Genomic DNA, 53,367 nt, shown 5'->3' with positions numbered 1-53,367 from the left:
CCCATAAATGAACGCACGCAAAAAAAAAATCAAAACGAGGGACTAATGACAGGAGAATGAGCAAAAGGATTATTATTGATATCACAATGTTTCTTCTGAGTCACATGAATGAATGTTTCTCTGGGATTGACGTTTCAGGGGAATGTAGTGGGAAAAACAAACAAACAACAAGCCGCAGCTGAACGGGGTTAAAGTGAATCTATTTGTCTGAGATTGATCCATGTTTGGATTTATTGTGACCTCGGTGGCTGCAATCGTTTTGACAGGAACAAAGAATGAAGTATAGAGTGAAAGACAAAGACTCTCCGCCGGGAAAAAACTGCTTGAGTCTCATAAAAACATTCAATATGAGGAAAAGTGACTTGATCACAGTATCAGCTCACACAACACATCTTTTTCTCTTTTCTCTCAAGTCACAGTGGCTCACCGGAGCTTTTCCCTCATCCTGAAGTAATCTGTGCGTCTACACGAAAAACTCAATTTCCTAATGACGCACTCCTCATTTACCACGAACCAACTGCGGTCAAGGTAAAAGCAGAGGGGCTGCGTTAGTCCCAGCGGAGGTTCCACAAACAGCAGTATCTCGTTTTTCATCTTCATGAGGCGGACTTGTCAGCGTTCTTTTTTCACTTATCCTGTAAAGTCTGTAAGAATATCTGATAAAAGCTATAAAACATTACGGTCAGGAAAACGTGGACGTGACGAGCCCTTTTATCCATGTCACGACTTACAGTCAGCTTCTCTGCCAAAGTAATCAGGAGGCCCAGACACTTTTTTTTTACATGTGACCCACACGTGGGAAGTCTGAGAGGTCGTATTTTACTATTTTACTTTATTAGTAAGTTTACTGCAGTGTGACGACTTTTCTGCGTAAGTCAGGTGAGCGTTTCCAGAGAAGCGTGATGCGTCGGACCAGGCCCCAGTGATTCACCAGACTCTCTCTCTCTCTCTCTGGGACTGTGAGAGACTTAACGCCGAGGTGAAACGAGAGCTCGCGGCAGAGAGCGTTTACATTCCTGTGCAGTGTCACCATATCAACCAACAATTACATCAGTGGTGGAGGTCGTCCTTCACGTCCCGGTGAGGAATGTTTAAATTAACCACTGTCCACACACACACACACACACACACACACACACACACACACACACACACACACATACAAACAGGCAAGTCAAACATTACCTCAGAGGTGCAAATATGCCTGATGGTGAAGGGGTAACCAGTGGTCCACCGTCACTCTACAGACACCCAGACTTCCTCCAGAGTCTTGATCTGCTTCTATAATTACAAGTACAGCAACTCTTATATGAGGCTGTTGGACTATTTTCTTTGCATCATGTCAGACTGACAGCGTGGTGTGGTGGCGACTCCCAATGCTGATCGTCTCTGGCATTCACTGTTTCATTTGGATTGGAGCTCAGGAAAAGGTTCTCTAAATCCTAAGGGTTGGTAGTTTGATTCCCATCTCTCTCCCCTGTGTGTGTTGAAGTGCTCAAGACATTGAATCCCAGGTTCTAGTCACCATTGGTTTGATGTCCATCCATGAATACATAAAGATCAGATCCCAACAGTTTGAAGTGATATATATATATAAACATATATGCCCTCTGAAATGTCACATTGCAGTAAATCTACTCGCGTTACCTCATTCTCATGCCTCTGATGTTGGTGTTAGAGGGATCCACTGAGAGACATTGTACTCTGCCGTTTGGATGCAGAAATAAACAAGCGCAAAAATTGCTAATCGGTGTCTGAAGTTGAGCGTGAAGGCTTGTGTAGCTTCTCAGAATTAGTATCTGTCTTTATCTTTTCTTATTCAACAGTGAAAATGTTTTCATAAGCCCCTGGCGCGTTGTCCTGGCGTGTTGTCCTCACTGGATTTGTGAGCGTGTTTTTGCTGATCGTCACCAGCTGGTCCAGTAGTTTCCTTCTGTCTCTGTCATTTCCCCGTGTGCTTCCCCGAAGAGTCGTGTGATTCGCTTTAACTACACATCTCACTTCTAGGAATGGCTTCAACCGGGTTTGTCCCGCCTGCATTCGCATTTATCTCTCAGAAGACACTTTACACGCATCCCCGCCTGCCGTAAACGAGATAATATGTGGGAGTTTTTGTCACGTCGTGCTGATTTTGTGGAGGTTTTCTCACCGGAGAGTCAATGCAGTGAAAGCATCCCTGTGTTTATGTCGGCGGAGGAAAGTTTGTCTTCATTCAGCCAAACACAAGGCCGACAACGTCATCAGGGGAAAAAAAAACACTATCCTCTGTGTTTCCTCTGCGTTTTCTCACCCACTGCCCAACACCCACACGCCAGGGGAACTCGGGATCGCCGCGCACACACACACACACACACACACACACACACACACACACACACACACACACACACACACACACACACACACACACACACACACACACACACACACACACACACACACGTCTGAGGCTCTTCCCACGTCATCATCTGGGAAAAGAGAATAAAATAAGAGTCTCGGCTTCCTCACTGTGTATTCTGCCATGTCTCCCACACCGAGTGGCAGCGCTGCTGCGTTCACATGCTGGTAATTAAAACACGGGGCTCACTGATGGATGGCGGTCCTATTATTAAGCTCTCCAACAATCCAGACTTTGTTGAAGTAATCTGGTGTTTCCTGGAAGAGGAGCTCTTTTTTGTCCTCTACCTGGAACTGGTGAATAAAGCTGAAAAGTGACCTTTCATCAGGGCTGTGTGCACAAGGCTCAGGGTGAACATCCCGGCAGCTACTTTCCTTAAAATTCAGGACTCCATTGTTATTCCCAAAGAACAAATATTTACAACTTGCATGTTTTCCCTGTGCTTTTCTCCCACAGTCAGAAAACACGTTTGGTGTGTGTGATCTCGCTGAGTCAGATAAAGAGACATGGAGCATGTGTATTCACTGCATGAATCAAAACATGTCATGTGATTATTATAATCTGAACATTGTACAAAACTCGTTCGATACTACAAATGAACATAATAGAAGTATGTTTAAAGCACAGTACAGACGGTTGTTAATAGACACAGACTGGTAAAAAACACATTTAGTCCCATGAAAACATCCATTTGTCCTGGGAATTCTACTAGTATAAACTGCAGTTATTTTACTGGGAATAAGGAACTATGTATAAGATATTTTGTTATGAGATTAGAAGTGAAAAGTTAACTACACTTGAAAGACCGAGAGAAAATCCTGTGCTGTGCCTCTGTGCATACATGGGTACTCCAGTTTCCTGCCACAGCCAAAGAAAACATACATGTGTGGTTGAATAATGACTCTAAATTGCCCATAAGCGTTAATGTGAGAGTGTGACTGTCTCTGTGTGTTTGCCGTGTGACTGGACTGACGGCCCGTCCAGGCTGGACGATTACTTCACCCTCAATTAGCCGGGATTCGCTCAAACGCCCTGCAGCCCTACAAAACCATACGACATAACTAAAGGATAGATGTTACCAGTGACCAATACGATGCGATCCCCAGGTCCAGTCCAGGAGTCGTTGGTTGTTGATCCAATATAAGGTAAGAAGCAGATGCTGAAAGAAATGATTTGTCCAAACCTGATGACCCCAATGAGGATGGAATAATCACGACATTTCATCATAAGCCACTGCATGAAAGAGCAGTTATAGAAAACTTCTGTGCCGTCCCTTTAAAACTGGTAGATGAAGGAGGAGACTGCATCAAAAGATGTGTGCATGTGCAACTGTGTGTGTGTGTTGGTTGGTTTGTTTGTTTGTTTGTTTGTTTGTTTGTTTGTTTATGTCCTTGGCCTGCCAAGTGTTGACCCAGTTTCATTGCTGTGGGTTGGCATCACCTGTGAGCAGCGGACCGACACACGCACACACACACTGGCTGCACAGTCTCACATCTTCACACACACACACACACACACACACACACACACACACACACACACACACGAAAGCTGAATTGTGTTTGACTCTGTATGCGGAGGAGTGTAGGGCACCAGGCAAACATGCTGCTCGCTTTTATTTCGGTCAGTGTGTGTGTGTGTGTGTGTGTGTGTGTGTGTGTGTGTGTGTGTGTGTGTGTGTGTGTGTGTGTGTGTGTGTGTGTGTGTGTGTGTGTGTGTGTGTGTGTGTGTGTGTGTGTGTGTGTGTATTGACCTTGGCGGTGTGAGGGAAAGCCTTTGCATGGCAAGCCCAGATTTTCAGGGAGGAGGTATTTTCCAGTACATTTGTCTAAGACACACACACACACACACACACACACACACACACACACACACACACACACACACACACACACACACACACACACACACACACACACACACACACACTCAAGCACTTGCCCAAAGCAAACTGAAGTCAGGAGCAGCAGATTTCTTCCTCTCAGATATTAGGTTATCACAGTTTATGTGTGTTTATGTAAATTCATGCTTGTATTTAGTCCCGTACATATTTTTGCATTAATGAGTCAGAAAACATCCAAGTTCAGACGATACCGACCGTGTGCGTGCGTGCGTGCGTGCGTGCGTGCGTGCCTGCGTGCGTGCGTGCCTGCGTGTGTGCGTGTGTTTTGCATATTCATGGTGGAAATCCTTGAGGACAAATATTCAAATGAAACAGGAAGTACAAGCAATGAAAGGTCTTTTATTCCACATTAAAATGCAGAAAGCGACTCCTCCTTCCACTGGGCCCTCTGATCAGACATTAACATGAGGAAGAAAAAGGTTAAAATGTCATACAATCAGTGACATTCACACACGGTAATATTTGATCATCTTTACATACATTTGCGGAGAATATCTTTGACTTTTTAAACTTTGACATGAATTCCAAAGTTTATCTTGATGTAATGTGTATGGAGCTCTCATGTTTACTACATTGATACGTTTTAGGTCGCTCGCTGAAGTAAATAATTGAATCTGATGATTCTGTCATTGATTATACCAAACTGCACAAAACCTGCAAATCTAACGTTTATTTCCATGAAATGTAGTTTTATTCATTAATTAGTATCATTACATAATTGACTGTGAGGATTACACTATTAAAGGCTTTTTAATGCTACTTTAGTAATGTAATGAACATTGTAGTGAAATTAGAAGTGTTTATGATTACTTACAAATTCTAATGCAAGTGGTTCAAAATGTAAATTACCTCAAAAACAAAAACAAAAAACGTTTGAATTTCTTGAAATTTCCCAATTCTTTGCACGTTCTGTGTCGAAGTTTGGACAAACAAAAAGTGCTTAAGCTTTGTGTTCACAGACATATTTAGTCAATTCTGTTTATCATTAAAGGATGAAAATAAGACAAACTACCACATCACTGCTGAGGGTGGATACTGCAGATGTGGTGAAATACTGATATTGTGAAAATAAACTCGTAACCTTTTACTGGACAAACTTCAAAAGCCTTTTCAGGCTCTCTTTCTCTCTCTCCCACGCACACACACACACACACACACACACACACACACACACACACACACACACACACACACACACACACACACACACACACACACACACACACACACACACACACACACACACATTGATCTCACCATTTTTTGGGAGTTTTTCACTCAATAAAGCCTTTCACCAAACTATGTGAGGCCACAGACACACCTGCAGGCAGAGATATGATTGTGGAAGATATTACTGAATACAAACAGTATTTCTGGTGGCTTGTACACTGTGAGTTCGTCCCCACGTGGGAGCACATGTGTGTGTGTGTTCATCTTTTCCTCTACATGCGTCCTGTAAGTGGGTACACGCGTGTGTTTGTGCCCCTTTGCCCCCCGGTTCTTGCGTGCCCTCTGATTTTCCCGGCTCACCTTTATTGTCCTTCCTTTGTCTGCGGTTGCTTTGTTTTCCTGATGACCGGCCAGTAAAGCAGCGGCGCATCTCTGTTAAACCAGCGCATCGGTTTTGTGCCTCCACTTGTCAGGACAATGCGAAGCGAGATGCAGCAGCATAACCGCCTGGAGACCCAGACAAAGAAGGACAGGGCGAACTAATCATCGGAACAAAGAGGGACGAGCGGGCCCACCGTCACTGAAACACACGCAGGAGACCAGGCTCTCCAACAGAGATGTTCTGCTGTAATCCAAACAGTTCTTTCTTTTTTTTAATCTATTTCAATCATGTCATTTTCTTTTTATCGCGTCATGTGTGCTTACATAATTTGAAAAGGAGCACAAAGAGGATAAAACGTATGGTTGGTGCCCCTTTCTTCAATAACATATTACGTGATTTCTTTCAAATATGGTCAACATGAGATTTCCAGTTTAATTTCTCATCCAGTGTCACACCCAGGAACCTGAATTCTGATGAATAATGATTTGCTTGGTTTGATATCTATGAATTATACTTTTACCGTCATCTGAACTGTTAGAGTGTAAATGACTGACTTGTTATGCATCAGTCTCCCATTTCTCATGCTTGGATCTGTCAACTCTGTCATTTTATATATAATTGATGTTACTCACTGTCGTTGTGCTGACAGGAAAAATCAGCTTTGGCCTGATCAGCCACTAAAGAAGCATCACGTTTGTCAAAATCTCCACATTGTGTTCATGTGAACTGTTTTATAAAGTTTTTCCAAAAACACTGATTTGGCTTTTGGCTTTGACTGTTTAATCTCCACATTTCCGCACTAAAACAGTTTGTTTTTGTCTCTTGTGTTGAGGGTTCTGGACGTGGATTTCACGGAGGCAGACCAAAGAGTTGCTCTCATTAACTGCTTCTATCAAACCAATAATTCAGTCGTAAATTATTAATTATACTTCTAATGCAAATTTATTGCTTATAAATCTTTTCCTAATGCTGTTTTTGCAGAAACTGCCGCATTGATGTTCTTATATCTTCAGTTAAAAAGTCTTAACATCAGACCTCACCGAGGCAGTAAGTTCTGTCTGAAAGTAGGATTCCTATAAACTACCTGTATATCTCTGTGTCTGTGGGAACAACGTTCAGAACTTTTGCACGGCGTTCCTGAAGAGCCGTACTTGTTTGTCACCATCACTTCTCCCTCATCACAGCAGCAGTGAGACTTCACGCTGATCTGCAGCTCTGAGGACGACAGCGGCCCGGTCCAACGTTTGCTGATATGAAACAGGCCTGGGCTCACCGAGCCTCGGCGGTGTGTTATGTTAGAGCTGCGTGCGTGCGTGCGTGCGTGCGTGCGTGCGTGCGTGCGTGCGTGCGTGCGTGCGTGCGTGCGTGAGTTACTGTATATGGAGTTACACTTGCAGCTCTGTCAGAGTGTCAGGGAGAGTAAATGAGCCGGGCGATCAAAAGAAAAGAAGGGGTGCTTGTTTGGGCCGAAATGGGTTTCAACCCAGCGACCCCGCCCGTCTGTTTTCATACAGGCCTCATTTTGTACGTGTCACGCCCTCGCATGCAGACATCAAATATTTCTTCTCCTGCTCCCGCTCTAAGCCTTCTCCTCTCCTCACCTGAATTCACTTCTCACGTTTCAGCTTTATTTTTGCTTGGGTTAACTACTGTTTACCCTTCTCCCGTGTGGCGGTTGAAGTACATGTTTGTGCTCAAGGTGCTGCAGTCGGACTATAATTAGAGTAGCAGGTTCGAGGTAAACAGGACAGAATTTAGGTCACGGGTTCTCGGCGGGCCCCTTTGGGTGGGGTGTTCTTACGATGGAAATGCTTTGAAGTGATAGTAAAGTGAATTTCACCTCACATTGGGAAATCTGTCTATCTTTCCAGGAATGTCAGGTGTAGTGCTGCCGCCGTGTCTCGGTGCGGCAGTAAACTGGAAATGTTTGCAGCCCTCCTGCAAACACTGCGATGGCAATCACCTCGAGGAGCCGTAAACAGCAGCTCTGGCAGTGCCTGCGTTGAGTTTGAGCAAACAAAGGGAGGGAACAGTTCAAGTCACTGCTGCTTTGCTTCGGTATTACATTTGGCTCCTGTTCTCTTCTCTGTAAGAATTCAAACTGTTTCGAACAGGTGGACATTTCCTCATCTGCACGTTCTGCTTCATAGATCTCTGTACACACCGTCCGTCCATCCATAATCTTTACCGCTTCATCCAACCGAGCCGATCACGGCTGACTGAGGACCGGCAACCACAGGAAGAACATGCAAACGGCCCACAGAAACATCCACCCATCGCAGAACAGGGACCCTGCCACCGTAGACAAGAGTGCTAACCACTACACCGCTATGTGGCCTTTGTATACACCAACAACATATTGGACATTATTCTTTGCTGAGAATATGTGATTGTTTTCTGAAATATACAAATTCCTCAAATACATCTGTTTGTTCTTTTTTTTTTTCTCATTTTCATTCTTTTTCTTTATTCTCATTCTAATATTTGAACTCTACTGTTTGGATTGCAATGTTAAAGACAGCGCTTCTAAAATGTTTGATATATTGTACACAAGTGTGACTTTATATAATAATTTCAACCGTTTTATTTGCTATATTGTCCTCTGTTACAGCCCGCTGACTGTGTGTGTGTGTGTGTGTGTGTGTGTGTGTGTGTGTGTGTGTGTGTGTGTGTGTGTGTGTGTGTGTGTGTGTGTGTGTGTGTGTGTGTGTGTGTGTGTGTGTGTGTGTGTGTGTGTGTGTGTGCGCTGATTGACAGGAGATGTCCTCACAGGCTTCCTCCTCCCTCCTCCTCCTGTCCTGATGAGGAGCACTCTGATTGGAGGATGACTGCTGATTGGCTCGGCTCCGCCCACCAGCTGAGGCTATTTAACCGCCCCAGCAGACTCCTCATGGCGGCTGATGTGGAAAGTGTCTGCTCAGTCCGCCTTGAGAAACCTTGGTGTGTGTTTGGACGAGTGTGTGATCTTCTGTACTGGGCGCCAGCCCGATCTTTGAGGGTGTGAATTTATTTAACTTTAGTCCAGCAGCTTGGCGACGGCACCAGCTGTTTCATTTTGTGTTAATTGGGTGTTTTGTTTGTTTCCATTTTCGCCGCTCTCTTGTTTAGGGAATTTGTGTTAGTTGAAACCTCAGTTCACCTCCCTCGACTGAAGAGAACTGCCCCTTTGTTTTCGTTCATGGCCTGTATAGGTATTGGGCATTTGGGGTCCTGCTGGATCATTGTGAACCTGGGAACTACCACTAAAACCCCCACTCCATCCAAACTCACCTGGTTATTGTTACTTCCTACATCCTTCTCTCAGCAGAGCCGGGTCGTAACCTCCTCTTTATGTCATTTTCTGTAGGTCCCACCGATTTCTACCATATTAGAATTTGACATTTATTTTTTACATTTTATATGGTGTTGTTCTTCACTTCCTTCTGAGAGGAAGAGTAAAGAAAGCAAAACAGTAAAAGGCCAGTGTGAAACAACACATGGTTCAGAATGTATTTTGACACTAGTTTATCTGTAAAGTTAAGAAAGGCGTCTCTGATTACTCACTCTTTTATTCATCTCTACTTTGTACTTGGTTACCGATACTCTTCCTCCCCTGAGCACCACTCCTGACACACACACACACACACAGGAAAAAGAGTCAAATCCAGGTCATGCATTGATGGCGACTCCGAACACAGGAGGACATTTGATCTGCAGCCTCAAAACTTCTTCACAACTTTTTCTGCTTTTCACACACGAGAAGATGACAATTATATCGTCGTCTTCTTTTCAGGTGGACTTTTTCCTGCAGGGTTTATTTTCTTGGCAAGGTCCTGTTGTCGGGACAATAAGGCTGACATACTTGGTCCAACTGTGTCTGAAGTAAAGACTTATAATCTAAAAAGGTCTTGCCTGTGAGAAAGTTGCAATGCAGAGATGAACCATTTCCAGGTTTGCTGTAAATGTGTATGTGGGTAATAAAGCATGTATTAACTTTTTTTTAAGCATATGCTGGCACTACTGTTTCTTAAATAATTCTGCCTTAAAGATGTAAACCTTTTACAAAATATTACAAATGAGAACCTGCACAGAAAGCTGAACATTTAGGCTACACATATCTGTCTATAATCTAAATCAGCAGCGCCTTGCCAACAATGGGATGAAGCACTATGGATGGTTTGATGATCCGAGTCTCATCATCATCATCATCAAGCAGCTGATCACAAAGCCTCTTCATGTAAAACACAAATATGGCACTTGTGTGGATTCACACTTATTTATGAGTCGGCTGTTTAGGCGGATCCGTCTGCCCTGTCTTCTCCCCGCTGGTGGGGTTTGTGTGTCCCTTCCCATGCAAACCCTTTGATTCAGTTGCTAAGCAACCCCTGCTCCGTCTCTGGCCTCCTTTCACTTCGAGCAGCTCGCTCATTTTGTCAGAGACACTGAATGATGTAAAGAAGCCGTAACAGAAACATGTGAAGGAGAGCCGTTTTATTTTCCCCACCATTTTCCTTACGTTTGTGTTGAAAAGCTGCGACGTGGTCATATGAAGATAGCGTGTCAGTGCACCATTGTGACCAACCTTTTTCAGATTCTCACTCTCTTGTATCCAAAGAGAGGAGAGAAGTAATTCAAGAAGCTTGAGAGGCTGGAGCGTCTTGACTCAGATATCTCCTCAGGCCAATTTTACTCTGAGAACTTTCTTCATGTGGTGCGTTTATGTCGTCACTATTGTTGGGATGAAAACGCTGAACCAGGCGAGCTTCCACAAAGGTTTCATTGAAAACGTACAGTATGTCAGTGAAATATCCCACGAGAGAGATTACTTTTATATATTTGACAATCTGCTGTTTTCCGCCAACTTTGTATTTCTACTTTACCATGAGTTCTCCTCCATTGAGTCATGTACTGTATATTAATTTGCTTCACATGCTTCTATTCCATGTACCTCCAGAGTAAAATGAGTGCCAGAGTTATTGATTTCACTCATAACATATGAAGGTAAAGTGTCAGGCTGAACTGTGCATTCATTGATACCTGGGAGGTGGGAATGTTCCCACTTTGCAAAGATAAAGAGAAAGTGGGAGGTTTCAGAGAGCTTATAGAAGTGCCTCTCGTATCACTCAATGTGGCAGCAGTTAAATGAATGCGCTATGTGCATGTATGATTTATCCTAATCATATTTCATCATTCACTCACGTGCACTAATAACACCACTTCAGTCAATTACGTCTCCTGTTTGATGGACAAGTTCCTCAGTCTTCTTTTCGGCACGCTGACAGCAGAAACGATGCGGCACCACTGGAGACGGCCATGTTTATTATTGTCATGTGAAAACTGGAACATGATGCCTTCCTGTATAATCATCCCAGTTCCCAGCTGCATGAATGCGGCTTCAGCATTGAGAGACTGTTTGTTTTCCAGTCAGATTGTCTGGAGCTAAATGATGTTTCATTACCGCAAACAAGCATTGTATTGTTGTTCTCATCATAACAAGGTCATATTCTTACAGTTTATTCCTTTTTTATTTTTGGGTTCTTTCTGTAATTGTTGTTGTTGTTATTCCTCGTGTGTTTGGGTCTCATGGGTTTGGACATTTTTCTCACCTTCTGTCATGACAAGATAATAATTAAACCTATCTGAGCTGCACAGAAATTCCAGACATGGAAACAAAGAGAAATGTCTGAAAAAGAGAGCTACAATCCATCAAACAAAGAGGTCTTCTATGCTCAAACATTCCAACATGTGAAATTTATTGTGAACTCGGTAACTTAGAAGTTACATAAAATTGCTCATAAGAACTGAGCCGCTCCTATCTCTTGGTGGAAACTTTTGGCCTTTATCTTTATTTCCGGGGATTTTGCATTGGGCTTACCTGCCGGAAGTCAGAATATTTCATTTCTATTCTATTTGGGTGGAATTTGAAAGATCTCCTACCTTCTTTTGTGTGTGTGTTGACCTTGGCTGTGTGAGGGGAAAGCCTTTGCATGGCAAGCCCAGATTTTCAGGGAGGGGGTATTTTCCAGTACACGCACAAAGGCCTATTTCTTCTTTCATTTATACATTTTGCACTGATACTTTAGGATAGCTGCATCCTTCATAGCTTACGAAGCACTTTCCATAAGTTAATGATTTTACAGGTAATGGTATGAAGCACTTTCAAACTAGAAATCAATTGAAATACTATAGAAGTGACTAATAAGCATGTTTTTATTGACTAAGCTGCACAGAATACTTTTTTGCAGCTTTCCAACACTTTAAGTATATTCTGTCCACAAAAGGCTGTTTTCTCTAAACTAGTGACAACATAAGATTTAGTTATTTATTTATTCTAATTTTGCAGTGAAACTCGAAAAGAGAGCAATCATTTTGATGCTGTTTTTTGATTTAGCGTGCAAAACAGGGATCAACTCCATCACAGATTTTTTATTTATTTTTGTATCATTGATTGTCAAAAGGAATATTGTAAGGCATTATAGAATTATGTTGAACAACGTCTGAAAAGCCTATCTGAATTTGGTTATTGAGAGATATTATCTTAACAAACACACTTGCATTCCTATTCATCCAGGAAATACAAGGTTAATTTATTTTTATAGCATCAATCAGGCAAGTCAGACAGCCAGCCAGTGCAGCGATTTAAGCTCAGGTGGAACGTATATTTTGAATAAACTAAAATGATAAGGCATCTTTGAGTAAACTTGAAGTATCATAAACATCTGGAGGCCAGGACAAGTGTCCTCTTCGTTCTGCGACGCAACATGCTGTCGCTTACTTTCTTAGTTTATTTCATTCGATTAAATTTCAGTTTACATGATGTCTAAAATGTTTTTCAATACATTTCCACCCTCTTTTACTGAAAGTAATCTAAATAAAAAGCAAATGAACTGTCTCCAGGTGCGTGCAGGAGCGACTGTGAAGCGCAACAACAGTAATCATACAACTTTCGGTTAAGACTTTCAAGGTAAAAAATGATTACTAACACAGGTCGCTAAAAGAATAAGAAAAGCTAACAAAGTGAGTATTATAAATAACTTATATGCCTTATTCAATGTACTTAGTTGTTTTTGGTTGTTTCTGGCGTGTTGTGGACGTGACACATCGCCTTGTGAAAACGCGCGTGCTGTTGTTTTGAAAGTCGACTGGTCGCGTTTCCGGCGCCACCGTTCTCCCAGCTCGACGCAGGTTGTGCCGTCGTCAGCCTGCAGCATCAGAAAATAAGGAGGATAAACAGGCTCGGCGCTTGAACCCGGGGATCGACCGTCGTCCTGGAAGATGGTGGCGAAGCAGAGGATCCGCATGGCCAACGAGAAACACAGCAAGAACATCACTCAGAGAGGAAACGTGGCCAAGACGCTGGTGAGGACTGCCAGATGCCAGCATGACATTAGCCCAGATAGGTGACGTTCATCCCGGGGTGAGGATGAGGAGGATGAGGGGGAGGAGGAGGAGGAGGAGGAGGAGGATGGAGAGGAGGGGACCACCTGGCAGCGAGACCCGCACAGATCCGGCTGACATATGTTCAGTGTGGATCTATGTGATCCAGATGTACTGGAGTCAGTCTGGATTCTCTCTGCTCTTCATCGCCCTCCTCATGCAGCCCAACTTCACCTCACTTCACCGAGACAGTGGCAGAAAAAAAAACAAAAAACACATGCACAAAGTGTAGATCGCCATCATGTGAGAGGAAAACCAGGGTACCTGAAGGAAAGCAAACAGAGAGAACATGCAAACCACCACCCTGGTAACAAGACTAACATGTCCAAGCCGGTCACACGTTCTCTAACTTCCACATCACCAGAGAGACTGTTAATGCACAGCTGCAATATAATTCCTTTCATTGTCATTGAGGGAAACGTCGCTCTAGCAGATGGGGGCTCTTCTCCTTCTCCAGTGTAGGAACCCCTATAGGAACTGCTGCATGTTCTCCCTGTGCCGCTGCGGTTTCCTCTCACAGCCTGGTGACTCTGGGATCACCAGTAAGGGTGAATGTGAGTGTTTGTGAGGGTCCGTCTCTCCGTGTCTGTCCTGTGGTGGACTGGACCCGGTGATGGTGGACCCTGCTGGGATCAGCTCCTGCTCCCTTTAATGGCACAAACAGTCTGGAGATGTTGAGAGGTTTTTTTCCTCCATAACAGCATCAGCAAAGATTATAAAGTATTTTATTTGTAAATAGTTTCCATTCGTCTTATAGACTCATTCCTGAAGTGTTTCTTAGTTTGTTCTGTGACTTTATGAGTTCTAAGTTTCCGAGGAGCAATCACAGGTTGAACCTTTTGAAATATGTGTTAGGCTTCATTATCATCATCTTCATCTTCAACATGAGGACAAACGGCAGCAGTAAAATTACAACATTGGTGACATTTCTATACTGAAAACATACCATAGTATACTAAACATGATTTATTTATATCATATCATAGTTATAACTGTATTTCAGCCTGGAATGTCCATTGGAAATGTAACATGGAGCTCAAAATGATCTCCTCATTGATGCAGTATGAAAAACTCCCAGTCTCATTTCAATAGTTAAAAAATTATGAACACGATTCAACAAAATGCTGATTAATATTGTTTTGACTCTGGTTTATTATTGGGGTATGATGCAGTACACACACACGGCTTGATTTTAATTCAGGTGTTTCAATCATTTGAAAGTAAAACTTAACTTAATGTTTCTTCTTTTACTTCCTTACTTGTAGATTGGTATTGTGAGGGACGCGTCTCTCTTTATCATTATGAAACATTTGAAATCAAAACAGCAGAAATATATCAAATTGAACTCTGCAAACTCTTGTGTTCTTATTGACTGATGAAATAATAATCTATCAGCTGATTGAAGCTGAAGTGTGTTGTTGGGAATACCTTCAGGTTTGATCACAGCTCATCCCTATGAACCTTTTATTGATTTATTTATTATTTTTACGACTTAAATCCGGCCGCTGACCAAACAAGGTTCCTTTTAATAGCTTGAAAAACATTTTCCACCCGTCCTCCTCAGGTATTGTCTGAATTGCACCGTCACCGACGGTGAAAGCTCACAAACATGTTGCGTATACAAACAGGTGATCTCATCCGCAAGCTGCATAAATCCTCCCGAGCTGCGGCGTGAAAGAAAGAAAGAAACCCCCTCCCCCCCCCCAACCTGCTAACTCTGCACCTGTGGGGTTATAATTACACGCCGCGGTTCACAAAGTTGTGATTGTGGACAACTTCTGATGGGAAGCGGACTCATCTGGAGTTTTCCAGCTCCGGGAAAAACAAGATTAGTGGCGAGTCGAGGTTTCAGCCGATCGGCGAAGGCAGAAGCACCTGAGCCGTGGTGAAGACCAGAAAGCTCTGGGATGATATATATATATATATATATATATATATATATATATATATATATATATAGTTTTTCCTTTTACTGCGTTAGCGTCATACATGTTTGTAAGGTTGTAATACACAGTATGTGTGTGTGTGTGTGTTTCTCCCCTCGCAGCGACCACAAGAGGAGAAGTACCCTGTGGGTCCCTGGCTGCTCGCCCTCTTTGTGTTTGTTGTGTGTGGATCAGGTACATCCTCTGTCTTTCTACCTTCATGTGAGCTTGTTATGTTGTTGTGGAAAATCTTCCTCTCAATTTTTTATTGGGATGAAAAAAAAGAGTAATGCAGAAAATTAAACCAGACAGATTCCCTCAGTACCCACCTGTACCATTTATTATTTCTTCTTTGTGTGTGTGTGTGTGTGTGTGTGTGTGTGTGTGTGTGTGTGTGTGTGTGTGTGTGTGTGTGTGTGTGTGTGTGTGTGTGTGTGTGTGTGTGTGTGTGTGTGTGTGTGTGTGTGTGTGTGTGTGTGTGTGTGTGTGTGTGTGTGTGTGTGTGTGTGTGTGTGAGAAACGCAGGACATGTAATCATGCCTTCATGTTTCCAAAGCACTTCAGACATAATTATTTAAAATTCTCGGTTTAAAGGCTCTTATAACTCCAAGAATAGGTTTGAACACTGGAAACGCACGTCTTAAAACTACATTCTTTTCACTATTAGATCAGAAAACCAACAACGTGGGGAGATTTATCAGTTCCACAAAACGCAAAGTCATTCTGTGCACCTTTCAGAAATAACGGCGACTTGAGGAGCGAGATCAAAATGGATCTTCCTATGGACCCGATTTGAATTGTGATTACTCCTAAAATACGGTCAAATCGACCTCAGATTTGGTAAAAATGTTTCAGTCCCGCAGCAGCAGAGAATATTTGGCCATGTTCCACATGTTCATCCCGCAAATGCATGTTCTTTACAAATGTGACACCATTAAAAAGTGAAGTGAGCTTGCTTTCCAGTGTGAAACATTTATTGCTGAAGACACATTACGACGACGCAGAAATAAATCAAAGCGTACGCGCAAGCTTACTTCTCATACGAAGGTCAAAGGATGAACGGATTCCTTAGTTTCATTACTTTTAATGTGAGAGCGAATGTCTTTTTGTCCCTGATAAACTGAGTTTACAGACATTGTCCTTCACTGAAGATGCTCTAAATACGTATATATATTTAACAAAAACGATGAGTCAGCGTGTGTCTCTTCATGTCTCCTCAGCCATATTTCAGATCATCCAGAGTATCCGTATGGGGATGTGATTCACGAGGAGCCTCCGGACCCCCCCGTCCCCCTCCCCATGCCCTCCCTGAGCCTGGCTGGCCCGCCGCCTTGCACACTCATGGACCCCCTCCACGCCCCCGCCCCCACCACCCCCACCCCCAGAGGACCAGAGACACAAACCAGACCTCAGAGAGAGACAATTCCCCCGAAACAGCACCGTCACCCCCCCCTCCTCCCTCCATCAACGTTTACAGTGTAACGGTCGGTGGTACTGACAGCTTTTCTATGGACAGTCTGAAACCACACCGGCTGGAGACCATGTGTGTGTCCTTATTTACTCAGCACCTGTGTGTGTGTGTGTGTGTGTGTGTGTGTGTGTGTGTGTGTGTGTGTGTGTGTGTGTGTGTGTGTGTGTGTGTGTGTGTGTGTGTGTGTGTGTGTGTGTGTGTGTGTGTGTGTGTGTGTGTGTGTGTGTGTGTGTGTGTGTGTGTGTGTGTGTGTGTGTGTGTGTGTGTGTGTGTGTGTGTGAAGATGTGAGACTGTGCAGCCAGTGATCCCTGCTAACAATGTGCCATATATACCCTGTCGGTCCCACTGTTTGGTTCGTGCTGTGTGAGAAGGATGTTTGTTTGTTTTTTTTGTTTTTTTTAAATAAATGTTGACCATTTAGCGAGCGCCCACTCTGGATCGTGCTTTCACAGACTCGCTCACATTCACTCGCTCCACGTCCTGCTGACGTGCTTCACCGGTGGGTGGGTTGGTGCAAAGAGGTCCAGTTTTATGGATCTTCAGGAGAAAATAGCAGCTGCGTTTAATAAAGTAACCCTAACTTAGTATGTCCTGTAGTTTCACGTGGGTTATGAGAGAAATCCAAAATGGCATCTTGGTGCCCAACAGAAAGCAGTGGATTCATTAAATCTAATGCTGCTCAAAACGGGGGCAAGCGGTGATGAAGTCTTGGCAGGAGGTTGCAGATTTGTTCCAGTCTGATTGTCACGCTCGGTCACGATAAGAGCTGCTGTCTTTTTTTCTTTTTTTTTTTTTGTGAGTTTTCACATCATGACACAAAAACAAAAGTAGGTCTTTCTTATAAAGCAACGTGTTTCTTTTTTTGGAACATTTCATCATGGAAACACTTAAACCTCACTTTAGGGAACCTTTTAAAGTAACCGATGTGTTTGTCTAGTGAATACAAGAAGTGGTCCGGTCCCACTGTGTACGAACACAACACAGCTCGGTGTGTGTGTGTGTGTGTGTGTGTGTGTGTGTGTGTCTGGGATCCAACGAGCCAGCAGTGAAGAAGTTGGTTAAAAGCAGGTATGGGCCAGAGAGGGATTTTACTTTTTAATTTGGTTTCCCACACGCTGAAACTGTGCTGTTTCCCAGGGACAGAGGCTATTTCCAGCACTGAGTGGGATTACTGTGGGATTCAAACAGTCGTTTGAGAATAACAAAACAGAACCAACCCGACTATATTAAGGTGTAGTTCAGCCGTCGGAGAGAAGTCTCCTAAAGAAAGCCCTCTTATAGAAGCACTGCATAGAAGCGCCTGTAAATGTGTGATTTCAAAGTAATATCCATCGACTGTGCGGTGATACGATGCCCTGCAGACATGTTTTGCTCGTGGGGTGTGCCGAATGACAAACTAATACTGAGGGAGGATTTGCAGTGTTTTTCCGTTTGTAATCAATTCATCTTTTCTGACACAGACTTGACATATTTGGAGTTTTTCTGGGTGTATGTAGCCATTTATGATCTTTTTTGTCTTTTCATGATTTTGGAGTTGTTTTATCTCTGTCATTTTGCAATTATATATTGATACTTTGCTTTTATTCTATGTGGATTTACAGTATTACATCTCTAACATAACTTTGGGGTCATTTTGTGTCGTTATTCTGTCTTAGTATTTGTATTGCATCATTCTGCAGATGTCTCATTTCGTTGATTTACAGATTTTCTAGTCCTTTTTTTTTTTTTTCTTGTGCACTTTGTTGCGTCCTTTGTTTTAGGTTTTGGTCCTTTGTATTTGCGGTGTCCGTTTTGTCACTTGAATGCTCTCTTGTCCTCTGACGGTCTTAATTAAAAGAGTAATGACTTTATATGAAACAATGAAAAATGTGGAAACTTTCAAATAAATCAAGACAGAATCTCATGTTTGCAGCGAAGGTGCATCCGCAACTGTATAGGAGGAGGAAAGACAGTGACCAGGTGGTTAATTCTTCCTTAAGCATGTTTATTGAGAGTTGTGAAGTGCAGCTGTCAAGTGCAATTGTGGGTACGTATGTTACAATATCTTGTCCGGTCTTTGCGGAAACATGCACAGAACATGAGCATACAACTGATACACAGAATGAAAAAGAAAGAACATCTCCAGAGTTTGTATATGTGTTTTTTTTTTTTTCTTCACGGTTGAGTTTTTTTCAGATATTGTTCATCTAAAAGTACTTCACTGTCAAAAAAGAAAAGTAAAAAAAAAAAAAGTGCAATACTCCAGAAATAGAAAGAGCCAGAGCGAGAAATGATTTTACAGTTTGAGTTACTGTTGCAGTAAGGAGTCTGGGACATTGTTGTTGGCTGTGTGTTGTCAGTTAAATAACCTACACTTCTACCCATCCGCAGTCCTGAAAATACAGCATTAAAAATAGATGAGACAGACTGGGCACTTTTCTTGCTCATCTGCATCAATCTGTGTGACCTAGATAGCCTCTGTTGTTCGTCCACCTCTCCTCACTATTTTACATGGTACTTACACTATACAGAAATATACATCCTCCTCTGCCCATCAAACTTTTAGAAAACAAGAAAAAAAATAAAAAATAAACAAAAAAAAACAACTGAAATGCAGCTTAGCCCAGCATCCCAACCCTGTCGAGTAAGGTTTAAAGTACATGCCACCGCAGGGTTGAGGAAAACAGCAATGATGAGCTTTGTCGAGGGCAACATGAGGCGTATGAATGTGAAATACTGAAAATAGAATATCGTCATCTCCATAAGAAACCGCGGTTTGTTCATCTTGTCAACCCACAGTTGAAGTAACATCATCATTGCTGCCAAGCGTTGTTCAAAATAACCCCCCACCACCCCCCCACCCCAGACACCCCCCATTCCAGATGGGGACTTCGTTGTGATAATAATTGCTCACATTCTTTATTTGTCACTCTGAAAAGGCTTATTTCTCTCTCATTCCCAGAGTCTCAGCCCGGGACTTTCAGGCTGTAGCCTCAAGAGAGAAACGGTTTTATTTACATCATTCAGCTAAATAAGTAACAACCGGTACAATCCTGCACATCCTACTACTCCAACATCATCGTCAGTAAAATCGACATCACTTAAAATCCAGACACAGGCACAGTGATATTTTTTTTTTTATTCTATAGGTAATTATATCATCGCCACTGGTGAACCGTTTTGTTTCTTCTTGGTAAGACATTCTAGTTGATGACCAAGGGCTTTTTTTGGCAAATGTTTGACGATTCTCTTCTCCGAAGAACCCCCCCCCCCCTCCCGTACAGAATGTCAAGATTGTCACCCTCCGGCATGGCGCCGCTCGCCCCGCTCGCTGCCTCCTTCTGAGATAAATATGTGCAAATTCTTGTCTTAACAGCGAAACCTCCCGTTGGAGAAGGCAAAATTTGGCTCTGCCCCTTCAGCAGAACTCAGAAACTGTCAGTCAGCCTCTTCTGCGCAGGCCGGGCTACGCCGAGGGTCCAGAGCTATGCGAGGGGGGCTGGGGGAGAGTGGCGTTGCTGGGGGGTCCCGGCGTGGCCGCCGTCGGGGCAGCAGGGGGAGACCCGGTCTGAACCTGGGCCTGGAACTGGGCCATTTGTTCTGGGCTGGCCAGTGTCTTCAGCAGCGTGTTCTCCTGCTCCAGCTGGGAGTTGCGCTCGATCAGCTCCTTGATCTGCTCCTTGAGGACCTCCACCTCCTCACGCACAGCATACATGAGGTGGCTCTTCACCAGGTCCTGGAACAGACAGAGTATGTTTAAGACTCCAGGAGTTCATGGTGACACAAATGGACGGAAGTCGGATGAGATTTTTCCAAAAAGTGTGTAAGCAATGCAAATAATTGTTAAACTTGCATCCTCAAGTCACTGTTGCCTTGACCCTTGAGCAGTGTCCACTGCAAGTTAATCTCAGAAAAGACGCCAGGCGACATGATGTCAACAGCTAATCCATCTCATCCTGGCTTCCAAGCAGCACGATGTAAATCAAGTCCAAGAACGTTCAGAAAACACAAAGTTTGGCTTCAATAAACGTTTAGCTAATCCAAAAAACTAAAACAAATTACTTTGCAAAACGTGCTGAATTAGCAGCAATTGGGGTCTTTTGGCTGATATTCATGAGTCATCCTCATACTCTGTTTAAGGTTTAGTTTGGTCATTGAGGGCTAAACAAGGTAAGAAGGAACTAAATAAATTCAACTGCAGCACCAGAATATTTGTGGAAATGATGTAGCTGAAATAACCACCTGAAAACAAACGTGCAGCAAAATAGACTAAAACAAGTGACTCTTCCCAGCTTTAAAAACAATAAAAGGAAGTGGGGTGAGCCGTTAGAAAATTCTACATCTCCGTTATTTCAACTTTATTTGAAATGAAACCGGGACGCTACGCCATCACGCGACCCACGTTTAAGGGTCGGCCAATCAGAGGCCAGGATATTTTTAACCGGGCGTGTGAGCCTGCAGTTTGCCTAGCAACCGACCTGACACTAACAACAGAAACCGTGAGACACCAAACAAAAAGCCCGCAGGCTTTACCGGGGAAAACGTGACGAATCCCCCAAAAATGTTCCTATTAATACAAGCTGGGGAACAGATTTGCTGCTGATACCATCAATAAATGATAATAAACGCATCGTGATATTGTCCCAAGCTGGACTCGGGTTTTTTTTTTAGGTGGTAACGGTCAAAGCACTTTCACTTCAGAAACAAAAGTGAAGTTAGAACACGAATGGCGTGGCTGTTCTCATTGAGAGGACAACACACAGTGATGCTCGTGAGCCGGTAGTCTAATTCCAACATGTGTTCGGAGGACTGAAACAAAGGAGGACAACTCACCATGGCTTGTTCAATCTTGTTGTCGATGGCCACGACGCTGGCTCCCGACGAGCTGCAAGAGAGGAGATGAGAATTTAAATCCTGCCCCATAACCAGGTGGAGGAGAGGGGGAGGAAAGCAGCTGCCCCTCTCCGGGGTTTCGGTGCTGACTGCTAACGGCTCGCTGACGGCGTTAGAACCGGCCCGCGCTGGCCGGACACGCGCTGCACCGCAGCGAGTCCGTGCACAAGCGGCAGAGCCGCGGCTCCGGAGCACAATGTGGATCATTTTCCATTTTACCTATTGTCGAGCTGGACGGGCGAGCTCTCCGCGCTCAACAACGACGACAAAAACGAGATGGAGAAATTTCTCAGCTGGCAGACGCCGAGATCCATGGCCAAGTTGTAGCAGGGCGGATTCATGCTGTTCATGGTTCCCGGTGATCAACACCGACTCGGTCCTGACTCTGCCGCCGCACAGAGACACATGGGAGTCCCGCTAAAAGAGGCTGTGCACCGACCGCAGCGGCACAGATACAGTCCAAGGTCAGCTCATCTCGGAGAGAACGCTCAAATCTGCGGCTCGGGACGAGCGCGCATAATTTATCCTGCGACAGCGCGTGGCGCCGCGCCCGGATTGGTCCGCGAGGAGCCCGTGTGAATAATCCATGCAGGCCCGCCCCCACCTGCAGCTCAGCTGACACTCATCTGCATAACATATGCAGGGAGGAGGTGGATGGAACCGGGGAGAACCGGATGGCAAAGAAAGAAGAAAGAGCTCCAGGACTGGAAAACGGGCGGGGAAGGCTGACATTTAGGACTGGTGAATTACTGCGACAGGACATATTAATCACAGCAGAGGTGTCGGAGACCAATGCTGCAGGAATTCAACACCAATAGTAACTTTAGAGTTTGATCCTCAGACATCTCTTGTGTCTTCCAACTCGACAGAAGTCAGGGGAACCAAAACTTGTGTTATTGTCCTATATAGTGTGATTATACTGTACTATACACACCGGATGTTACAGTGACACAAAAAAATATGATCTGTATTTATAAGGGTAAAAGTTAAAGCGCTGATCTCACTATAATGGAACAATATTCCACTTCAAGTCTAGTTTAGAAGTCTGTGTCTTCAGTGTCCATGTTTTCCCTTTGTCCCATATGTCGCCTTTCTCCTGAGATTCTGCCCACAGCCCCAAAACATGTTTGAGGATAAGTGGTAGCTCTGAGTGTGTCTGTCTCTCTGGTGACCTGTCCAGCGTCCAGGCTGTAACGTGCCTTCACCCACACTCAGCTGGCTTCAGATACAGTGCCCTGGTATAGGAGATGGATGAATGCACAAGACATAAGACTGTACCCTAACATCAACAACAGAAAACAACATTGTCGAAACTCAGCTAAGTGTGAACCAGATAGTACTGGTAGTATAAAGTAATATTTAGCGCATCCCAATTTATCTATCAGGCTTTGGAGTCTATTCAAATGATGTAAACATGTTTACTGTATTTTAATCGCTGATCTTTATGTGCATAACAGACTTTTACAAGCTAATAACTTCTATATACATATATATCTAAACAACCCATCTGGGGATGTTGAAATTTGTAAAACAGCCCACCACGGTATTGCAGCTATAATTATACGACCCAGACAAGTGTGCCTAAGATGTTATTATTCCCCTAAAAAGAGACCAACATTCAGTACTACCTATTAAAACTCACATGACATAGAAAAAAAATTGGTCTGGATTACTGTACACTATAAGGTCAACATAAGTCATACAACTTGCAAGTATTGGTACATCATCAACGACATGGCTTGTCTCCCAAGTTTTATCAACAGAAAAAGGACGGGTAGGTAATAATAACTATCTTGTATAAGCATATGTTGCCTCCGTGTGGCCAAGTGTTGTACTGCAGAACTGAGAAGCCACGTTCAGTGAAGGAATCCCAGTTTAAAAAGAAAGAAAAGACTTTAACAGTTTAGGTAAACACTGTAATTTACATTCACTGTTAAACTATCAGCTAGAAGTGTCACATGTGAGACTGTAAACATAAACTATAAGCATCTGGATATCTGTCAACACATTTGACAAAATAGCCCTGAGCCATTTCTCAAAGTTGTTTTTTTTTTTACACGGTTTTCAGGCAAATGCACTTTCTCTCTGCGTATTTCAAATATTAATCTATTATTGTATCCATGCTGACTCAAACATTATCACACCCCAATACGCCCACACAACAATTAATATATGGGAGTATCTTAGTCCCACGGATGCACCTAAACCAACTCCTCCACAGAGAAATTTCTCTCAGACGTCCACAAAACAACACCCTCTCCCACACCTCCCTACGCTCTGTGAAAGTCACACTCACACATTCCACGCACACCCAAAACCTTGAAATGCTCGTGCACACTGTGTAGGCCGGACAATGGCGATATTCAGACTCGTACGAGCCTCATTTCGAAAGCTCACATTGAGACAGGCCAGGTCAAACCCTGAAGTCAGATACACATCAGTAACACAATACTTTCAGGGCGTGAGATCAGCAGCCAGATTGTTGTGCATGCCCCCCTCCAGTGAAATAGGATTGAAAAAGTTCATTTAGAACATGATAATAGACCTGCAGATTAAATGAATGAACCTTCAAAGTCATTTAAGGGCCACATGTCACATTTGAAATATTTGTTTATGCCATGTTTACGTATGACGAGGAGAGGCTCAAACGTAACCTCCTGTGCTGATGTCGGCCTCCGTTCACCTCGAATATCAGCCAGACCTATAAAGCACTTATCAAGAAGTTAGCCTTGTAAATAAGACGGGTTAAGCCGCGCTCATCTCTTCCAGTTTGGTCTTTGACTGGAAGGAGGGTTGAGCCAATTATACACACCCAAATAGCCAGTACGAGTAGCTCTGGAGTAAACCCACGTGTAAATACTGTCAGAGTAGTCCGTTTCCTGTGGCGTCTGGCCAGGGAATAGATTGGATGCTGTTTCCAAGAAAAGGGTCCTTTATAAAGCTCCGTGACGAGAACAAGACTTACATGTTAAAGCACTGGAAGACTTCAGACAGCCATTACCTTCTACGTCTGATTGAGATGTGTAATAAGCAAGATTGGAACTAAACACATCAAATGTGCCAATATAAAGATCCACACAGTCAGTCATTTTTTAGACCGGCCATATATGGTCAAGATTGTACAGAAATAGATGTTGAATGTGATATTTTGATTTACACGGATTTGAGCATATCTTGTTTTTATAAAAAGCGTACTCGGTGACATGGCGAATTCCTGCGATACTTCATGAAGTATCCTTTATACACAAAATTTTAAATATCTGGGCAATAAGAGATTGTTTTGGAAGACTTTCCTTTAAGACAAAGTAGCCATGTGACACAGTGAAGTAACTTATGAGCACAACGACCCAACTAATAATAAACTCAGAATTGGCTCATTCATTGTCTACAATGAAAGCAGAACCACAGCAGGACAGCTGCACTGGGCCATGTCAACACTGCACAGATGCACCGAACATGCAACCGTGTTTTCTAGTTTTAACATTTTTACCTTTCTCACAGAAGTTTTGTTGACGAAAACATCAAACTCAGCCCTCCTCTAAAGTGGTCCTCACAAAATCAGTCACATAAAGAAGCGGAGAAAACGAGCTGAAAGGCTTTTCTTGCAAAGCAAACCTACTTGGGGCTGCTATGTATATATACTGCTGCAGAAACAGGATCTGGTCCAGTGAAATGATGCACCAGATGGACACGTGATGGCAAAATGTAGAAAAAGTTGACGAAATATGGACGAACAACGTAAAGAGAAATACGCTGTGGGATCTATTACTCATCGCCATCTGGAGATATGAGTAAAACGCATGCATTCACACACCAGATGTACTTAAATGTCTACGCATTTCTACACTGGACTGCCCTTCAACACCCCCTACCCACACTGTATTCATTATTCGTACTAGATTTGGGGGGAAAAAAAGAAAGAAAGGCGTAGACGCTAAGGGAACCCCTGAAGCCATACATGTGTGCACAGAAAGGACAATATAGCGCCGCAGCCTTTTGTTAGCAGCTGCTGTAGTGATTGGCTCAGGCAGTGCTACAGTGATCCGGCTCCTTGGGGAATCCCTCTCTCTCTTTTACCTTTTGAGATGCTGCTCCAGCTCCCAGAACAAAAGCTTCATTGCCATCTCGTCATGGCCCTGCACTCGTATTCCACGCACTCTCATGGAGCCGTCTGGCAGCGGGAGCGCACACGCTCCAAAGTGCCACAGCAGTATGTCCCGCAAGTCTTTGTTTGGGGGTCTCCGACAGCCCTCGCTTCTTCTTGAACGGAGTCAACAGACCTGGGGACGAGCCTGTGTGTGCATTAAAGCTGGCAGCGGCACAGTGAATCACACTCGGCGTGCCAGGTTACGATGATTGCATGAGTGTGCTCCTCATCTTTCCCTCGGTGTCATCCATTTGTGTTTTGAATGGCCGACTAGTGAGTGAATTAGTGGATACAGGCAGCTTGCTAGGCGGGTGGTGACGTGTGATCATGTGATGCTCGAGTTATATAAACCATCAACGGAGATTAGCATGTGGCCCAACGATTTCCCCGCACCTACACCAGTCCTTTGACCTCTAGACTTCCTAGTCTAACGGTCTCCACCGCAAGATATGAGAATTTTGTAGGTCACTGATGTTATTTGTGTGAAATAATGAGACAAAATGGTAAAAAAAAATTTTTTTCCTAAAAGTCAAAGTTGAGGAAAATTACCCACATAAGTTTACACTTTTTTTTTTTTTTTTGCCACACTGACTCAGGAGACACAGTCATCACACTGTTTGGTCTTACTGTCAAATCTGCCAAAGTAGCCCAAACATGCGTCCCATTATAGCACTTTCAAAGAGTCATAATTTTCCTTGCGAGTTTGTATGCCGGTGCTCTGCGTGACAGACAAGAGGGACCCTGTGCTTCAGGGTCTTATCTTGTCATTTCCCATTGAAAGGCAGCTTTAAGATGGATTAGTGCTCCAGCACAGAGAAAACACAACATGCACTCGCGGGGCCTCCACTGGCTTAGAGACGGCCGGTCAAGCAACAACAGGTTAAGGATGAGCGCAATCCGGGGGATTTCACTTGTCCCAACAGACTCCCCATGTGTTGGGGTGAGTCAGTAGCACATGACTTCTGGGTGGGTTGCACAGTATCATCACAGTATTTTTGTTAACCTACTATAATCCAAGAGGTTAGGAGACGGACATCCAACACTGACCTCTGAATACTTCCCCATTATCTAAGGAAATTGCAGCATCTTGAAGTCTGTCTGAAGTTCTGTAAGCATACAGTTATTCCAGAGATTAAATCATTTAGCATCAGACATAACCACCCATTGGACTAGAAGTTGAATATATGTCAGTCGGCTTCTCCAAATAGACAATAATTGACCGACTTCACATCCATATTCCTGCACCAAAAATAACGGCTGAAGTTCAGCTACAGTACACCGCGTTACTAAAGGTTCTCTCTGCAGGTACTTTTTCTTGTTTCGGATTTTAATCATGACAAACACCTACATTTGAAGCCGACCTTCCACAAAAATAAGGGTTCGCAACTTGGACTGAGGAGTCTTCTGCAACTTTATCATCCATAATTTCTACACTGCTTTGACGAACCACAAAAGTTCAGAAGTTTAAAAAACAGCAATCATCACATCATCATGTAAACAATGCTCAGAGTTTGCTCGCTGGCAACAAGACTACATTTAAATCCCAGAGGACACTTTTTCAGAAAATCCCCCCCCCCAAAAAAAAAAAAAAACAAAAAAAAAAAAAGCATTCCAACAAGAGCCATTGTTGATGGACCCACCATGTGTGCAATATATGGGTGATTCTGATGAGATAAACGTGCATCATGGGGGCAGCCTGTTGAAGACATGAATAAAAGCACACAGGATTCAGGAGCGAAAAGACCTGCCATATGTTAATATGTTGGCAGATTTGCATTTCTCTGATGGACTTGGTAATGACACCGAGGCCTGGCATGACCCAGCAATGAAAAAAGGAGGTCTATTCTTTTTTTGGCTGAGCAGTAGTTTGATAGTAGGGCGCACACACAGACTTTACCAGTAAGCCCTGGCTGTGGTTTTTCCCCATAGTCACACTCTGACTCACTCACCCAGTCGCTCTCTGTCATTCTCCATAGTCAGAGGCGCAGGGAGGAATGATGAGTGGCCATTTTGGCCTTCACACGTAAGAGAGACAGGTGCTATTGGAGCATTTGGGCTGACAGCAGCAAGTCCTTAGTTCCCACTCTGCACTAAACTCCGGCATACAGCGGGGAGAGGCAGAGACCGAGAAGGAGAGGGTGAGAGAGAGAGAGAGAGAGAGAGAGGGAGAGAGAGAGAGAGTCGGCCTGGGACATCAGGGCTAGAATGGCCCAGATTCATCGCCTCAGTATCCGTGCTGTCTCAATGAGTCATGCACTCAGTGAATTCAGTGAAGAGAACCACATACAGATATGCCGTTCGAATATAGTTTGTGGATTTGAATGCAGCATTGTTTGGCGGAGTTCACACGAAGGCCAGCAAAGCTATCATACCAGACACATGTTTGAATTTTTTTTGAGGAATTCACGTAGCTTTCGCGTCACTCCGGAACAACACTGGTCCCAATTCTCTCCTCGGTGCGACTGTTGTAGTTAAGCAACCTCCCACTTCCAGGTCACGTCACGGTCCCACCACCAGCGTACAAGCGCCTCCATGATTTAAATTATGGCTTTTAAAATCATCCTGAATTCAGTCCTTTGCTGGTTGCCATTTCTCAATGAAAAGTCCTATTAAAAATATTACATCGGATTATAATAGCTAGGAGTAAAATGATTCCAAAACCCTTTTTTTTATGTACCGTGATGGGCTGTCGTGTGTGTACCTTGGTTATTACACAACTCCAGCACAGTTAGGCTCCAGACCTTTTGGATTAATCTGATCTGGAAGAGAAATGAACGACAGCTGACTTATTATACTCACATATTAGTCACCAGTTGATGTGGTTTTTGCAGAGAATTTTTAATATTACAAGTTTCCTGGATAAGATTCTCCATTAATGTTCCCTCAAATCCAAGGAAACATGTAGTTTGCAATAGGGCTGCGCACCATACCCAGAATGTTTTGAAATCGCGATAACAACAATAAACTCTTGTGCATTGTGCATTAATGCTCTGGATGTTGCCCTAGAGGCTCACTCCCCCGTGCAGATGTAGAGACCTCAGGGCCAAATCTTAATACACAAAGATTGTGTAAATCGCTGACACGGCGTGGCGCTGAGTGATTCACGGTTCCCAGACAATGCTTGCGTTTCCATCTGGAGCAACCCTGCATTCTTCTCCTCGAACAACATGTATATTATTGAGAGAAGCTACGTCATGTTGCATGGAGGCGACTGAGCGAAGCAGAAAGTTGCCACACAAAAGGTGTGACTATTTACACTTACTTAGTTACTGCGAGTCATACTGCATGTCGACTGATTGAACAATGATGCTCTGTGACACTCCTATAGATGATTTAAGGGTGAAGAAAGGAAACGGAGACCATCTGCAGTCAGCTGCTCAGCTATTCTTGTATTATTCAATGAATGATGCAAAAACAACAAGTTGCTTTTCCCCACCACTGGCGGAAAAAAACAACCCAGAACAGAATCCCAACTCTCTCGCCCTCGCTCCCCATCCAACACCCCCACAAGATCCAAGTTACATAACGTGTGATGGGGTGTGTGTGAGCAGCAGGTTTGAATAATGTGGAGTGAAACCTGGCATTAAAAGGATTAGCGGCCAAAGAACACACTGCGCTTTGAGTCCAGACAACAAAGGGCGGGAATAATGCTAACGGCAGCAATAAAAGACGAGAGGAAAAGGGGCTTGAGGCACACTGTAGTGTGCCTTTGCCTCCTTATCAAAAAGACCAATACAGGCTCACAACCACACGGCTTTCAAAACGGCAGAATGAACAAACTCCATTGTGAGACAATGCAGAGAAACCTTTTAGGGGAGCTAAATAAATTAAAATCCTAAGTTCTTCAGCATGAAAGAAGATCTATCCGTGATAAAACACAATGACAGATTCTACATTGGCACAGAACAGGGAGACCCCAAAAAAATAACCAAGTAACAAAACGTGTGATTACAGTTAATCAAGTAAGGTTAGGAGATCAATGTTTTCCATCAATTAGAACTATGAGGTGTGCGGTTCCCTAAGTTCAGCTAAGAACTCACAAACTGCCGAGAAAAACTCTAAAAGTCAAACCAGCAGCACATCAATTATGAGACACTGCAACTGAAAGTCCATCACATCCTGTGTTTAGTTCATTTACAGCTCTTTGGTGCAGTTCGACTGTAGTCTGAACATAGCATGAACCAGAGTGCGTTTGTACGAACACCAAAACCTGCTTTTCAACACAGCCTCGCTCTCGTTGTGTGATAAATTGACGAGATAAATATTAAAATTCAAAAACCAAACTTAAAATCGGAACACGATCTCGCTTTGAGCTCTTCAGAGAAACCTTTCAAATACAGCCGCAGTGCTTCTGTAGACATGTAAAACATTTTGAATATTGTTCTTCAGTATGTAAAAGTCTTCCCGAGTAGCAGACGGAGCAGGATTGCAGCTCCTATCTTATCTTCGAGTGTGTGTGTGGAGGGAGGATAAATTACTCATAGTGGCATCTGAGCCACGGAGCATTACAACACACACACCTGCTATACACCCTGTGTGAAAGTGTGTTTGCGTTGGCTGACGGGAGGATGTTTCGGTCTCTTTTTCTGGAAGACCCCGCTGGACAGTGACTCACTAGTATGTCTCGTACGCCACGTTTCAACAGACGTCTTTCCAAAGTATTCAGCACCTCTCGCAGCCACAACAGTCCAGCCAGCAGGATGATGTATAAAGCAGTTTGTGGCTGGGCATCAGCAGTCAGAGGAGTTATTTTAAGTTCTGTGTTTGTAAGCTGATGAGTGTGACTGAAGATAAATAAAAAAAAAATAAATAAATAAAGTTATGATCACGGTTTACCGAATTAAATAAATGGATGAGAAGCAACTTCATTGAAAGACATTCAGATACAACCCGACAAGTGGCTGCAGGACTTTCCCATCTCATCTTCTAGTTCACCGTTTTATAAATTGTTATTGTTGTTGACAGGGTCATAGTTTTGGGAAGGACCAGTCCAACTAAAAGACTGAAAAAGATGAAGGATTGATCTGTTAATGATCAGGTGGGAAACCGAGCAGGCTCCTATCAATACTGTTTTGTTTGTGCAACATCTGAGTGAATCTATTTCATGGATTTGGGGGGGGGGGGGGGGGGTCATTCCTTGATTGCATCACAATGAAAAGAATAATGGTCTTGTTCTGTTGATGAAAGGTCACACTGAGTTCATCAAGTCAATAAATGCTGTAATGAGGCCACAATCCCTGACCCACTTCAAGTGAGTGCAAGTGAAGACAAGCGGATGGAGCAGTGAGTGGATTTACTATCGAAGGCTCCACCGTCACAGGGCCTAAACCTCTGACGACAGCGGAGCTATCATAAGCATGGCTTAGTACAAACTAGTTTCCTGTCGTGGTTTTAACCATCAGAAGACCACTACGCAGGCTCATCCATCATCACGTCACTTTCGCAGAGATCGCAGCGTTTATGTTTTTAAAGAGCTGTTCTTTACATATACATCCCATATGACCAACTTAAGGTCTCATCATGCCAACTGGTAACTCTATTATGATTATTAGACTCCAATGTGGTCACCTTGGTGTTGATTTAGTCGCAGTGCCAATCTAGCTACAATAACCAAGTTGTTGAGATTCAGTGTGTGTCACTGACAAGGCAGGCCGCAGTACTCTGGCTGTCAAACCTGTGATTTATTCAGTCTTTTAATACATTGACAGATTTTTAATGTATTTTTGAGGAGATTTCAGATAGTGAAGATTGACGTTACTGTATCCCAGAAAAATGGGCAGTAACTCCCACTAATTGTGAATTTTTGACAATTCTACAGCGATAAAAGTTTTAAAAAATATATGTAAAAAAAAAAAAAACAGACATCCTACTTGCAGAGCGACTGAATTTAGATCTAGAAAATGTAGATAGCAAAATATGAATGGGATCTGAGTTCACAGTGTGATACAGAGTCAACAGTACTATCGGAGGGTTTTTGTACCAGCTACACCACTTTAAACTGCTGAACTGAAATCTGTGGGCCCAATATTTCAGTTTATATCTAAACAGCTTGTGACTGCAGTAACTTGAGAAGAACTGCAAAGCTCAGAACAACCAATCAATATCACAAGCAGAATGGGTGAGCGTGATCTATATTGCCATCTCCTGGTGACAGTCGGGAAACATGACATTATGTGTAGCTTATTTAAAAAAGCCCAAATCAGGGATCATATCAAAAGTAATTGATTGATTTGAGCTTTCTGTGTCACTCTTTTTTGTTATAAAGTGGATGTTAACACTATGCTGCTGAAATAATGAGGCTATATAAAATCACTGCGTAGCAGTGGCTTAATATAGTGATGAAAACAGAGGCATGTATACAATATGACACATACGCGTTGTAGAAGAAGTACAGGTCAAATTTGAGGTTTTTAATGGATTCCTGTTTGTGGTCAACCTCTCCACTGGCTGAAAGTGAACTCTCTCACCTAACATTATCAACCCACCTTCAAAAGTACTTTCAACATGAGGTTTTGCAAACATCTGCACTGACTGGACATTCCAAAGACCAATAAAGTCAGTCCCATTGATCCATTGCAGTTAGGGAAGGAAAAACACATTTGTTTTAGTCAGAGTGAGTTTCTAACAGTTTAACACTTTATAAAAACTCCATTAGCCGTACACTGTGAAGTAGGTGTAAGCGTTATGATCCTAACATGTTTGGAATTGGTGATGTGTTGAGAAACAGTAGACATTATAGAGAAGTTTATATAAAAATATGACATACAGTACAACACAATCAAATACTTAAATTATTCTATACTAACACATCCACCTTCAAACTATCTTGTATTCTAATATTATTACTTAGAAATAAAAGCCCCCTTTTCCTACAAAACCTAATAATCATTTTAATGCTGTCTTCCATGACATTAAAACAAAATCAAGGAACAATAAATCAAGCAGTGGCCTAGCTGTAGAAACCTGTAAAGTGATGCTTCACCTTCCCCAGTCTTACGTCTGCTTGTTTTTTTGGACATTCAACACGCACACACCCTTGATGAGTGTCTTTCTACTTAAATCTATTTCTTATTTTCTGGTCAATACATTTTGCCATATACTTGAAACACAGCATAGTAAGTTCCTTCCTATAACTTCTTATTCCTGCGAAACTGAGAATGAGTCTTGTTATAGATAAAATACAAACAACTGCTGACTCAGGCACAGACCGACACTGTGAGCCAGCACAGTGATGCAGCACCACCTCGTGTCCTTGAAAAGTTCTAAATTCAAAGTGCACCCTTGTCTTTTGGCCGACATACAGCACATCCCACTTGCTGCATTGCTGCCATGGATGTATCAGCTGGTGCACACTGCCACCTAGTGGTGAAGCCAATAGCCACCTTACTATCCAACCAATATGAGGCTGCTTCAGAGGTCGAGTCGCACGTTTTTACAAACTATACAGCGGAGAAGAACTCAACAAGAAAGAGATTTTAAAGAAAAGTGTTGGGTAAAGCAAGGGAAAAGGCCCGTCAGTGTAACAGCTCCTCTCTCCACATCTAAATACACTTGCTCGTTAAAAGCTATTTTTGTTTCTGCAGGAGAGATACAGTGTGTGGAAAAATAGTAAGGAAAAGTGACAGCAGGACAATGTGCTTTGTATTTTATAGCCCCTGTGTTATTCCATCAGCACATTTGAATGCAGTACAGCAACAAGGCAGCTAAAGATTACATGCCCGTTCCTTATTTAGCAGTCTGAATTTTCTATGTATGAGCAAAACATTTCACATAACACGTACAAAACCTTGAGAGAGGACTTTGAGTCTTGCTGAGCCCAAATCTGCAGTTGGAAACATCCCTGCCTTACCCACTCCGTCTCTTGAAAGTTCACCAACTTTGCTTTCTTGGACTACAATTAATGCCAATTGTGTTCTTTGAAATATATTCTGACACAGTTTAGGATTTTCCATCATTCATAAATGTGTGTGTGAAAGTTATTCTGTAATAAATTTCCTTAATTTATCAAATTTTCAAAAAAGATCATGCAATAGGAGAGAAATAAGTTCATAAACAACAAAAAAAAGTCTGAACAGACATCACAAACTAGCTTTCCTTTTTTATAAAAAATATAATGGTATGACTCTACAGCTCAGTTGCACCACTTTTGCTTTGCCCCTCGACAGTATAGAGGAGCAGGACAAGAAGATGTGCTCCAGTGTTCTCCGACAGTCATTTCTGGTCTTTGTGAATCTACTGCTTTGCAAAACTCAGCATGGCCTTCAATTCACCAAACACACTTTGCTTGCAGTATGAGGAGTCATGCGTACGTGGGAAGTTCACAGCTTGGCAGCCAGCAGGGGGTGGTGCAGTACTGTTTGCAGAGCTGGAAATGGACCGCAGGAAGACTGTGGTTGGCATTGTGCTCCTTAGACGGTGCCAAGGGGAAATTTATTGACCACGTTTGGAAGATAAAAGAAAAGTTTGAAACTGCCTGGTGTAGAGAAGTGAAAGTACGAGAATGTATATGTTGAGAATACTGAACTGTAAAGTGTACTGCCCTATTTAATAGATAGGGCATATGCACCGCGTGAGATTTGTGAATACACACTCACTTACATTTCAAAGAAAAAAATTAAATATATATCCCTTATGAAGCCCAAAAGATATCCTGAAATCTGTTTGGGTGGTACTCTAAATGAATCTTGCATACAAGGGCTTGAAATACAAGACACAGACATGATGAGGAGCAACGTGTCTGTCTTATCCAAGAGAGAAGAGAAAGCAGCTGCAAAGGCCATTGAGAAAAAAAATTATAAAAAAAGAAAAGGAAAATTTACCCCCCACCCCTCCAGCAGCCTTCCTTATTCAGCCACGGAGCATTGAGAAGGGGATTAACTCGCACAAAGCGAGAGTGAATGAGCAGTAAACCCGATGGGAAAAGACACTCAGCAGCTAAAACTCTCACGTCATCACAGCCCAGCACAAACCATCAAGACTCCATTAACCTGTGCGAAGCAGCTAAACAAACGGCAGCTATTATTATTTATAGATGAAACCTATTTCACCAGCGCAATGTTTAGCCCCGCCTCCAATTTGTAGATATCCACGTACAGCTCCGTCTGACATCCAATGGAGAAATGACCATAAAGGTAAAGTAACAAAAGCAGCAACTCTAAATCACTTGTTAGTTTCAGGGCAAAGACTACATTTTGTAAAAGTCAACATTCAATAAACTATTTTTACAGGCTGAAAATTAAGCAAAACTAATGCAATTTCAACACGTAACAATTTGTATGATGTCCTCTGGTGCAAAATACTGAGAAAATATCACGTCTTTCAACTTTCTTTTGCAACAAAATCCCAAGAGAAAAAGAAAGTGGGCAGATATGAAATGCCAATTAAAACGTTGTTTTTCCTCGAAACAATGTGAAATCCTGTCTGCCAAAGTCTCTCTCTCTAATGTAGGACAAACCAATTGCTTGTCAGAACACATTTCTGCAGCCTTTGTATTTACTTCTGCAATATAACTTTGATGCCAACGCTCCTTTGTTAGCGATAAGGGAGCTGGATCGCTCACGAGCGATGCTGCCATCTACAGGTCAATTCTGGGTCTCAGTGGTGATTTATCTGTGCTGATCTTTAAAAAAAAAAAAGAAAAAAAAAAAGGTCTGTTTTTCCAATGGAGGTCATCTTGTGGGCCAATTGGATTATCTGGCAGGAGTGTTTTGACCCGCAGACCATATGTTTGACACCACTTATCTACACACTTGTGTTTAGAAGAAACCCCATTCTTAATTTCTTTTGTTGAGGAATTGAACTCACTCCTGGACTTCAAACCTCTGAAAATAGACATTTGTTGGTTTTCATGTAGGCACACTAATAATTTGTGTCTTAATCAGAAACCTTACAGCAAGTCAGTTCCATCTTAACCCTGATGAAAAAGATTTAGCTGATGCTGGTCCGGCATTCGGCACACAGGACTCCCTCTGTTCTTAAAGTCAACTATTCATGTCAGTTGGCTCACGTGCGCAGCTCTCATGGGCCTTGCAGGATCTGCCGGCAGCTCATAAATTGGTGTTTGACATCCACTTACATTAAAAGCTATTTTATCTGCACCTATTCAGGAGCTCTGTTAAACAGATTATGAATTACACCTCCATCCAACAATGACTGTGTGTTCTGGTCCGGAGAAGGGAGAAAGCAGACACGTAACAAACCCAACTGAACTACAACAACAAGAAAACAAGGTGGTACGAATGAGACACGTGGAGGACGGAAAGGCTGCAACCCTTAAGCTGATGACAAAGTCATCTAAAGTGTGTGCGTGTGTGTGTGTTCCTGAAGCTGACTGGACAGTGTTGGGGCTGCAGGAATGCCAGCCATGATTCAGCACATTGTCTGCATGTTTAGGGGTCGACGGTGGGGGAGGGAGGATGACAGTGTCAGACCACTAAAGCTGGAAAACACTCATTTGTGGCTGAGGATGAAACTTCATGTATCACCATCTCTTCGTGTCATACATACAATATTTACCTTCGCCAACGAGAGTTGGTCGACAAATTAAGTTGGACGAGAAGGTTATGTTTTCGCCTGCATGTATGTATGTATTTTACCAACACTTCACAAAAACTACCGAATTGCATGACATTTTCAGGGATGATTTGTTGTATCATTCAAGGAGCAAGGAATTACATTTTGGAAGATTAATAAAGGCTGTTTCGGAATAAATCCCAAAAATGAGTACGAGACAAAAAATGTCCCACACAAAGCGAATGGGAGAGGCACCTCATGGAGGAGATTAAAGGAGGTCAGCATCGGTTGCCATGGAGACGCTCCATGCTCAATGCTTCACACGGTGATGTTGCTACCTGACAGGCTAGTTACCATCGAAATGAGCTAACGGCTAACATGCTAGCGATGCAAACTCGGTTCCGCAAACAAATGTGGCGTTGGCAAAAGTATGCGCTCTACAGAGTGCCTGGTCGAGTTCAATGTGTGACAGTTAAATAAATACAAGTTGTTTCTTTTAGTTTTACTATAACTGTAGGTGTCTTTCTACTGTCTGATGCTCCAGCGAGAGTCTTTGTATTCCATTTTACACATTTATTCATACTTGTTTATCATATATGTTCAGTTAACACATACACAATACATACAGTATGCACACAGACAATGGCCTTTATCTTGTGATCGTAACTCAATGACACCGTGAATTAAGACTTGATGAGGAGTTTCAACTTTACCACCAACCTAAGAGGTCAAAAAGCTTCTACACCGCTCTACTGAACTTAATCTTTAACTAAGCCAACAAACTACCTTCAAATATTTGCTCAGCATCAGATGATGTCAGCTCCGTATCAGCAAACAGGAGAGATAAACAGGCGTGAGACATAGCTTGGCTTGTGAGGCGCCGTGGCATTCACTGTGAAACTAATTAAACCACAGTTTTATGAGTGGGGGGAAACTATTAACTACTGTATTCTTATTAAAACTTCCATTTTTGGGGACAGATTTTCTTGTAACTGAAAGACAAACAGTGTGACATTTTCAAAAGGAGCAAACTATCATGTAAACCTTAAATATTCACAGGTATTGCCAGTAATATCTCATGTGGGAAGCATTAAAAGTCCAGCATCCAACCAAAAAACTCCCACACTTTGAATATAAATGAACTGAAGTGTAATCGCTACAACCAATCAACGTATGAAACCTCGGATTAGACACGATAATCCGTTAACTGCCAGTTTCATTTCAGACATGCACACTGAATTATTCTTTACTAAAATAAAAATAAAAAAACACCCCAGGAACTAACTATCACACAAAAAGTCATCCACTGAGAGATTCACCGACGGCTTGACTCAACGTTGACTAGGTATTCCTTACAGACAAGAGACAAAAAGGAAAGCAAACTTAGAACTTCTTAAAAACTCATTAAAATCTTCTGCTGGTGTCAAACACATTTTAGTTCAGGGATCACGTCCATAAAATACATATCATAAAACACTGTACTGCAAAAGATGTCGTTTCCATTCATTTATTGTTCAATTATCTCGTTTGAAAAGAACACTATCGAATTTAGAAGAACAAATCACATGGCAAAGACATTAACAAATCAAATATTTCAGTGTTGGTATTTGATTATGGAATATTCACCTAATATGGTAATAAAAGACACTCAAGTCTTTGAACTATATCCCCACAGTGGAATTTCAAAATGGGGGGAAAAAAAAAAAAAAGGACAAATTAATTTCAAGCATCAATGTAACTTCCTCTGACTGTAATGTATTAAAATAAAAAAATAATTAAAGAAAGAAAGAAAACAAATAGCAGGAGCCGGTTTCATCAAGGTTAGACCATCATGGGAACGTGTGAGTGCGTTAGAGTGCGTTCAGGTTGGGAGGCCAGTTTCCTCACAGATGAAAGGCACGCTAAAAACACAATCCATTATCATCCATTACAGGCCATTAGTTTTCCTACTGCACTCTTAAGTGAAACAACCCTGTTTATTGATGGAAAAATAAACCATCAGCAAGAAGGAGGCTGAGGCGAACTGAATCAATGGTGCATCTGCATAGACCGCAGCAATAAGCAGCAGGAGAGACGACAGGAGGGGGGGGGGATCTGCAGGGGGAGGCGTCAGCAGCAGCAGAACACTTCAGTGATAGAACCAAGGTGTTCTATAAAAAAAAAGACTGAATCTGGAAGCAGTGGTTTAACAGTAATGTCTCAACATTTGTGCGGCTTTGTTAAAATCTCAGAGCTGTGGAGCAAAAGAAGCAATTAAAACTTCTTACACCAGCAGTTGATGTAATCAACCATCTTATCTTCACACCTAAAAAGCTGGAAATATCTGATGCGCTATGCTATTGCCTTAATATTGACTTCTTAGCATCACTTTAAAATGTAATCATAACATTTCACTGACTGGACTTGTAGCGGAGTTATCTTGAATGTGAATGTGTCTTTGAAGACACACGACAACTTAAGAAATTGTTAATCCCGATAAGGAGTTATGACTTTCCAAAATAATTCCGTCTTCTTATCTTATTGGATATTTATTCTAATAAGTTCAACCTTCCCTTGTCAATAAACATATGCAGTTCCAACTTCAAGGAATGTTACTGATCTGTGCAATTTGACAGCTTTTTAATGCTTTTACAACCAATAAGTGGAAATTTTACATTGAGAAGCTCCAGCAAACTAACAATGTTTGGTTTCTTTGATGACACACAGCTTGTGCGTGGATACGGCCAACATTGAGCCTCCGAAGACCAACCAAGACGTCGCCAATTGTTAGAATCTCTAACTGAAGTCCAACAACAAGAATAGATGACTTTTGCATGTGGAGCATGAATTCCCAATGAAACCTCACTCGGTATTTAATCACCGACATCGGAGCAGGACGTTCCCCCTCAGAGAGGACAGACATCAGGATATAAAAATGATCCCAGATTAGAGCAGCTGGGGGGATTTGTTGAGGTTAGCAGGGAATATTACAAGTAATTAATTTCATCATCAGTGTGATTAAACGATTACTGCCACGTGCGTGCCAAGTGTCGGCCACATCCTAAACACTTCCAGATAGTTTGACGGGATGAAAGAAACCTTCATTAAAAATGAGGCTTCATGAAGGTAATTTAAAAACGATTTGCTTGAATACACCATATCATGACAAAAAAAAAAACATTTGGAGCACTACATGTCACAGAGCGCCTTACATTTATCTGAAGACTGATGATTGTGATTAAAAGCTTGAAATTAAAGCTTTTAATCACAATCGTCAAACTTTCAGTTGTGTTAGATTTTGATGTTTTTTCAGCATTTAAAATGAATTAACTAGACTCGAGTGTTTAGTAAACAGTACAAATAGTCGCCAGAAACATCCCTTTTTAGCACATTTAGCATCAAAGTGTATAAAGGCAGTTTTAGAAATCTGGCTTTGGTTAAACATGCGCCATTTTCAACTTTTGTGAATCTGCAAAAACTTTAGGGGCGGATGTGATGCAAAGTTTTCTAAAGCGACAACATGTCTGGGATAGTCAATTGCATTAACTTTTCCAACAAACAGTTCCATACTCCCCCCCCCCCCCCCCCCCCCCCCCCCCCCCCCCATGACGATTGACACGGGGGGAGGGTTTCGCCAAAACTGGCGCGGCGAGCGTCTCTGCTCGATCTGGTTTCATCTGGTTCAGTCTGCTCAGTGGTCCAAAATCGGCTTCAGCAGACTTTACTAAGTTGGGATGGGTCAGCTTGGGTCACTTCCGCTGTGTGTTGTGAATTTTGGGGATCTCGCTGATCTCCACACAATGAGCAAACAGGCCCAGCACACAGCGGCTCCCTGCACTGCCAGGGGCAAGATTACATTCAAAGCAGCCAGCAGCAGAGATAGCCATCATGCTGCCAGCCAGCCCACATTCCCCTGAGCTTTCACATAGTGAAACACGTACACACACACACACACACACACTCGGACTGTGTCCGGACCACCAATATCTCCTCGTTTGAAAAAAAAATTAAGAAATAAATACTGGCCTTCTCAGGCCATGGTGTTGGTACAGCACTGGCTTCAGCAAAAACCTTTTTTGGTGTCCTTTTTACCCCCCCCCCCCACAATTAAATGCAAGATTCCCATGACAGCAAATACACACTCAGCAGGTAGCCCAAAACATCAGTTTAGGTTGAGTCACAACAACCAATAAATTGCACAGTTTAATAGCCAACAGGAATAAACCAATTAAATTGGTTTAGGCACAAGGAATCATTTAAAACTGCAATAAAGCTCTTCTTCATGTTTTACATCTTTTTTTACAGCCGATATAACTTAGGAGGCAAGGTGACAAAAACTAGACTGCAGCCAAATAGCAAGATAATCGTGTCATGATCAGAAGTGGAATCTTTAATAGGTTACCAGCATAAAACACAATACTTAATGTCACTTTTAACATTGGAGCAAAATGGCTAAACATAGTTTTAAAAGAGACAAAACTTTACGTTAACATCACCTCGAATCCCTTAAATAAAAGCCTGGAACTTTACTGGAACAAAAAGCAATGCTGAGCTAAGTGCGAGCTAATCTCCAGCAACATCATTACAGATGTATTTAATTAAATACTTCAATATTCTTGCCTAGTCTACAAAAGTCCTTTTTTTTTTTATTTTTCCTTGTAACAAACGTTTGCGAATACTATAAAGTGATAGATGAAAAAGGGAGGCTACCCGTGACTGATTTCTTTTTAAATAGTGAACATTTTCATTGAAATTAATTGACTAGTTTAAAAACTGAAAAAAAAAAAAACATTTTAAATTTATAGTTAAGTATTTTAAAGAAGGTCACGGAAAATACAGTGTGTCTTGAAAGTCCTTTAAAGCCTTTAATCATAACTTCCAACAACCACATTGGTGAGTGAATGCTCATGAAATACGATGCACACGGAGCAGTACTCTGGAGGTTATCACTCAACATATTCTATTAACTTCCAGAAGACTGGCGAGGGGCTAAGACATGTAATCCTTTTAAAAGTTTTGCATTTTCAGGCGGCTGCAAAGGCATGACCACGCCCTCGTTTAAGGCGATGTACTAACAGCTTCAGTAAGCAACTTGTTAAAAAAGAAAATCAGAAATCACAAGTATATCATGTTATAAAGAAACAATAAGCAAAAACAGAACACTCACTCCTCAGCCTGTGTTAAAGAAAATCAACCCATTTCAGTCATTCAGCTTCTAAATGGGACACATTGTTGATAAACAAAGGTTGGCATAAAACCTTTTTAGTGCTTCGTTATTAAATCCAACAAATTCTGCTAACCAGCCTCATCACACATTAAAACTTTGAAAAAAAAACTCTTAAACAAGATCTGAATTCCAACCAACTGACAAGCTTATATACAGTACAAGGAGACAAGCGCGATGTAATCGACATGATCCTAATAGAGCGCTCTCAAAATAGTTAGAATTCCCCCACCACGTTTGGTGCTTCAGTCTAAATCACCATTAATGGCCAATAAGCCGGTGCAGTCAATCAGCAGTGGTCTGGCACGGACAGAATACCCGCCCATCTCAGACGCATCCCATTAGTGACTTGTCAGCACAGCAACCGACACCCTCCCTCGTTCAGAGGCTCCCTCGCACACGCTGAGAGAAACACATGAAGTGATACTGTAAAGAGAGCCTGCTGTTTCACAGTCATGCCTCGGGAGGTGATTTATGAGGGCTGGTAAACCCAAACATTAAAAGCTTTAAATGTGTTGGCAGGAGAAACACAGACGGCCACGGGAGCTGTACAACCACCGATACAACACACGGATCTCCGCCCTGAATCCACACTTAAAGGGAAATCAATTTACAATTATACTTTACCCGAATTATACTTAGATAAATATGGTGACACGGAGGTTGTGGAAGCAAGCTTATGACCAGACATTAGCTGGTTTTGATTGTACTGCTGTCACCACTGTGGGGCCCTAACAAGGCCCTTAACCCCCAAAATGCACAGAGTGCCTCATTAAAGGCACCTGACAAATTATGACAAATAAAACTTTTGGATCACATGACCCACAGTAGCAACCCCGAAAGGAAGCAGCCAAAAGAAGAGGATTTTGGCAGCACAAGCTTGTTATTTGGTTACTGCTTCAACTAGGATTGCTTAGTTTAGTTGACTAAACATTGTACACAAACTTGGGATATTTTCAGATCTGCCACTTAATCCAAATGACACAAAAAGAAAAAAAAGGAAAGCAGGTCTAAAAATATTTTCACTATGAATTGACACAATTTTGGGGGGTTAAATATAAAACTTACCTGAACAGTTAGACTCCAGTTTATACTATCACACTCACTATCATGAATCATAAACAGTATGTAGCGCAGCCAGAAAAAAAAACCCCACTATATGCTGGAATAATATTCACAAGTGAGGTTTGCCCTGAATTACCATCAGTCATGATGTAAGAGCAACACTTGTGAGTGAAGCACCTTCAGTGAAGAGTTGCCTGGCCTCACTGAGGGGTAATGAGCTGTCAAAAAGCTATTTAGCGCAGTGTGATATTTATCTCAAGTTTGTAATGAGATGTAATTTACATACAGATTCCAACTTCTAACTGGTCTTAAAGAAAATAAGTCAATGGTCCTCTTGAGTGAGTGGGTGTTTTGTGCATTTTCAAATACAAGGAGGAGAAACGTGTGCTCTTACGCGTGTGTTTTCAAGTTGCTGTGACTGCACCACTCTCCGCAAGGGAAAGTTCACCACTGGAAACAAGTGAGGACGACAAAGTTTTGACACCGTCAAGCACCACTCCGACCGTGACGGCGGGAAAACGAGACAAAGCTGAACTGCGAGTGCGAGTTATAGAGACCATCTTCTCAATTGTAACAAGGGCTTCGGTTCGGCGTCCATCCTGCTGATTATCAAAGACAATAATCCACCGGATCCCACATAGATTTCACATTCCTTGGAGTTAAAGGTCATGTGATAATAGAAGTCATCCTTCACGATCCACCTGACTGACCGGCACACAGACAGAAATAGAAAAAAAAATAAATTTCACCTTTCTTATCCTGAGCTCTACTTGTCTCTCCTCTGTGGTTTAAAGTGAAACAAGCTAAAAGGAAGTCATTCATGTTCTACATTTTTTAAGTCAGAAAAAAAGGGCTTAGGATTGTTAGGAGGGACTGAAATGTGAACAATTTCTTGCTGCTGCAAGGTGATTAAAATTCCTGTCCAGCCTCAAAATTAGTTCTTAAAACTTACTTTGAGGACATTCCAAAGGGTTTTCAGTTTTCAGCAGATGGGGAGAGCTCTCAACCAAATCAATAACCTTTTAGTGAGGTTAAAAAAAAAAAAAAAAAACAACAGTTAAGCGCTTCCCTTTCCATGTAAACAAATCACCTGGCATTCCTCATCACTCCATCCAAAGGTAGAAGAAGGTAAATTGTCCAGTCTTTAGCGTGGACTGTAATACTAACAGAATCTGTATGATACAAATTCTATCACTGATTAAATAATCACACAACTGTTGCAGTGATTCCTGCTTTTCAACAGCAAAAAGTGCTGAGAGAGAGCACAGAGCGAACTGTGCACCCAGCGGAAAATTGTGCCCTGTAAGGCAGACAGCCGGGGTTCTAAGCAAGCGCGCATTCAAGGTAAAATGTCGAATCACTGAAGCCACTTGATAAAGACAAGCGACGTCACGTCCAGCTGAGCCTGCTCTGCGTCCCGCTGACAGATGACAGACGGAACACAGCAGACCGGTTGCTGGCGGCCAGCTATCTGGGGAAACAATAACACTTGTCTTCCTTCACATCTGCTGCAGCAATCGGCGAGGATTCAGAGCACTTAGTTACACTTTACACACATTTAACATAGATTGCTTCCAGGAAATTTACTTTACTTTTGTTACCTAGTCAAAACATAAACAGTCATTGAAACAAAGTGAAATGAGGGAATAATGTCTCTTACCCATCTTCCTCCCCATCGACAGTCTTGAGACCAGCTGGTGCAGTTAAGGCACTGGCGGTGGCGCTGTTGCCCTCAGTTTCCTGACCCTGGCCAGTGATGGATCCAGATCCTGCCTCCACACTTGTGAGCTTGGGCAACCCCAACAGAGCCGACTGATGCTGGAGGAGCAGCCGCTGAGCATCCTGCAGCTGAGTGGTGGTAAAGTTGGGCAAACTAGCGTAGAGGGCACTGGCCTGGGCGGCATGAGCCAGGGCCTGGGCACTGCTGTGGTCCTGGGTCAAGCTTACCGAAGATGCCTGACTGTGGAGAATGCCTTGTGTAGGCATCCGACCACTGTTCCCAGTGTTATGAGCTTGGGGTTGGGACTGATGATCACTCTGGGCGTTGGGAGGAGGCACACCTGGTGCAGAGGCTTGGCTCTGGTGGACCGTAGGGGGCAACTGTGTGCTCAAGCTTGGGTTTTGGATTTGAGTCAGGAGGGACTGTGGCTTCTGCTGCTGGCAATCCAGATGACTTGGAAGGCTCTGAGGCTGCTGGCCATGACCTGCCACACCCACATGAGAAGGCATGCTGGCGGCCTGAGTGTGGAGAAGTGTCTGTGGCTGTTGATGACCTCCAATCATCTGGCTAAGTCCATTAGTTTGTCCAGAAGATGCTGTCCCAGCTTGGTTGGACAGCGGTTGAGAAGCAGCAACAGCAGCCTGGGGCATGCCTTGCTGGGTCTGTGTGTACTCGGGGGGCCTCATCTGTACTGTGGTTGCTTGAGGGGTAGCAGAAGCCTGCTGTGGCAGAGCAGCGTAGCCCAACTTCTGATGCTGAACTCCCACGAGACCTGGTGAGGAGGTTGGGGGTTGATTAGCGACAGCCTGTGCGTAGGTGAGATGCTGTTGGGGCACCCCAGATGTAGGAAGTCCAATGGTGGTCTGGTGGCCTGGGACAGGTCCAGGCTGGTTAATGTTTGTGAGAACAGAAGGGGCAACAGTATTTTTCACATGAGGATGGTTGATATCCTGGGTGTGCATGAGAGATTGTGTCTGTGATGCCCCTATGCTGGAGCTACTCGGGAGGATTCCTTGAAAGCCCTGAGGAAGGGAAGCAAAATCCTGGGCATGCTGGGGCACATGAGGTGCACCGACCTCTCCACTGCACACAGTCTCAACGTAATGGCTCAATGTACTCATGGTACTACTCACTGAACTACCACTTGTGCTTTCCCTCTCTGAAGTCCCAGCAAAGCTCTCGGAGACAAATTGACGGTTGCTGAGAGATGCAGCATCAGATGCCGATGAACCAGGGGCAGGAGCTGGGGTCTCCTTGTCGTAGAATTCGGTGCATGTCCATCGGCCTTTCTTAAAGGGCTCAGAGCTAGAATCCAACTTCACCACCCTAAAGCGAGAGCTGGTTGTAGTGGCTGCAGGTGCTGGAGCAGGCATGGCGGGAGCAGATGACACAGGAACTGTGGCCACAGATGTAACGGGAGCATTCACAGGCTGCAGCACAGCTGATCCAATTCTGCCTTGGATCCCACCGGGGAGTCCCATGCCTCCAGCGGCACTAACAGCAGCTGCAGCAGCAGTTGTGGTAGTCATGGTGATGTTTGAGTTCATATTTTGGTGTTGCTGGATCATGCCAACATTAGCGGCGGTCATAAGGTTACCTCCAGTAGAAACAGCGCCACCTCCCCCTCCACTGCTGCTTATCACATTGAGAGGAAAGCCACCACTGCTGCTGCTAGCACTCGTGCTGATCCCCCCTCTCACAGGCACATTGGCAGAGCTCAACATATTCACATTACTAACACTGCTGGTCTGGGGATTAACTATGTTAACTGTAGTGCCCGGAGCAGAGCTGTGCATTCCAGGGACAGATCCCGGGGCAACAATTCCGGGCTGAGCAACAACACTTGAAGGGACAGCCTGGGAAACATTCTCATGAGGGCCCCCCATATTAGAAGGCATTTTCTGGGTGATGGAGGGTAAAGCTCCAGAAGTGACGGCAGATGAAGTGGTCCCAGGGCCGGAAGAAGAGTAAGCCTGGGCATGGTTGGGATGATGGGGGTGTTGATGGTGATGATGATGGTGATGGTGATGGTGATGGTGCACAGTCCCATTCACCATGGTCCCACCGTGCTGTTTTGTCTGGTTCAGGGTATGGGGGTGTGAGGGCTGGTTGGGGGAGACAGCTCCGGGGGTCTCAGCCTCCTGGAAATTATTTAGAGTCTCCTCTGAAGAACTTCTTTCTGCCCCAACTATGTCATTGGCTCGGGAGAGAGACACATCCAGGATTTCAGAGGAAGACAGATCCTCCGTGTGGGACTCATCCAGGTCGTCGTAGCTCTCCGTGTCCTCCGCAATACTGTTGTTGGTACTAACAGATATCTGTGCAGGAGTCACACTTGTGATCTGGAAACCGCTCTTCTTTTTAATCTGAGCTCCAGTCGGCTGCGCGGGCTGGGGCTGGGGCTGCAGATTCAGGCTGTGGGGATGATGGGGACCCGGGGAGGATGAACCAGCAGGAGGCTGGCACTGAATCAGCATTGAGGACTGATAATCATCGGCTGAGACGTGGCTGTTGTTGACCACCGGGTTTGCCGGTGTTGACAGTGCCGAGCCGCTCCCGCTGCCGGTGTTGCTGCCTCTCCTGTGAAAGACAGCCGGATGCGCCATCTTCCTACCACTGCCAGAGTCTTCTGCAGGGTCCGGATGATGCATTTCGAGAGGATCCGGGCGGTAGTTGGTCTCCGACAGTATGCAATAAGGCTGCAGCTCGTTAGGGTCGCCGTTTTGACAAAACTGTGTTTAACAGACGATCCAAAAAAAAATATATATATATAATAATAATAAGCAATTGAACCAAGCGCGTGGCGGCTGCTCTCAAATATCAGCCAAAGTTGTGCCAATATTTACAGCCTCTCACGCACGATTTACTGCGATCCAGTGAGAGGCAGCGAGGCAAAAGGGAGCTAGCCAGCTAATGTCAGCTGATTGTACTTCACCGGTTAACGAGCGCTTGTTATCCGTCTGCGCCTTTAATAAACATAAGCTGGCATTATGTGCGTTTTGTAACGAGATGCCTTGCTGCAGTGAAACCGCGCACGAAGAGCCGAGCAGCTGCTCGGTAAGTTATCGGTGTAATTAAATGCTAGCCTGACAAGAGGAGTATCGTCGGCTAGCTAGCTGCCAGTCTCCATCACCGGCTAGCTAAACACAGACTACAGAGAGGCGTTCAAACTGCTCCGTTTGTCTCCAAGAAAACAAAACCAAAGAGGAAACCTTATGTCCGCTGCACGGCGATGTGAGAGCGAGCGCGATCACCCATCAGCTGCGCACAAGCGTTAAATCCATCTCACTGGATCCCGGTTTGGCTCCTGGTTTTGCTGTATCACTGGTCCTCCCCGGCGGTAGCCTCGTTCAGTATGTAGCCTCCTGCACCGCTGCTGTGTCTCTGTGCTGTGACGGGACCGGAGGGGAGGGCTGCTCCGTAATATGGCGACCGCGCATGGTCTCTGCTGCCAGACATAAAGCAGTCTGGGAGAGGCGGCACGAACCCAACATCAACAGCTCCGAGAGGAGCCGGAGAGAGCCGAGCGAACGGAGGTCCGAGCCGGAAAGAGCCGAGCGACGGGACCTCAGAGCCGGAAAAGGGCGAGCGACGGGAGCTCCTTCCGAAAGAAACCGGAATGAACCGAGCAACAGGGGGTCAGAGCCGCAAAAAGCCGAGCGAAGGCAGCTCTCTCCGAAAGGAGCCGGAATGAGCCGAGCGAAGGGAGCCGATCCTGCGACGTGTATAACCGCACGGCGAGTTCTAAAAGAAGCTGGCGTGTATTCATAGAATTCAATGGAACACATCATTTGTTTTAATAGTGAGGTCCAGATGCACAGTAGATCGCAGCAATGCCAATGGTAATGGAGAGTAAAATACAGAATATTTTGCGGTAACTAATATTAGCGTGAAAGTCATACCATATTGCATGATGCATGATATTGCATAATGCATGCTCGAGTAATCATTCACACCGGTCTGCAGAAGTTACGTGGCGAATAAAGTAACAGACTTTCACCAACTTAGGTCTTGATAGAATCTTTCTCAGATAAACTTCAGATTGCACGAGCTTGCTCACATTGTTCATATCAGGTTTTGTAAAGAAAAGAAAATTAATGCTTACAATTTCCAAATTCCAACGCTTCATAGTCCAGCTATTATGAGATCAACATGTATGTGGTCTCTGAACAGAAATGAGTTTGACACCCATGATTTGGAGATAGGGATACTAGAAAGGTTTGTTTCAACCACTAATTATGAGATAAGAATATTCACTGTTGTACTAGCTATAATAATCCGAGATCTGCTGAACAAACCATTTATGAACTTTCTAGAAACATCAGAATACATTATTTAGCCTGATTATTATAGTAATTATAGTTTGCAAAATGATAGTCCTTAAAAGCAGTAATATTCAGTATCCGACCAAACAAACTGCTCAAATATACTATCTTTGTGCAAACAAGACTAACTAAAGTCCTTTCAAAAATGTGAGAAAACTTTATTAGCAGCTTTAATTAGGTCAAATGAACAAGTTCCATATATTATAATTTTACAGTGAATAATTGTGTTTTTTGGTCTCCAGTTTTTGAAAGTTTGTGATCCTACTGGGGAAAAAAAGACTATAAAATCAATCTGTATATTATTCTTTACAAATCAACATTTTAAAGTATTAAAGTGAGCACTAAATGTCCACGTTGGAAGAGAATAAGTTCAAGAATTTTAGCCTGTGAAAAAGTCTCAGTATGGTAAATCAATAGTAATTAATTTAATTAAATATATTTAAAAACGTTCTCTCTTGGATTACTAAAGTATTTCTATTCTATTCTATTCTATTCTATTCTATTCTATTTATTTATGGCCAAAACCTTTTCTGTCAACAGACCAACTGATTATCTATATAACAGTTGTGACACTGGTTACTGATTGTTACTTTTACATACATTTTTGTGTACTCGTGTATTATTTTATATAGTTTGCAATTTCATACCAACGCCTTCATCCCCATTACTTTTCAAATAACTTGTTAGAATATAAGGCAAGACGATTGGTTTGGTCTCTATAACCAAGTGAATACACACTTACAGACATATGCATATCAAGATAGATAGTATTTTACAAGTAGTTAAGATGGAATGATGCAGTTTCATCCAATAAAAAGTAGAACACAATCATAGAGAGTAAACATTTGCTGTGGATTGAGCAAAAACATCATCAGCACGCTGTTCCCGAAACAAAGGTAGACAGAGTGCTGCTAGATCCCTCTGCAGACACAGGTGCTCGCCACACTGTAGGATTATTCTACACACAGGTACTGTTTGGGGCCTCTCTCTCTTTCCTGTGTTTTAGAGAGAGGCGCTGAGAGAGATGTACACATTTGTTGGTCTGTAATGTTGCAGCAGTAGGTCATTGAACTCCAGTGGTAAACTGGTCAAGCAGCTCCATGTTTTGTGTTCTGGTCTGTTCTGCCCATCACTGGACACATACAAAGGAAACCGTTGCAATCCTAAAATTTTCATTTTAATCTCTCTCAAACTCATCTGAAAGCAAATTAAACAAAAGTGGTGCTTAAGGTTTATTATGGATCACTCCAAACTAGATACATCTACGACAAGTTGTCCTAAAACTGATCCAAGTTCCTCTGGGCTGAGTAAGGAGTCAGTATTCCCACAAAAAGAATACATTTCCACCACCATCAGGATTGACACTACGGAGACTATGAGGATTCCATCATGTGCAGTAGAATTATCATCATATGGTTCTGTGATAGTGTGCAAGGGACAAGACTGGAGGTAAATCGTCAGTGCTCGTGATCTTCAGGCCCTGGGGCAGCACCGCATTTAGAGCGGGCATGACTGTGCTGGAGAACCACTGCACGGACTCAGGAACATTCGCATGAGTTATTGTCTGTGACCACAGTTGAAGCGTTTGCCTGCAAAGAAGAAAACATCATTGCAGAAATGCAACTGTCTTCCCTCGGGCCAAAGCTCATTTGAAATGTTTTGAGGCAAAAAAGGAAAACTGGGATCAGATGTGTCAAAACCTAGCGACAGATTCCTTTTTTATTAGTATAAAGAAATATTTATATTATTTATGACCCCTTGAGATGTAGCATCTCGTACGCGAGGGGCTCCAATGAACTTGAAAACAACAGACCCTGTGTTCATTTGTTTTGTGTTGCTTCTTATCCTCACTGGCTCAATCAGAGTTTGATAATAAACCCGTTTACAATTTCATTAGTGCACTCAACCTGTACCTGAATAGACGCGTTAATACTTTACTACGGGGGGCACTCGGCGCTCTCAGCTGTAGAGACTTATACGAGATGTTAGGTTGAGTTTGCACGAAGAGAAATGCACGAAGCAGAGAGCGGTGGAGCTGAGGTAACCAACAGAGTGGCGGTACAAAGCAGCGGTTGAAGGAAGGAAAAGAGAAGTAGAGATTTACTGTCAGGCGAGCAGACAGGCTGTGTCCATCGATACGAATGATAGAGAACAAGAGACAATGGGAGCCTACTGCACTGTAAGCGTCTGGTGCTGTCAGCAGCTTTAAATCATCCTGGCACTTTAAAAAAAAAAAAAAAAGAAGACCAGCAGTCTTGAGCTCCTGCTCAAATAATGAGGTATTTATGTTGTGGTATATTTGTATATGTGTTGTTATTTTCTGTTTGCACTACGAGTTTAGAATTGTTTTGGGTCCCGAGTTTAACGTTATATATAACTTTATTTTATTACCAGCAGAGCTCACTGATCATTAGCATTAGTTACAAATGATTTACTTTTGCAAACAAATTTTTATTTTCTATTGTTTTGATAATTGACTTTTCTTTCAGGGCCATCCAGAAGTGTTGTCAGTCTTACTCTTGCCTTATGTCCTCACTTTGAGCCCGGGGTGGGCGTTTGGGTCTTCCTGTGTGTTGTTTGCTCTTAAAGTTTCCTCCCACAGTCCAAACACATGCATTCGAGGAGAACTGGTTTAACCCCGACTGCCAAATGTGTCCTTCAGGGATTTGGTGACCTATGCAGGGTATCGCCAACTCTGGGTTAGGTAGAAGCAGTATGGAAAAGTCCATTTCTGTCAGAATAAGGCAGTTTCAATTTTGTCCTGACATCGGTTCTTGTTTTGAGTCATTGGAGTTTCAGATCAGAGTATAGAAATCAAATTGCTCATTGAAATGTCCTCACCTGTACGTGTCGTTGCATATTGGACCTTCACTTATGCAGACTCACACAAGCTTGATGAAAAGGAGAAAGAAAAAAACACTCCACATAAAATCAGCAGCAACTTGGTTGAGAATTGTTTTTCATTGTTTATAATTTGCGCATGAAAAACAAGTGTTTGGATTGACGTTATTCAGAAAATGTAGGAAGAAACTTTGTTTGGTGTGTTTTGGAAAAAGAAACGACAACAACAACAACAACAACAACAACAACAACAACAACAACAACAACGACAACAACAATGTGACCAAATGGGTGAATTTGGTCACGTGAATTTGGTTTTGGAAAAAGAAACGGCGACGGCGACGGCGACGGCGACGGCGATGGCGACGGCGACGACGACAACGTGACCAAATGGGTGAATTTGGTCACGCGAATTTGGTTTTGGAAAAACAACAACAACAACAACAACAACGACAACAACGACAACAACAACGAAAACAACGACAACAACGACAACAACAACGTGACCAAATGGATGAATTTGGTCACGTGATATTGGTTTTGGAAAAATAAACAACAACAACGTGACCAAATGGGTGAATTTGGTTTTGGAAAAAGAAACAACAACAACAACAACAACAACAACAACAACAACAACAACAACAACAACAACAACCACAACCACAACAACAACAACAAAAACAACAATGTGACCAAATGGGGGAATTTGGTTTTGGAAAAAGAAACAACAACGACGACAACAACGACAACAACGACAGCAACAACAACAACAACAACGTGACCAAATGGGTGAATTTGGTCACTGAATTTGGTTTTGGAAAAAGAAACAACAACAACAACAACAACAACAACGACAACAAAAACAACATGACCAAATGGGTGAATTTGGAAACCTTTGAAAATGTCCAATGTGGAAGTCAATACTGACCTCTCGTGGCTGAAGTGAAGATAACATGCAAAGTGATACAACGTAAAGTGCGATTAAACATATAGGCCAGCACTCGCAAGATTAAAATCTTGAATTCTTTTTTAATTCCATATGGTGACTTCCTCAATCACTAACTAAAATCACCTAAACAGTCTACAAAATCAGTCATTTTCTTTTATTGTTGACAAGTTGCAAAACTGCTGAAATCATACCCATAATTTTTCCCCAAATGTCATTATTCATAACAAAATGCCATTATTACATTTTATTTTACTTGATATATTATTTTATTCTACTTTAAGCCTGTTCTTCTCGTAACACCTATTAAGATTGAGAACTTTTAGTTTTTTCCAGATTGTTTCTATATTGTTGTGTTGTTCTTTAGGTGTGGAAAAAAGTGGAGGGATAAAGCTGACAATCCTTGTCCAAACATCTGGAAAGTAGCTACAGTGAGGAGAAATGAGTCAAGCCAAAGGTAACTCAGTAGTTTTGGATTAATTAGTTAAGACTTGAACTGTACCCATCATTCTGGATTAGCAATTAGTATCAGAATGTGACATTACATATTTATTATAGAAGAAACAGGTTATAAATACAAGTTATTTCTGCTTCCCAAGTAAAAGCTTTATAGTTCTACTTCCACTCTGAACATTTAATTTATATTTTACATTTGTGCAGCAGCTGTGGTGATTTCAGATCTTCCTCTCTTTGCTGTCTGCCAGTAGAAGCATCTCCAGGCCACAGCTAATGATTATTCCATTCAAAAATATATCTTATTGCTTGTTAAAGTACAAGTTGCAGAGTTCAAATCACCCAGATTACAGGCCTTCCAGTAGTGGTGGTGGTGGTGGTGGTGAGATCAACCTGAAATTATTGAAACAACAGCAGCTCTTGGCTGTGGTTGGACGTCGGGGCGAGCCCAGTGATGCGGGGCAGGAGGTCTGTGTCTCTGTCTGGGGTTTGTGTTTTCTGAATGGAGGCCAGAATAGACTCAAGCTTTATTTTTGCTGGACGACCGCCCCACAGAGAAAAATCCCAGAGAGTGTGAGACTGGATGTCTAACTACCCAGGAGCACTAAATTCATTCA

General features: G+C 42.9%; 2 protein-coding genes across 2 annotated transcripts; one reads left to right on the top strand and one right to left on the bottom strand.

Moving 5' to 3' along the window:
- The first annotated feature begins 12,975 nt into the window (after positions 1-12,975).
- On the top strand, positions 12,976-18,568 carry serp2 (stress-associated endoplasmic reticulum protein family member 2). Its single transcript, XM_080478711.1, has 3 exons — positions 12,976-13,191; positions 15,317-15,389; positions 16,415-18,568. Exons 1-3 carry the CDS (start codon positions 13,108-13,110, stop codon positions 16,453-16,455), a joined length of 198 nt encoding a protein of 65 aa, XP_080334837.1. The 5' UTR covers positions 12,976-13,107; the 3' UTR covers positions 16,456-18,568.
- A 198-nt stretch (positions 18,569-18,766) lies between these two features.
- On the bottom strand, positions 18,767-46,836 carry LOC308118964 (TSC22 domain family protein 1-like; the record flags this gene model as incomplete). Its single annotated transcript, XM_080478700.1, has 3 exons — positions 18,767-20,381; positions 21,479-21,530; positions 44,126-46,836. The coding sequence occupies 3 exons, from the start codon at positions 46,834-46,836 to the stop codon at positions 20,112-20,114; spliced, it is 3,033 nt and encodes a 1,010-aa protein (XP_080334826.1). The 3' UTR covers positions 18,767-20,111.
- Positions 46,837-53,367: the final 6,531 nt, after the last annotated feature.

Source organism: Lipophrys pholis, assembly GCF_963383615.2.
Source record: "Lipophrys pholis genome assembly, chromosome: 13".
Lineage (NCBI taxonomy): Eukaryota > Metazoa > Chordata > Actinopteri > Blenniiformes > Blenniidae > Lipophrys > Lipophrys pholis.
The sequence above is the reverse complement of the archived record's forward strand: the minus strand, read 5'-3'. Positions and strand labels throughout refer to the sequence as shown.

Coding starts and splice junctions, on each gene's coding strand:
- serp2 (XM_080478711.1), top strand. CDS start 13,108: ATGGTGGCGAAGCAGAGGATCCGCATGGCCAACGAGAAACACAGCAAG. Junction 13,192..15,316: donor GAAACGTGGCCAAGACGCTG/GTGAGGACTGCC, acceptor CTCCCCTCGCAG/CGACCACAAGAGGAGAAGTA. Junction 15,390..16,414: donor GTTTGTTGTGTGTGGATCAG/GTACATCCTCTG, acceptor ATGTCTCCTCAG/CCATATTTCAGATCATCCAG.